The 60,948-nt window shown below is 31.0% G+C and overlaps 2 protein-coding genes and 1 pseudogene across 4 annotated transcripts; all 3 read left to right on the forward strand.

Moving 5' to 3' along the window:
- The first annotated feature begins 37,588 nt into the window (after positions 1-37,588).
- LOC107922514 (ethylene-responsive transcription factor 3-like) lies at positions 37,589-38,912 on the forward strand (annotated as a pseudogene).
- Positions 38,913-45,062: 6,150 nt separating this feature from the next.
- On the forward strand, positions 45,063-49,536 carry LOC107921139 (uncharacterized). The gene is made up of 4 exons (XM_016851008.2): positions 45,063-45,539; positions 45,634-46,083; positions 48,975-49,284; positions 49,385-49,536. The coding sequence occupies exons 1-4, from the start codon at positions 45,153-45,155 to the stop codon at positions 49,519-49,521; spliced, it is 1,284 nt and encodes a 427-aa protein (XP_016706497.2). The 5' UTR covers positions 45,063-45,152; the 3' UTR covers positions 49,522-49,536.
- A 6,883-nt stretch (positions 49,537-56,419) lies between these two features.
- LOC107922087 (EH domain-containing protein 1) lies at positions 56,420-60,687 on the forward strand. 3 transcript variants are annotated; one of them, XM_041087022.1, is made up of 17 exons: positions 56,420-56,524; positions 56,620-56,767; positions 56,837-56,916; positions 57,208-57,276; positions 57,369-57,426; positions 57,606-57,661; positions 57,752-57,794; positions 57,881-57,942; positions 58,233-58,346; positions 58,460-58,562; positions 58,659-58,708; positions 58,912-59,040; positions 59,127-59,378; positions 59,479-59,558; positions 59,701-59,827; positions 59,924-60,067; positions 60,197-60,687. In XM_041087022.1, exons 2-17 carry the CDS (start codon positions 56,683-56,685, stop codon positions 60,380-60,382), a joined length of 1,638 nt encoding a protein of 545 aa, XP_040942956.1. In that variant the 5' UTR covers positions 56,420-56,524; positions 56,620-56,682; the 3' UTR covers positions 60,383-60,687. The 3 variants fall into 3 exon arrangements, with proteins under 3 accessions (XP_040942956.1, XP_040942955.1, XP_040942957.1); XM_041087021.1 differs by having other exon boundaries at positions 56,464-56,524; positions 56,616-56,767; XM_041087023.1 differs by having other exon boundaries at positions 56,514-56,767; positions 57,609-57,661.
- The last annotated feature ends 261 nt before the right edge of the window (positions 60,688-60,948 follow it).

Genomic DNA, 60,948 nt, shown 5'->3' on the forward strand with positions numbered 1-60,948 from the left:
ATTTGATTTAGAATCTGCAAAGTGGATTGGAATATGCCAATTCAAAGAATGAGTTTTTCTCTATGAATTTGTTAACGAGTGTTATTTTTATAATGTTTTTTTTAATTTATTAATTTATAATTTATGAACCTTAATCATTTTTCTATAAAGATATAAGAAATTATTTAAAGACTGAAATCGTAATTTGTATGAACTAAAAATTCAAATTCGTAACTAGTGTGAGTGGACAAATAATAATTTATACTTTTATTCACCCGTAGTTCATTTGTTAAATTATGGAAATTTCTCCAATATGTTATATTATTCGAGAGTATTTTAATTAATAAAAATATACATATAATAGAATTTGAATCCAAATCAATTGTAATAGTTAAACATTTCATTTACGATTCAAGTAAAGCTTTGTTTTGATAGCTTTTATATATGTTTATTTAAATATTCACAATTTACTATTTTCATCAATTGTATATCTATACTATTAATAAATCCTCTGATTGAGTTGGTTTCACGGGTTACCTGGATGCTAACTCAGTTAAGACAATATACAAGTATTCTTCCATAATTAAAATAAGTCATATTATTTTAGGATATTTTAGTCTTTCCATTTTAATAAAAAAAATGCACATGTTAGGATTCAAGCACGTGCCAATTGAATTGGTAAAATCTTAAATTTACTACTCAATCAAAACTTTATTTTAATGTTTTTCTAATGTTGTTCACTAAGCAAGACAATTACTCACAATTGATGACAAAACTATAACAAATAAATATATTTCATTTAGTATTATTTATCTGATGTATTTATGTGTTTAAATGTCGTTATACTCATAATTTAATCTAATTTTTTATTTTAATATTGTACAAATTTCATGTATTATTTATACTATCATTTAAGCCCTTGGCAGAATTGGTGCCACAATTCAGCCAGGCACCAACTCGGTTAGAAAAATTACGATAATGACATTCCGTAGTTAAACTAAGATATATTATTTAAGGGTACTTTAGTCTTTTTATTTGAACAAAAAGCAATCAAAATAAAAAATATGCATATGGTGAGATTTAAACCCACACCAGATGGATTGATAAAATATTAAATTATCCTAAATTTACCAAAGCTTCATTTTTATATATTTTATATGCACAAATTATTATCTTCATCAGTTATATATTCATATCTATACTATTAATAAAAACATTGACTAAGTTGGTGCCACAAGTCAACCGAGCACCAACCCAATTAGGAAATATCATTTCGTAATTAAAGTAAGTCATATTATTTGAGGGTATTTTAGTTTTTTCATTTAAAACAAAACAACAAATTTAATTTTTTCATTTAAAAAAAAACAACAAAATTTTGCATAGGAGAATTTGAGCCCGAAACAATTGCATTAGGAAAATTTTAAATTTACCACTTAACCATAACTTCATTTTAATTTATTTTATACACTCTTATTTTAATATGCACATTATATTATCTCCCACCAATTGTATATCTATATATACTTACTATTAAAAAAAATTAACCGAGTTAGTGTCATAAGCCAACCAAACATCAGCTCTATTAGGGAAATTACAAATATATCCTCCTATAATTAAAGTAAGTCATATTATTTGAGGGTATTTTAGTATTTTGATTTTAACAAAAATTAACAAAAATTAATAAAAATTTGCATAAGGCAGGAATTGAACCTGCACTAATTACATTAATAAAAATTTAAATTTATCACTCAACAAAAGTTTTATTTTAATTATACATTTTTATTTTAATATTCACAATTTATTATATCATTCAATTGTATATCTATACTATTACTAAAATCCTTGACTGAGTTGGTGTCACGAGTCAAGTAGACACCAACTCAGTTAAGAAATTACAAAAATATCCTCCGTAATTAAAGTCATATTATTCGAGAGTATTAATCTTTTTATTTTAACAAAAATCAATAAAATATGCATATAGTAAAATTTGAACCCACATCAATTTTATTGATAAAACATTAAATTTACCATTGAATCAAAGTTATTTATTGCATATTATTTTTAGATATATATCTATATTAAAAAATCATAATTCTTACATATATATATATATACGTGTATGATAAAATTTCTACGGGTTGATATCCTAAACAATCTCTCATCTTCTTAGTTATTTCTTAAAATCGGCAAAAATAAAAACTAAAGAAAATAGTTCTAATACCTTTAAAACTGTAAAAGCTTGTCCTCGATAATACAATTGAATTTGAAAATCATTCAAAGCATGCATATGGAAGTCGTAGAAAATTTATTTTGCAATTAATTTTAAAAAAAATTGATGGCCTAAAATAACAAAAAAAAGAGACAACTTTTGAATTTCATCATATTTTTCTTAATTAAAATTTACACTTCATTTCTATTAGATATACCTTATTTTTAAATTTATATTTAAACATATTTTTAACTTTAAATTGTCGTATAAATAATTATTTTACACACAACCTATAATATTTTTTAAAAATATTTCCAAATTTTTATATATTTAACCTTTAAATTATTTTAACTATATTTATGGGGACAAGTTACACCTTATTTATAAAATCTAAACAATCTACCAATTGGTACATTTTTCTTTTAAGCACCAATTGTATGGAATAATTTTCTTTTTATCGTATTTTGTTGGAAAGAAGAATTTACATGAAGATTAAGAGTTAAATATTAAAGTTATACTGAAAATTTTATTTCTTAATGTTTAATTTTTTATTAAAGTGGTTTATTTTAATTAAGTTTAATTCTTAACTTTTTGAAAAGAGTGAAACTTAATTATTAATTTTTTTAAAAAAGTTAAATCATTATCATTTTAATGAAAAATTAATTAAAATGTTAAGTTTTTAAACATAGTAATTTACATGATAATTAATATTATTAACTTTTTTAATTTTAATAAATTATTTGAATAACTTTTTTATTTTAAGAATATAATTTTTAAATTATTTACTAATATGAAATATATAATAAATGATGTCGTGTCAGCATAAAATACGTGTAGATTAACGGATTATCACCCTAATATTATTAATAATTTAATATTTTAATTAACATTTTCGGTTAAAAAATAATTTTGCTTTTTCAAAAAATTTAGAATTAAGTTGAACTAAAAAACGAAGCTAAATTATTAAAAATTGCGATAATATTAAATAAGAAAGGTTTAATTAAAGAAAATAAAATATTTTTGAATAATAAATCATTAGTAAAAAAGACTGAAATGATGATGACATGGCACGGGATTACTGGTCAACTGGTAAGCTTAACCTGACTCTTGCGTCTTACCCACATAAATTTGGGACCCACTCCCCCCCGCCCGGCCTTTGCTTCCACAATTCCAAGAAAAGTTATTTTATATATAATAATTGAATTATTTCATTTATTTAAAATAAAAAACAAAATAGAACAGAACAGCACAGCACAGCACAGCACAGCGAGGGCAAAACGGGGTTTTAATGTTCTCATTGAAAAGGCCAAAGAGGGAAGCAGGAAAACTGTCCAATCAAAATATTAAAAAATAATTGTATACACGTGTTAGCTTGCCATGGTTTGACGCCGCCTAAAAGGGAAACACAGCTGTCGGTTAGCGTGCTCTCGAGTCACGAGACGGGTCAGAAGGACAGCCCTATATCCTGTATTCTTGTCTGTCCTATCAACCGGCTACTACTCACCGGGTAACCGCTTGCTGTCGGTTTACCTTATGAGAAAATTTTGAAAAAATAATTACGGCACACGCCTGAAAACTATAGTTCAAATTGTAAATTAACCCTTAAATTCTAAAAAATCTTAGTTAAATCTTTAAAGTATCAATAGCATAATCATCATGTCCTTCAATCAATCTAACAGCTAACTTAGGCGTTAAATGTTAGTTAACCACACTTAATTGTTTTCAATTAAAACTACCATATACCACAAGTGTGACATGTGATAAAAAATGATAAAAATAAAAAATAAATAAAAGTTATAAAAATTATTAATATTAAGTAAAAAACATAAAAATTATTTTTTATTAAAAATTAGAAAAAATAAATTATAAAAATCGTAAAAAAATTATAAAAAATTTTAAGATTTTATAAAATGAATAGACATATATTTAAAAAATTATAAACTTTTATACAATGGTAAGAAAATTATAAAAAATATAAAATTTGTAAAAAAATTATAAAAATTATCGTACTAAAAGAAGCATTTTATAATTTTCTATAAATTTTATTGATTTTTATTTTTATCTTTTTCACCACATGTCATGCTGTGTTGCAACTGGAAAAAGACTGGGGTCGTTAACTTTAACAGTCAACGATTAAAATTAATGGTTAAAGGGTTTTTTTATACATTTTATATTTTTTTATGATTTTTATAAAATTTTACAATTTTTATAATTTTTCTAATTTTAAAAAAATTTTAATATACTTTATATTTTTTATTTTTTATTTTTTGCCACATGTCACATCGTGGTTCTGACACGGGGTGACTTTAACTGGAAAAAATTAATGGCAGTTAACTTTAACGGTCAACTGTTAAAGTTAACAGTCAAAAGACCTTTTTGATGCATTTTGACAAATCAAATACCTAATTAAGTGCAAAAAAATGAGCTTAATTGCTTTTTTTTGAATTTTAAGGGCTTTTTTTTATACATTTTGAAAGTTTAAGTACCCAATTGAGTGAAAAAAAAGGGGCTTAATTTTTTTTTAATTTGAGAGCATTTTTGATACATTTTGAAAATTCAATTACCCAATTGAGTGCAAAAATAAAAGCAATGGCTTAATTACTTTTTTAGAAAAAAAATTAAGAGCTTCTTACATCCTTAAACCTATTTTATTTTTCCTTCCTTTTTCCTTTGGAGATGCGACTTTTAATAGGTGAACATGACAATCAGCTGACGTGGTTGAGTAAGTAGGCTTCACAATCACTCATCATCATATCATCATCATTATCATTATTATTATTATTATCTCGCAAATAAGTTGAGATTTGGCTCACACAAGTAATTGCAATCGGATTAGATGGGATTGGGCCATTATGGACTCAAATTTTATATTGGATTCAATTTTGAGTTCGGATTTATTTTATAAATGATATATTTATATATCTATATAAAAAATAAATATTTATATTTCAATATAAATTATTAATTTATCATATTTTAAGTATTGTAAATTAATATTTTTAATTATACTTTTTTACTGAAAACTATATTTGTTAGTTATTCACATAAAAATGATATAAAATTAAATTTCTATTCAAAATCATTTGAGTTAAATAATTTTATAATAAATATATGATATTGTAAGTTAATTATATTGATTTTGAAAATAATTGTTTAGGTAACCCTGATTCTCAAATAATATTTTGCAATGTATATTATTATTCACTATCAAATAAGGAACTTTACCAAATGAAATTGGTTTATATGTGTATCTATATAATGGAAAAAGTTTTGTTGGAATATAATAAGAACGAGCACGTGAGTAATGAGCACATTTGATTGAACTGTTGCTCAAATTATTGGTATGTTAAAGTTGATAAGTTGTTATAGGGGTTGATAGTAGTTGCATAATTGCTCATCTATCAATGTATATATTCTAATGTAAATCATGACCTTATTTTATGGGAATTGAGTTTTCTCTCAATATTTTCTCTTCACTCTTATACATCTCTCTGTTATTATTTATCTATTCTAGTTCTTTAGTTTTTTTAGTTTTCTTACATGGTATTAGAGCCACTGATCCATGGTCATTCGTTGAAATTTCTTGTAACAGCCAATTTTGGTGAGTAACCCGAAAGTAGTTTGAGTGGAGAAGTCCTATCCACCCAATTGATGCTTTTGGTGTATAGGTCGGGCACATGGTTGACGTTAGAGTATTATGCAAAGACTGTTCTTTGAATGTGTTGAGTTGTAAAGAAGAAGAGACTGGTTAGAAGGATTTTTGGGTGAATTGGGTTATCGCCAAAGGTATTGTACGCCCAATTTATTAGGTTATCATGTAACATCCCGCCCGACGAAGTTCAAATGTACGAATACTATTTATGAAAGTAAGGCATATAAACGTTTCAGTCCTGGCGGACACAAGACTTGGCGTGCAGTCTTATAGGAGTATAATTGGCAGAGTGGCATTTGCCTAAATACATTTTGGCGCATGGTGTGGGTAAACCCCAAAATGAGTACAAGAGAATAAAAGTTTCCATGTTAGGCTACTAAGGTTAAAGGAATGGGAATTGTGGCTAAGTAAGATGAATTCTTTTTAATATGTGTCACACTAATGGTATAGTGACCCCGTAACTGTGGTCCCCTACCAGTTAAGTTATAAGGAAGTTTGGTTAGGAATTAACTGAACATGAACTAGGATAGTCGAAAGATAAGGGGAAATACTCAATTAGGTTTTTTGGAAGTAGTAGACTTTGATAAGACAGTTCAATAGTGCTGTGACATTTTTCAAGTTCCAATGAAAACTTAGATTATATTAATAAGTCTTCAAGTTTGAATAAAGAGAGTTCTCTTTTTCTCTCTTAAAAAAACTATTTAGATCAAAAGTTAAAAGGAACGACAATATTTCTTTAAGTTGGATCTAAGACCCTAGATTTTATCGGTGATTTCTCTGTGCCAAGGTAAGTCCTATTGCTCTATAAAAGTAGACCTGTATGAGTGCAAGAAGAAATAAGGCTCTGTTAGAGAATTATTTGGGTAAGATGATTGTAAAGGTTATTTGGATGAGTGTTAATGGAAAATCTTATGTTTTTACAAGGCTGTGGTCGCTACAGTTCTAAAAAGACCTTAGGCCTGGAGCCCAAGGTGCTAAACATCTTTACCAAGTGAGTCATTAGGCTGACTCTTGCATGCAGTATGTATGTTCTAGAAAAATCTATGTTAAGTGACCAAATAGTGAAAATGAAAGGTTCATGATCATGCATGTATGAAATGTATGAAGTTTGATGGTCTAAGTATGAGGCATGAGTCTGAATGGTTATGGTGTGCATATGAGTCTGAAAGCATGAATATGTGACATCTCGAAAATCGGGTTAGATAAAATTGGCTTAGTGATACCAAGAGTGGTCACGCCTTGATCTTGAGTTATTATTGTGAAATTTTTCAAAAGTGAAGTGATCTGGTTCAGTAGTTAAGTGTAATGTGTGTGGGTGAGAGGTCTTGTGTTCAAATCACTTTTTTTTTAATTTTTAGTAATTTTTTGTAACCCTTATCCTTGACCATCTGGCATAAATAATATTTTCACTTAATTGATGACAAGAATGAGTTTGCGGGTTTAGTGGTAAGGAGTAAGCTTACTCTTTAATCCTGTGTTTGAATTCTCATGTGTGCAAAGTGGAAATTATGTTTTGTTTTAAATTTTGAAGGAAAATATGTTTGGATAAGGATTAGATAGTGGAGTTTTGGGTTGTTTAAATTTGTTTAAATTTTTCATTTTATTTTATTCTTTTAAAAAATAATATTAATATAATAAAAAATTAATTATTTTCCCTAAATTTTCCCCGCTCACGTTCCCACTTTCTTTGTCTTTATTCTCTTTTTTTCATTTCTTTTTCTTTATTCTTTTTTTATTTTTTTTCTTTCTTTTTTCTGTTTAGATTTGTTTTGGTTTTCAAAATGTCTTTTGCAAATTTGTTTATCTTCTCAAAGATAGCTATCATGCAAAGCCTTTCTTTGTATTTCCTTCTCTTTTTGATCGAAATGTAGTGCTTTTAAGGTGTAGGATAAGGTTCTAGTTTCTTTTAAATAATGTTTATTTCGTGTTTATTGAGTTATTTGCGTAGAAGGTGATGATAATGTAGGTCTATGTGATTTGGTGCAATTAGGAGAAGATGATGAGACAATCGATCCTCCAGCGAATTAAATTCCCTTTTTAAGTTGTTATTTTGTACAAGGGTAAGTAGTTTAGCTGTGGTAGAAGTTGCTTTGTTCTGTAAATAAGGTTTGTTTGATGATGGATGTATTGATTTGGTCAATCGGGTTAGCGAGAACCATGTTAATTAATTTGTGGGAGATGTCGGTTTAGGTTACGGGGTTGTTCGTTCGTGAATCTTCATCAAAACCAACTCTGTGTGTGTTTCTAATCCAAAAACATTGATTCAAACTAAAAAAATTTGAAAAAAATTGTTTTCGAACTGTAATCTACATCACACGGACGTGTGGTTAGTCGTGTGTCAGGCCGTGTGCGCCACACGGACGTGTGGTCAACCGTGTGCCAGGTCGTGTGGAGCACACGGACATGTACGATTACACGGGCAACTTGGGTAGGCCGTGTGGGGCACATGGGCTGGTTAGGTAGGCTGTGTGGGCCCATTTTTTAGAAAATTTTTATTTAGGTCTATTAGACATAAAATACGTAATTAGATCTTTCGTGGGGTCCATTTAACTTATATATGACCCGAGATGTGACAGTTGTCAACATGTGTCAGTACGTGATGTGGTTAAGGTACGTGAAAAATGTAAATACAATCTGTGTACTGGTAACTCTGAAAACGTAATTGTGTTTGATTACGCATGACATCTTTATGTAGAATAATTGTTAGTATAATAAATAAGATATGATATGATCTGTATAAGTTATGTTTGTATTATGCTCTGTAAAATATGTGTTTGGATATTCATGGCATACCACCTATGTGTTATGTATGTAAGTTAATATGATTTTGCATATGCATTGGGGTGGATTTTGATATGATGGAGGAAGTGTTTTCTTGCAGTATTATTGCAATTTTGGAGGTTAACTCGCAATATTTGTCTAGCAACTCAGCTGCATCAACTGATAATATTTGGACGGAGTTGGTGGGTAGCGGATGGGGGTAGGATTTGTTCTGTTCTAATATGACATTATGATCCAATATATATATTACTAAAAATTATGACTGTCCGACACGATATATGTTTCTGGATCTGTTGTGACATTTTAATATGTTATTTGCATATGTGTACGTTATGAGAAATAATATATTTCGATAATGGTGTCTGCATTTGTATTTGATTATAAATATATATCTGATTCTGCATGTGAGTATATGTTAAATCTGTAACTAATAACGTGTCTGTTATTTATGTATGTTTGTTTGTGGGCTGAGTCACACATTGGGCTTCTAGCTTACTCATTTGTTTGATTCATTTTAGGTATACTTCTGACTTACGACTTGGTGGCGACTCCGGAGCTCAGTTCACACAATTTGGTATAAGTTGATTTGGTTTTTAATTTCAGACTTTACGATTTTCCAGATTTTAATTTTTTTTGGAATGTTAAATTCTTGGTTTTGGTATTTCTTTTCGCGGATGTTTTATTTAAAACTCGCAAACTCACCCAAGACGACATAACTATTGGACCTTATGATTTTAAGAGATAATAATTTTAAAAGTATTTTTTCGCTGTAAGGTTTTGAAATTAATTATGACTTTTTACAAATCAATCAGTTAAACATTCGGAATTATTTTTATAAAATTAATAAAACAAGGTTTTTGTCTAAGTACTTACACGCGTTCTTATGAAAACTTATGCTTTCGATAAATTAATAACTTTATTGCTCTAGAATTAAAACTAAGTTTTTGCATAAATTAATCGACAATGTTTTTATAAGCGTTGTAACCTCCATAATTCGACCTTAGCTTCTAGGCTGGATTTGAGGTTCTATAAAATATGTTTGTCAAGAGCAAGTCATTTTCTGATAAGTCAATGCATGATGAGTCTGTGTCTGCCTTTGAAGTCGTTAAAGGGGTCTATCGGGACTAAAAACACGAATATCTAAAAGGACAAGTCCATGGCCATGGCACTGAAGACTATATTCTGTAAGACCGTAACTGGTTGGTTATGGAATCATATGGAAAGAAGACAATATCGTGTAAGACCATAACTGGTGGGTCATGAAATCATATGGAAAGAATACCATATCATGTAAGACCATAATTGATGGGTTATGACATCATATGGAAAATTTAAGAAAGGTTATTATCTAACGTAGTTCTCTGTTTGTCCCAGAATGATGAGGGGAAAACCTCACTAAGTGTAAGTTTAGGCAATTCCCTATCCTTTAAAACACCAATAAAAGAGCAGCCTTTATGGCAAAACTCTGAAAGGATACGTCTTTGTGGCGAACCTCTTAAAGGATGCCTTTGTTGCGAGACTCTAGAAGGAAAGCCTTTGTAGCGAGTACTTAATGAAAATGACGCTTTTGTGGCAATCTCTGGATAAGGAAGCTTTTTTGGCTATCTCTAAAAAGGAATGCCTTCATGGCGCCATCTAAAGAATAACCCTTGTGACAACCATTTGAAAGAAATGCCTTTGTGGCTGACTTTGAATGAAAAGAAAAGAACCCATGACGAACTCTGATAAAACGCATAAGAAGTCTTCTAAATGAACGATAAGTATGGCGAGCTCTGAAAGGATAGTTCTGTAAGAAGTGTTAAGGTGAATCCCGTATAGTATGAAGGTAAGAACAAGGAAGCTTGAGTGCACCAATGTGAGCGGCGAACCAAAGGTATTATGTCTATAAGATCCTATACAACGGAAATGGTTAAGGAATGATGAAAAAATAAGATGAGAAACGTGAGATTAGTACAAAAGATATGAAAGGCGAGATATTACCTCAGTGCAAAGCATGACACCCATGGTATAATAAATATACAATTAAGCTCTAGTAATTGCAATTATATCCAAAAGCATTGTTATGATAATTCGCAATTTACTTAATCATGGAGTCATTTCACAAGAAATACCATGATTGAAAACTCCTTATTGTATACTATTTACTAAAACAATTCATCCAACTACGTTTTCTAATGACTTCGTCATGTGTGTGTTACCCTCATAAGATATCCTTGATTCCTTTGAGTTATGTTCACTTAATACAATCCTCTTTTATCTTATTGTCATAATTTTGTCTTATTAATGATTAATATGATCACTGTCAATAAATGACTGTGATAAATTGCTCGTTCGAGAACAAGCAACCAATGACCACGTTCCATATTTATCAATCCACACAATGCCAATAAGAGGATACATTCAACTCTTTAATCGAGTTATGAATTCCATTGTTGCTAGTAAAGTCATGTCATACACAAGTCATATACCCAACATACCAACTATGGGCTCGATCATCTTTAGATCATAAGCCTTCACTTATATCAAAACACATGAGTTACATACACATAGTCAGTGACTAACTCAGGACTTAGGTAAATCACACCATGAAAGTCACAAGTGAATTAATTTACAAACAGATTCAAAATTAATTCATCTTGGGTCCAGTGCAATACATCATTCTTCCAATGAATACATCTATATCCTTACCTGTTGAGTCAACTACTCCCATTGCCAAGACTAGACATCTCCCCAATTGAAATTGTAGACGACATAATAATCTTTCTAAATATTTAAATCAAATGTTCACTTTGATTATTTAACAGGATTACAGACTCGTTTAGATTTTCTACTGAAGTAAGTTGTCTTTCTCGCAATGTAAACGTTCTTACAGTGCCACTCATCATCAATTTGAACTTAGACAATCAATGGGTTAATATTTTCTGGTCACAAATTTGCTATGCATGCAAAACATTAAAGAAAGAAACACAAATGTGAACTTAACTTTATTTATTTATTCATCATTCAAATATATAGAAAACAATTATATGTTTACTACAATATGGGCACATCTCCCAACAACTTTTAGTTTAATTTTTCAGAAAAACTAAGATTTTGTATTAATTAAGAAATTCATATATAATAAATTATTGTTTACATAATAAATATATAAATTTATTTTCTTATAGATTTAAAAAAATCTATATAATAATTAAACATATTTTTATCATAAAATTAATAATAATTAATAAAAATAAAAACCACATGAATAATATTAAAATTCATTAGTAAAATAACTATTTAATATATAAGTTTAGTAAAATTTCATTATTTATTAATTGTACAAATATCAAATAAATTAAAATTTTTATTATATGCATAGATTTTAATTTATATAATTATCATTTTATCTAATAAATAATTTTAATTGATTTTATAATTAATTATGTAACACCCTCTAACCCCAAACTGTCGCCGGAACAGGGTTACGAGGCATTACCGGACATATTAAACAATTTACTAATAATTCTTAAATAAATGACAAACATATTAAAATATAACCATAAATTCATATGTTTTTACTAATTGACTTCATTCATTTCTTTCTTTTTTAAAAAAAAAATCAATATAACCCCTTTATAATTATCTAACACTCCCTGCAAATTCAACCGCAACCAATTTACAGTCAATACAGAAACCAACACATTTTCACATTCAAACATGTTTAAATCATGCCTAAACATTTACTTATCAAATTGATCAACAATATTCATAATACTTTATAAAAGTTAACTAATAAGCTTCGTTCATCTCATTTCAACTTTAGTACCGAACATACCATTTTATAACTTATTGTTTCGTTTATCATTCAAAGATTAGAAATCAATTCTTTACAACCAAAACTTAGAAGACTCTTTAATATGACCTAAGTACATGCCACATTTATCAAAAGGAAAAATACATCACCGAAGTTATGCTGAAGTCGGGATTGATCTAGATGCTGAACCGGAACCTTTGACTTCTATCGACCTGCGCACGAAAACAACCGCACACTGAGTATTTCATACTCAATGGTATTACTATAATTTAAATTATTTAAGTAAAATAACAAATAAACATATCAAATTATATAACAATTAATTCATAAATAAACTAATTTATTCTTAACTTTCATTTCTCAACAATAACAACTCAATTTGGCTATTCATCAATTTAATATCATATAATATTTCATTTGAACATAAATCTCTTCATGAATCTTTGATTCATTTTTTTCCTTCTCATTTCTCAATTTCAATTCACTTTCCATTTCATGAATAAAGTCGATCATTTTCATTCGATTTTTGCTATTCCATTTATTTGCCCCTATTAATAAGACTCGGACTTTGGCGGATACACGGATCCAACCAAACACACCAGAATGGCACCCAGTGCCTCATCGGATAGTTCGAAGCAAAGTTGACACCCAGTGTCTCATCGACCAAGCCAAAGTAAGTTGGTACCCAGTACCTCATCGAATCTATCCGAAGAAATATAGTGACACCCAGTGTATCATCGACTCAAGGTCGAAGTATCCCTGAACTCTTCCAAGTCTATGGCATGCCAACTATATCCGAATCAGCCCGACTAGTTAATAGGGTATTCAAATCATTTTTCTATTTCAAATTCACTTTCGGTTCAATCACAATTCAATTCAATTTCATTTTTCACTTTTTAATCAATACACAGTTCAGATAATTTCACTTCGATTCACTTTTCCAATTAATATGCAATTCATATATTCACACATATTCATAATTTCATTCACTTTTATTCAATGCAATATTTTAATACTCACCTCCATTTCACTTACCAAGTACTTTAATTGAAATTTAACAATTGAAAATAAATAATTTCAAATTATAGTAATACAAACCGTAAATCTTCCGTTTTAGTCCTCAATAGCTTTCTCATTTTCTTTTGATGCCAATGTCTCAGGTTCTTTGTTAGCTACGAAAATAATAATAATTTTAGCCATTAATTACAACATTAAATTAAAATAAATAATTGAATTTCTAATCAATTCTTACCTTATTCCCAATTTAATCTTAACTAAGTTTACTTACTTTTCTAATTTAATTCACAGTTCATTTTTATTCAAATTTCATCCAAACTCAAATTTAACTATTAAATTTTCAGCATATTTCACTAATTTCGAATTTTTCTCAATTTAGTCCCTACAACATAAAACCTATAGCTTACTTTACAATTTAATCCCTTTATCTATTCTAACTTGAATTTCATTCATTTAAATCCCTAATTCATCTTTTTGTTCAATAAAATTTAATGTCTAGAAATCTAATATCTTCCAAAATTTCAACACATACTTAATAGTATTTTGTTCTAGTTTCATAAAAACTCAAAAATTACAAGAAAAGGACTTAATTTGACTTACCAATTTGAAATTGAACCTTGAAAACCCTAAATTTCTTCTTTTCTTCTTTTCTTTTTTCTTTCTTTCTTTCTCCTTTGTTTATTCTCTGTTTCTTTTGCTATTCTGTTATGTTTCTTTCTTTTTTTTCATTTTATGTTTTTGTTTATTATTTAATAAATGTAATATTTTAATAATATAATATAATAATATTTTCTTATATAATAAGTAATTACATAATTTTAATACAAGTGTATTTATACAATCATTATCATGACACATGTGTAAATTATTACCATACATTTGTCATCATCTTATTTATTTCACAATATAATAATAATAATAATAATATTATTATTATTAATTTAATAATATATTTTTACACATAAAAATCTTAGATTTTATACTTATGCCAACTCAAATTTGGCAATTGGCATAATTGCCTATTTAGTCCCTATTATTTTCCTTTAATCTATAATTAAACTTTCACTTCTATTGTAATTTAATCTTTTTTGCTAATTACTCTTAATTAAGCTAAATTCACCTATCTAAAACCTAATTAAACACACAACTAGTCTCGTAAATATTTCTAATAATTATTTTCGAACTCAATTTACTAAGACAGAGGCCCGATATTATACTTTTCCGATGCCCGTGAATTTTGGGTCATTGCAAATTAAAATATTTATAATAAAATACATGAAGATACATTTTAATATTTTTATTAAATGAATTTATCAATTCACACATTTTTAATAATTTCGTAAAAGTAAAATAATTTAAAAAACTTCTATTATATATAATTTCTAATTTAATGTCCTTAATAGTCATTTTCTATTCTCACCTCACCGCTACAACTGTGTTTGAATCCAAACACACACCTACAGCTGTTTCTGATCTCACAACTACAATATTCAATCTCATCGCTACAATAACTAATCTCACCACGATCGTTGTTTTTAACTTTACTGGAGGTAAACGCACAACCCATCCAAATTAAGCCTAAACGTGGTAGGTATGTGATTTAAGGACAAGTTTTAGTATACTTATATGGTCCAAAGATATGAATTGTTATGTTTAGTAGTTGAATGTTATATGTTGAATGTGAGTTAAACTCACCTTATTGTGATTGTGTTTTGATATGTTAGGTAAACATGAGTTACACACATTAGTTTATTATAAGTACTTGTTCTATAAGGTAAGTTGACTGGTTATAATCATATGAGCTTACTAAGCATTTCATAATACTTATCCTGTCGTTTTTCCTTTTTCTATAGATTTTGACTTCAGAACGTGTTAATCGGATCCTCGAGGAGCTCACACTATCCATCTTCTGATTTGGTAGAATATAATTGTTTGAACCTGGTTATAGATGGCATGTGCCTAGGAGTGTCTTGTTATTTGTAATGTTAAGTATGTTTTGAAACATATTTATTATTAACACCTATGTCAAATAGTTTATGTTTACAAATTGAATGCTTTTTGGTTCACATGCATGGTTTAGAAATCAATAAAGGGAAGTAAGCATGATCTAATTGTTAAATGAATGGTATGGAAGTTGTGTATAGTATATGTGCACAAGATATATATAGCATGATAGAATATGTATGTTCAGTACCTATAAATGCAAGAACGAACATGATTGAATTGAGGAATTGAATGGTTGATTCCATGTAATGATATACATAGCTTTGTTGTAAGTTGGCGTTAAATGTGACATATTGGTCTTGTGGATTGAATATGTGATTATATGATAAGTTTTAGTATGGAATTGGCATGTTTTGAACATGTATAAATGATGTTAAAAGCATTTCTTTAGCTTAATTGAACGATTGATTTGAAACAAGTATAAAATGGCCTTAATGTACCAAAAACAGGATTCACGTCGCAACATCGTATGGTGATCGTCCCGACAAAAAAAGCCATGTAATGTCACATTGAGACGAGGAACCCCATTGCCTCAACGAGGCCAAAATAGTGAGTTACGTTGCGATGTCGAGCATACTGATGTCGTGACATGAAAAACTATTTTGGCGATGTCACGACGATGAACCCCTTCACGCTATGACGTCATTTTGAACTTTTAAAATCTTTGCACGTTCATCCTTGTTTGATCCTAGGATAATTCTAGAACTCATGTAAGCTCGAGAAAGGTTAAATTTGTTTTGAATGACTTATATGATGGTAGTTAATGATTTTTTATTCGAATTATATGTTAAATGTCTATAAATGTTCTATTTTGTAATGTAGCATTCTATAGCTTAGTCCCGATGATCGGGACGAGTTAGAGGTGTCACATTTTATCCACATAGATTAATCTTTCTACTAATGTGAAAGTATAAAAAAATGTGTATAATACTTTAGGAAATCAACCAGTTAAAGATTCAAATGGAATTCCAACTTATCGACCTCATCATACATGTATCAAGGCCAATAGTCTTATTTTCAGCAAGCGTAAACATGTGATCATTCACTAAGTGATTTCAGGCCTTGAGGACGAGGTAGATTTGGAGGTACCACAATGTAAAATTTGTGGTAAAAAAGGCATGTTGTTGCAAAATGTTTTTACAAATTTGATGCTTCTTTTTCTAGCTTGCTTACTAACCTTACAGGAGGAAATACTGCTTCATAATCCTATCATTAAGTATTTGTACACCAATAATACCATGTCCTTGGATACCTCATACAATCATCACTCAATAAATATACTTGGTTCATCTTTTCATTCTATACTACCTTAAAATATTTTTTCTTATAATATATAACCTTCTTCACCTATTTATTGCCCCACTAATAATTTTTCTCATATGCCTAATTACCCCAATGCAACTCCTACCTTAACAGCTTTTATCATTGCTACCCCAACTATGGTTAATGACCCAACCTAGTACCCTAATTTAGGTGCCACAAGTCACCTTACTCATGACCTATACAAACTGTCAAACTCCACTTCCTCCTCATGTATGATGCAAGTTGGTAATGGTGTTCATAATATCATAAATTGTTTTCATCAAGTAATCGTATTAACCAAGAATAAGTATTTTATCTCCAACATTTATTTTATGTGCCACAAATTAATAAATAATTGTTTTTTGCATATCAATTCATAAAAAACAATAGAGTATATTTTGAATTTTTCCTTATACACTGTTATATTAAGGACTTACATACTTATAAGATATTAGCTAAAGACAATAAGGTGAATAACTTGTACATGCTACTACTGTTGACATTGTGGAATGCAATAGATGTACCAAGTTATCAATTCAATAATTATGGCATCATAGATTAGGCTACACTTTTTCAAATGTAATGTCTCAAGTTCTTTCTCAATGTAATATACCATTAAAGATAAATAAAGGCATACCTTTGTGCATATCATGTCTATTAGGGGAAAGTCATAAAACCCAATTCTCAAAGTCAAATATTATGTATGCAACTCCTTTTCAATTAATTGAATGTGATATTTAGGGTCCAACTCCATGTCCTTCATATGGATAAACCTATTACATATCGTTTATAGCTACCTATTCTCATCATATTTGGCTATTTTGTTTGAAAGAGAAGAGTGAAGCCTTGTCAACTTTCTTTGTATTAAAAAAAAAGGTTGAATTGACCCATGGACACAAGATCAAAGCTATACAGACTGATAGTAAAGGTGAATTTTGATATTTTTCTCCTTCTCTTCAAGTTTATGAAATCTACCATACGATTACATACCTCTATACATTAGCACGAAATAGGTTAATTGATTATAGACATAGATAGACTGTTGAGATAGGGTTGCCATTTTTTATCTAAGCCTCCAAGACACCATCACACTAGTACGATGTCTTTGTTTCAACTATGCATGTGATCAATGTGTTGCCTACCAAATCCCTAGGTAATGTCAGTCCTATTGAAAAATTATATAAAAATAAACTTAATTATGATTATTTTAAGGTGTTTGATTGTAGATGTTATCCTCTGTTAACTCTTTATAGTAGGCACAAGATGCAGTTCAAGTTTGTTTTATGCACATTTTAGGCTACCATAAGTCTTAGAAAGGATACAAATGTATGGCATAAAATGAGAGAATCTATATTTCCAGGCATGTTCACTTTGAAGAATCTTAAATTTTTTTTTAAATAGTCTACACGTTCAAATTTATCCATTTGAACACCATTCATAACTACACAACTTTCAGTGGAATCTACTCAGTCTAGAGATTTTATTTCTCGTTCTTCATTAGTGGTATCATAGAGTTCTTCTTCTCTTGTTAAGTCCATACCTTCTCACAGTGTAACCTTTGATGCTCATGTTGATACTTTTGCATAGTCATGTACCTCGACTAATACTCTTGAGACTTTACATAATAGTCAAGTTTCTTATGCACAAATTGATTCAGTTGTTGTGTCATGTTCTTTTATCTCTTAACAAGCCACCACCAATTTGCATCCCATAGTCATAAGAGGGAAAGATGGTATTGTTAAGCCCAATTCTTTTCTTATTCTATTATTTATCTATCTATTGATGTACCTTTTGAGCCTGCAAATATTCATTTGGCCATGAAGTATCCTCAACGGAAACAAATAATTTAAGATGAGTTAAATGCATGGGCGAAGAATCAAACTTATACATTAGTGTCATTACCTGAAAGTTGAAAATTTATGGGGTGTATATGGCTTTTCAAGGTGAAGAAAAATTCTAATGGGTCAATAGAAAGATATACGATTCATTTAGTAGCTTAAGGGTATACACAAGAGTTGATTATGATTTCCAAGATACTTTTGACCCAGTGGCTAAAGCCTGCACAATGTGAAGTATCATTGCTTTAGTTGTTACTCATAAATGGAAAATAATGACAATTTATGTTAACAATTCTTTTCTCAGTAGGGAACTTCATTAAAAAGTCTACATGATGCAACTATTAGGATTCGAGCAGGTTGATGCAAGTGGCAAACCATTAGTCTGCAAGTTGAATAAGGCTCTTTGTGACCTTAAACATGCTCTTCGAGATTAGTTTCATATATTGATAGAGTTTTTAATTGTTGATTTAACATCTATGCCCTCTACTGTTGATCCATCATTATTCTCATGTGTTTTCTTCCTAGTATACATGGATGGTATTATCTTACACGAAAAAACCTAATTGAGATAAGCTAAATTATACAACAGTTGAATAATAAATTCTCCAAAAGATTTAGGTGAGCTCAATTGTTTCCTTGGTATGGAGATCCAAAGACATGATGATTTGCATTTGTCTCAGAGAAAATGCATTGGAGATTTGTTGTACAAAGCTTCAATGACAACTCTAAACGTTGTGCCTACACATATGATTACATCTTTGTGTCTACATCTATTGTCACTTGGTCATGTTGTCAAGTACAGGGGCATTGTAGGAGGGTTGCAATATACTTGCTTGATAAGGCCTAAAATTACCTTTATTGTTAACAATTAAATATATGCAAACCCTAACTACTAAGCATTGAAAGGTTGTAAAATAAATCCTAGGATATCTTCATGGTATAGCCAACCATAGATTATTGTTCCTACCAGCTTATCAACTTACTCTCATTGCATTTACATACTCATATTGAGGTAGTTCTATTGAAGATCGTAGGTTCACCTCAAGGTTTTACGTCTACTTGGGAGGTAGCATTATTACCCTTGCTTTTAAAAAACAAAGTGTGGCGTCCAAGTTTACTTTCGAAGTAGAATATTGCAGCCTAGCACATAGTTCTTAATTTTTCATGGTTTGCTCACCTGTTAACTAAGATTATAGAGTAGTAGATAGTTACAGCGCAAATTACAATGAATCCAATTATACATACTCAAATGAAACATGTATAACTCATTGTGCACTTTTTACGTGAGAGGGCAACTACAAATTAATCATGTCCCAACTTAGGAGTAAGTTGCTGATTTATTTACCAAACCTTTGTCTAAAGTCTCATTTACTAGATTACGCTCTAAGTTAATTGTTTGCCTCTTCATAGAACAAAAGGAAAATGAATGTTGGAATATAATAAGAATGAACATGTGATTAGTGAGCACATTTGATTGAGTTATTAAGCAATTGATTTAACTTTTGATTAAATTGTTAATATGTTGAGGTTGTTAGGTCATTACATGAGTTATTAGTAGTTGTATTATCCTTGTATATATACCAGTGTAAATCAAGACCTTTGATGATAGGTATAGAGTTTTATCTTGCATATTTTCTCTTCTTCATGTTTATACGTTTCTCAGTTATTCATTTTTTTATCCTAGTTTCTTTTTCTTTTTTTTTACCTTTCTTGCAAATTTATGCTTAAAAAAAAGTGATAACTTTGTCATTCAACTTTTATTGTTAAAAACATTATAATTTGAATTAAAATGAAACTTTGAATAAATATAATATTCATATAAAGATATGTTACTTTAAATTCTAAAATACGTGATATTTTCATATAATAATATTTGATTGCATAAATTATATATTTTAAGTATAAAACCTTAAATCAAACCTTTATTACCTAAAAAATTGTCCAAATTGATAAAATTTTAAACCTTTTTTTTCTTTTGATAACACAACAGTTTGAACGCTAATGTGGTTTTCAACTTGTATGTTTTCTCTAATTAATTCATGAATAAGATATGTTGCTAGATAATATATAAATATTTCCTAGATTTAAATCATCAAAATTAAGAATTAAATGATCTAGTATAAATTTATATTCCAAGAATCAAAAACAAAAATAATGAAATAAAATGAAATAACAAATAATTAAAGTACACAAAAATTAGGCATTAATATCATAGAGATTTTGTGTTTGTGTGATGGAGGTAATTTAATCTTTTATATTTCAAGAATCATAAACTAAAATAATGAAATGAAATAACAAATAATTAAATTACTATTTCATTACATATGAATAAAAAATTAATTTATTAAGAAAATATTAGAATAAAACTAATAATTAAAACTTTTATAAAATATTGGAATTCAGGATCGAGTCAATCTTGAGTTTGAATTTTAAAGTTTGTGTTTTTCGAATTCAAGTGCTTTTCTAAAATATTGAATATACAAATTATTTTAGTTGAATTGTAGCATATTTGGGTTGATTATGCTTATTTTGTGACTTGAAATATGGAAATTACCATTGAGCATAATTGCTCAATGTCTGGTTTGTTTACTCTATGTGCAGGTATAGTAGATTCCAGATAGTTCGAGCAGTTGATCTAGCGCCCAGCAAGCGATCTTTGACTCAGCAAAGTTTGTAAAGTTCTTTTTTGATTAGTATATGGCATGTACTTAGGGTTTAAGTTGGTTTTGTATAAAAAATGGTTAAATTTAAAACTTGGTTGCTCGATGATGTTTTGAAGCATCATTTTGGCATATTTTAGCTTGAATGCAATTGGCATATTGTTGTTATTGTTGCAATTGAAATGTAAAGTATTATTACAGGTCTCCCAAACTTGTACCATGTTGATTTTTATGGAAATAGTATGTCACTCGCGACGAAGAGTAGCTTAGGATTTACGTTACGACGACGTGATTTGAGGTCATGATGAGACCTACTCAGTATGTTATGTCGTGACGAGAAACCCCCAACGTCGTGATGAGAACCCCCAACATCCTGACATCAACCCAATATTTTGAAAATTTTACAATTTGGTCATAATTCAACCTCGGGTTAGCTATAAAGCTTTTGTAAGCTCATATAAAACCCGAAAATGACTTTATATCGTATTGTATGATTGTATTGGTTGAAATTAATCATTAATAGTATTAATCGAACATAATTTGATCGTAATTGCTTCGGCAACGAATGTTGCACCTTATAACTTGGACCTAACGATTTGGTTGGTAATGGGGTGTTGCATTAATTGAAAACATCAACCATATACTTAGGGGTTATTTAATTTCCATCTCAATTTGATCAAGGCTCATTAAACAGGATAAGCTTAATGATTTTTTTAGTTTGAATTTGAATGAGTGGCTTTATCTAAACTTGTCACGATTGAAGTATTTTGCTATTAAGCTCATTGATTAGGATATACTTTTTGGTGTCATTTGTTAGGGTCTTTAGAAAGGATGCACTAAGATGATTTTCAATGTCAACTTTATAGAGGTTGAAAGCTTACTAGAAACGAAACTTTAGGATGTGAACAAAGGTTGTCTATGCCTAATATTTGCCTCTGAATACTTGCAAGAATGTTGTGACAAGGGTATGACATTCAATCTATTCGTTGCCTCATTGAAGTTAAAAAGTGGAAAATTAACACTAATGGTGCCATCATGTTCAGGATGGAAGCAACAAATATTAGATGGGTAATCAAAGACTCAACTGGTATATGGATATGGGGCTTCACAAGAAATATTGGTTAGTGCAGCGCCTTTAAGGTTAAGCTTTAAAGGATGTTTGACATGATGGAAAGTGATCACTCTCCTGAGAATTTAATTGGTGAGAGAGTGATTTCTGCGCTTGATTTGCTAAAAACTATTAATTTTCCTTAGAATACAACTTTCCTCTCAGAGTTACTTTTCTCTTTAGTCATGGGAATGTGATTCCTTTAAATATTGGTGGGAAAGTAACTTTACCATGTAGTTAAAAAGTTAAAATTTATCTTTGAGACAAAAATCATAATTTTATTAATATTAAAAACTACACAAAATTTTATTTAATTCTTATACTACATTTACTTAGTAAATAAAAAATTTCATTACCGTAAGTATTACAACTATTTTTCTTTTAACAAAAATTCCCTTCTTACATGATATTTATTAAAGGTCACCATTACCATACAAATGACAACTACTTCATTTCTAATAGTAACCATACGTATTGCAACTATTTTAGTATTGGTACCTTTATGAACACAAAGTGTATAAAAGCTTATTAGTTTTGTTATAAAAAATGTGTAATACCCGTAAATATTACACATTTTATTTTTTTGGTACATGATATCGCACATTTGATTAAACAATCATTTTTATGCTAATATTACAATAAATGATACAATGTCATTTTAATTAAAGTAAAGATGCATTTTCAAGATATTACACATGTTAGTTAATTATTAGTTTTATTTTCTAAAATCAAATTCAATATTTTGAAACAATTATTTAGAGTAGATATTGAATATATGAAACATTGATATATAATTTATTTATTAATATTCTAATTTTTTTATCGTTTTGATGAATATCAATAATTAGTTGAAGTTTATTTCAAACATTCAATTTATTTTGTTTTTAATTTATATTTATCATAATACAAATTGTATTAGTTTTAAAAATAAATATTTATATTATTTATTTTACTTTCTCAACTCATAGTATTATTAAAACGTTACAAATTTTTAACTAAAAATGTAAGATTTAAAATTGATACATAAACCTGTGCGCGAATAAAAAATTAATTTTACTTTTAAATATAATATTTTCTTATTTATACAAATAACACTCAAAATTTATGAGGCATGTCACGTATGCAAAATACATGCTTCATCAAATTTGTTTTCCACGACATCAAATGCCTCATTAGATTCTTTTCAAAAAATTATCTTGCACTTTTTAAAAGGAATTTTTTGAAGTTTTATTTTTTTTTTTGATTATTTCCTGTTAACTAAAATATTTTTAGTCAAACAAACATAAAAAATGTGAAAATATTTGTAAGTCATCCAACATGAAAGAAATACATCATAAATTATATATTTATATCATATAAAAGAAAGAATAGAAGCATATATGAAAACATTAAGTTCTAAATTAATAACATAAGCTAGAAAAGCTTCGCAACCCTGATGAAGAAGTTTATTAGCCTAAATCACTGACATAATATAGGTTGACCCACTGGATCGAATACCATTCACCTCAATCTTATCTCTATTTTCACTTTGAACAATAAACTTGTTTTACAGCACTCTAGAATCACCCCGTGCTCCGTAAGCCAATCCATACCCAAAATTATATCAAAATTGCCAAATGGCATTATCAATAAATCAACAAGGAATATCATGTTTTGTATCGTTAACGGACACCTCCTACACACCTTATCCACTAACACAAATTGCCCCAATAGACTGGACACCACTATTAATACTCTAGACATCTCAGAATTCAAACTTCCCGACTCAACCAATTTAGTATTAACATAAAAATGTGAAGATCCCAGATCTATTAAAGCGTAAACAAGTATTGAATGCAATAAAAATATACCTGTCACAGCATCATTTACATCACCCTCCTCACAGGTCCGTACAACATAAGCTCGAGCTAGTCTTCTTGTATCTGATTGTTGAGTAACAACATCATTTCCTTTTCTAGCACAACCCCTGGAAAATGAACCACTTCGACTTGATCCACGACCTCTAGAAGCAGGCACAGATCGCTTAGAAATAACAGATGTAACATTCTCATTTTTCGGACAATCTTTAGCAAAATGCTCTATAGATCCACAATGAAAGCAACCTCAAGCCAATCTCCAACATTCACCTAGATACTTTTTCCCACAATGTTCACAATTCGAAATTTCAGTATCTCGAGATGGATCTCGTACACTACCTGTAAAAACTGTCAACTGTCTTTCACGGTTTCTATCAATTCTGTCTGATTTGAAACTTGCTCTCCAACTACCACGGGATTCTTTTGATCTTTTGGGTTATGAATTTGAACTAGTAGCTCTAGAACGTTTTCCAACCGGACAGGGATTCTTAACCTTTTTATCAAATCTCAATACTTGTTCAACCATTTTTGCCATTTCAACTAAATCTGTAAATTTAGTGATTCTATGTGATACCAGCTGCACTCGAGCTCATTGCGTAAAACACACAAAAATCGCTTACAACTGTCAGCTTCGGTTGACACAAATTAACAGCATATCTACTGAGTCGTGAAAATTCCCGTTCATAATCAACCACAAACATTTCTCCTTGTTTTAACATAAAAAATTCTTGTTTCTTATCTTCAATATACAACTCACCCACATACTTCTTTTGAAATTCTCTTTGAAAGAATTCCCAATTTACCTGTTCTGCGGGTACATGACGTGTTACTGACTCCCACCAAACATATGCTTCTCCTTGCAGTAGAGAAAAAGCACATAATAAACTTTCTCATGGAGTACACTTAAGTTGTTGTAAGATTCTTTTTGTTTATTCAATCCAAGTTTCAACTGTAGAAGGATCGACCATAAATTCAGTTGCACCATACTTACATAACTCTTCACTAATATTATTGAATAGCATTACCTCTAATATACAGTTCCTGATTGTTGAATAGCATCAGCAATAGCTCTAAGCAATTGTGAATCATCTCTTTCACTAACATTACCTCGTTCGACATTAGAAGGTTGATTACCCACTAAGTTAACAATCAGTGTTATCGATTCAGTTCCATCTAATTCACGAGACTCTTCATATCTAATATACATTTCTTGATCAATATCATCAATATATTCATCCAACATTTTCAACTATAAAATAAAAACAAATACATATATCAGCATCCAAATCCTGACTCAATTCAACTTAATTATGGCATGTACCTCTAGATTCAATTACGAGCTCGATTTAATCTGAGAATCGGCTAAACCTGCAAAGCTCTAATTCCACTAAATGTAACACATCCTAACCCTTATTTGTCACCGGAACAAGGTTACGGAGTATTACCGAACTTTTCAGATCAAATATGATCATTATATAATCATCTAGCATACACATCATAATTTAATCATATTGTCCCTTTTATGAGCCCTCGAGGCTCAAAATATGTGTTAGAAACAAATCGGGTACTTTAGGAATTTTTTTTCGAAAATATCAAAAATTTTCAAAGAAACAGGAGACACACGCCCATGTGTTATCCATGTGTCTCACACGGTCCAGTCACACGCCCGTGAGTTTGGCCGTGTGAACTCAAAATGAACCTTAAACATCAAGTTTACCTTTCCCTGTAACCTTGAGCACCAAGCAACTCAAAAACCAATCGTTCAATCACTTTAGAACACAATTTAATACCTTTAAAACATGTCAAAATAGTCATCCTAGTTTCCTAACCAATGTACCCTCATAGGTACTTCATATATATTATCAAAATAATCAAATAAAACACCATTTAAGCTAATTCTAAATTTATACCAATCTCAACACAAATTTGCCTATATCACTCTCACTTATGCATCAACTTAAACATTTCATATTAAACCTCAACTTAACATGTATAATCATGTGTATAAGTAACCAATATCATCTTATAACATCATTTACATTCACTTCCCAAAATGATAAGCATAAGACATCTTAGGTACATGCTGACACAAAAAGCACTATACATCACCACGTTTTGAGTTCGAGATCGTTTGATGGATACTGAATCGACAATCTGACTTTAACCTAACCTGCGCATGGAAAACAAATCGTACGCTGAGTATAAACTCAGTAGTATTTCTATAATCTGAATGCTTAAAAGTAAAATAATATAACATACAATAACTATAGTCATACAATTATTCAATTCATAAATAAGGTATCTATAACACATTCAAGTTTTATCATTTGCTATCCCAAATAGCTTTTCACAATATGAACACAAATCATTTGAACAACAATATTGTTCATTCATATTCAATTCATAAATACACAAATCATGTGTCTCTAACCATATTTCAAATTACCACTAAATATCAATCATAACACTATTTTATTCAATAACCTCTATTAACATGACACGGGCTCAGACGGATATATGGATCCAACCAAAACATACCAGTTTGGCACCCGGTGTCTCATCGGCCATGCCAAAGTAAATTGGTACCCAGTACCTCATCGGATTTATCCGAAGTAATAATTTGACACCTAGTGTCTCATTCACTCAAAGTCGAAGTATCCCTGAACTCTTTCAATCCTATGGCATGCCATCTATATCCGACTCCGCCCGATACAGTTAATAGGGTTTCAATTCACTTTTCTAATGCCACAATTAACCAATACTCAATTATCACATAAATCTCAATTTCACGTACATTCAATTCAATGTAAAAAATGCTAACACTTACATTATTTACTTACCATAAACATTTAAATCAAAATACAACAATTAATAATTAAATTCGAATTATAAAAATACAAACTAGAATTTCTGAGCTACTCCTCGTCGACTTTATCTTTCACTTTCTTAGTCGAAAATTCTGGTACGGCGTTAGCTACGACAATTAAAACAATTAAAATTCATCAATACAATACAATTTCACATTGAATATTTCAATTTTTATTAAACTTTTATCTGAATTCCAATTTAGTCCATAAACCCAGACTAACTTTATTTATTCAAAACTAATTCCATATTTTCATTCAATTTCCACTTTAGACTAAATCCAACTTTCTAATTTCACTCAAATCCCTAAATTTTGAATTTTTTACAATTTAGTCCCTAATACTCAAAATTTATAATTTATTTTACAATTCAATCCCTTTTTCATTTCTAACTTAAAATTCTATCAATTTAATCCCAAATACTTAAATTATTCAACATGAAAAACATCTAAAAATTCAATATTTTCTAAAATTTCAACATAGGCTAAGTAGTATTTAATACTAGGATTCTAAAAACATAAAAATTTAAGAAAATTGACTAAATTAATTTACCAGTTAAGCTTTGAACCCTTGAAAACCCTAATTTTTTTTCTCATTTTGCTTTTTTTTTCTTTCTCTCTTTTTCTTCTCTATTTCGTTCTACTTTGTTCTTCTTTTTCTATTCTTTTTCTTTCATTTATTTTATGTTTTAATTATTATAACAATATAATATAATAATATAATAATATTTACTTAAAAATAATAAGTAAGTAATAATTATTATAAATGTATGTATTTAAATGTTACACATGTCATTACCAATACCACACACTTGTTAATTTGAGGTTTAATTACTGATTTAGTCCCTTCACTTTTCTCTAATCTATAACTTAACTTTCTCCCTATATGCAATCTAGTCCTTGCAGCTAATTACTCTTAAATTAAGCAAATTCATCTAATAAAAATCTAATTAACCACACAACTAGCTTCGTAAATTTTTTTATTAGATATTTACGAATCTGTTTTATGAAAACGGAGACCCAAAAATACACTTTCCAATACCCGTGACTATCGGGTCGTTACAATTGAACCCAAAAGAGACATTTTGGCAACTTTCATGGAAAATTTAGTGCCCCAGAGGTTTTATATTTCTTCTGACTTGCCTTACTACAAAGGCTTCTTACGAATGTGGAAAGAGTGCGAAGGCAAATTGGTACTGATAGATTTTGCGGTTCTGTCATCAGGAGTTTGAAGATGTCTTACATGTTTTAAGAGATTGTCTCGCAGCTAGAGATATATGGGACCTTATAATCCCTACTGGTAAGATATCTTTATTTTATTTAGGGATCTTTACGAGTGGCTAAAGAAAATTTTGCAAAACCATCATCAGATACAGTTAGGAGATGTTGAATGGAAATGTCTCTTTGGTCTCATTGCGTGATGTATTTGGAAAAATCATAACCTTTTCACATTTCAGGGTATTCCATTGAGTACAAAAGAAAATTTTAAAGTTTCTTTCAGTCAGGCCAAACAATATGTCTCCTGTAACTTTACGGCAACTAGATATGATAGGCAAAATACTCTCCCACCCTTGTCCTTGGACGATAACTGGATCTGCTTAAGGTCAAATAGTGTAGTCAAAGTGGATATTGGATTTGTTGCAGTTAGAAGAGTATTGAGGGATTGAAATGAAAGGTGGATCCTAGGTTATAACAAATATTTGGGATTTTGTTATGTTACTAAGGCTAAGTTGTGGGGCATCATGGATGGATTAAAGCTTCTTTTGGACGAAGATATGATAGTGTGTTAATTCAAACAAATAGCATGGACGCAATCCAAGTTATTCAAGGTCTGGCATTCAACGATTTAGATTTGACCTTGGTTAGAAGAATAAACCAACTTTTATCAAGTATAGAACATTGGATCATTCGACATATTCCTAGGGAGGATAATAGAGAAGCAGATGAAATTACAAAATTAGTACAAGAAAAGAGAGAAAGTCTTCAGGCCCTACAGGGCATTAATTTTATTCTATTGTAATCTTTTTAGTTTTTTTTTAACTTATCACAAAAAAAAAACAAATTGGGTCTCACTTTTAAAATTAAGTTTTAAATATTATTTTCTTGCCATTAATTATGTGTTATTACATTAATTATAAAATTCAAATTATTAAATATTATAAATAACTCCTCAATATACTTTTTTCTTATATCCATTATTTATCATTGATACTCTATTTTGGATTATAATTTTCTACTAATACAATTTATAAATAAATCGATTGATTACCATAGTAATAGATAGTGAATATATTTATTCATTTCATATTAAATCTTATTTGCTACCTCTGTCTTTAAAGTAGTCAAACATTAATTTTTAAGTAAATTAATTTCATATATAACAATAAATACAAATATATATATACTTCAATGTAAAAGGAAATACAAAAGTCCTTAATATTGATTACAAAAATACAAGCCAATAAGTTGGATGGCATTAAAGCACATTTCAACCTAACCTTTGAAGGTCCAGTAGAGTTTGAAGTTCAGTTGACCGAAATTATTCTAGATCATGGGAAGCACTCTACTGTTATTTAAAAAAAATTCCCAATTCCCCTGATCATTCTAAAGGTCGTCCTGTTTAGTAATTGGTTGTAGGTAGTACAGGAAATAAGGACCAAAAAATTAATGGTAAATTTGGCATTGCTAGGGGAGGATGAAAAAATAGTAATGCTTTAAGGGGACGAGGGAGTCGCTTCAAAGCTTCTGGAAATTCACGAGTTCCTTTAGCTGATTCTATGAAAGAGGTGGTGAAGCTTAACTTTAGCTGATTCTATGGAAGAGGTGGTGAAGCTTAACTCTTCTAAACTGAAGAATGAAGTAGAAATGGGAGTGCAAGTTGAATCTATCCCTAGTGGTTCGACTACTCATCGACAGTAATTGTATGTTTTTCTTTATAATTTTATGCAATATGAATCTCTCGATTTTTTCTTGGAACTGTCAGGGTTATACCAATACCATATTTTCTCTCATATTTCGTGAATACAGTATGGAGCATAGACCAGATATCATTAGTTTGTTGGAAACTAGAGTTAGTGGGTCCAAAGCTGATAAAATTATTGCAAAGTTGGGTTTTTAATATTCGCACAGTGTGGAGGCTATTGGTTACACTAGGGACATTTAGCTTGGTTGGAAAAATTCTGTTTAAGTTGAAGTTATTCAGAATCATCCCTAGTTTATCTTAACTCGGGTTTGGCATAACTCTTCTTCAAAATCGATTTTGATTGCCTTCATTTTTGGGAGCCCAATCGTCAAAAGCAGAACGACCTTTGGTAGGATCTTAGAGCTTCTTTTCCTGTAGGGTAAATTCCTTGGATGACGATCAGAGACTTTAATGTTATTTTATCCTCTAATGAGAAAATAGATGATCTCTCGTCTGGTAAGAGATGTCCTCACTTTGGTGAATTTGTTGATTTTCTTGATCTTCACGACTTGGGGTTCAGGGGACCTCCCTTTACTTGGCACAAGTTTAATCTTTTCCAGAGATTGGATCGTGCTTTGGGGAATAAGGCTTGGATTAGTTATTTTCCAAATAGTTTAATCACTCATATTTCGAAGATTAAGTTTGATCACAGACCCTTTCTTCTCAACCTCAATTCAGATTTTGCCTTGCCTAGGGGGAGACCGTTTCCGTTCTTGGTGGGTTGGGTTAAGCACCCTGAATTTGGTGACCTCGTGAAAGATCGGTGGGACTTTCAAGGGAACATGTCAGCTTCTTTAGCTAAATTTACAGCAAATTTCAAGGATTGGAATAAGACTACCTACGGTCATATTACCTCTCATAAGATAAACCTGATATATAAGTTATTGGCCATTCAGAAGCAAACGGATCTCTCAGGTTCTAATCGTTTGGCCTTCATAGAAATGGACATCAGACAGGATTTAGAAAATGTTCTCCACCACGAGGAACTTCTCTGGAAGCAAAAGGTAATATGCGATTGGTTACATTTGGGGGATAAAAATACTAAGTATTTTCACTCTCGCACTTTACAACGGTGAAAAAAATAACCGTATTTCTACCATTCGTAATTCTTCTGGTGATTGGTTGTTTGATCCGGAGGCTATTGAATCAGAGGCGTCCAATTTTTTTTCAAATTTGTATGGTAAAATCTTGGGCCCATGATATCTTTGCCTCCTAATGGGTTTCCTTAGCTTGATTCTTCTAATATCAACTTTTTGGAAAGAGTGGCCACTGATGAATAAATTAAAAAGGCTTTGTTTGACATGGCTCCTCCAAAAGCTCCGGGTAGTAATGACTTTTATGCCCTCTTTTTCCAGGAGCAGTGGGGTACAATGGGCCCAGCTGTTTGTTATTAGGTGAAAATGGTATTTAATGGAGGCATTATTGATACTAAGCTTAATAACACATTGATTATTCTTATTCCCAAGTTTTAGAGTCATGAAGGGTTTTCTGTGGTTACTGATGAATAAATTAAAAAGGTTTTGTTTGACATGGCTCCTCTAAAAGCTCTGGGCAGTAGTAACTTTCATGCCCTCTTCTTCTAGAAACAGTAGGGTACAGTGGGCCCAGCTATTTGTGATTGGGTGAAAATGGTATTTAATGGAGGCGTTATTGATAATGAGCTTAATAACACATTGATTGTTCTTATTCCCAAGTTTTAGAGTCCTAAGGGGTTTTCTTAGTTTTTTCCCATAAATCTTTGTTATGTTTTCTACAAGTCGGTGATGAAGGTAATAGCTAACCATTTTAAGCTTACCTTTCCAAAAATTATTGCGCAGGAATAGACAAGAATTATTGTAGGACGTAATATCACCGATAATATTGTCATTGCACAAGAGGTCATCCATTCTATGAAGAGTTGCAAAAGTAGGAAGTGGATGGCGATAAAAATTTATTTGGAAAAAGCCTAAGATCGTGTGCGATGAGATTTTATTGATGCTTCTCTTCAAACGGAAGATATCCTTAGTTATATCAGAAATGTTATTGTTTATGCTATTTCTAACTCTACCATGCAGGTTTTGTGGAAGGGAGCTCCAACGTCTAAATTTAGGCCTATCAGGGGAATTTGGCAAGGTTGTCATCTCTCTCCCTACTTTTTTGTACTACGTATGGAATGGTTAGGGCATTCTATTAGCTCAGCTTTGTCTAAAGGGGATTGGAGCCTTATATGTTTATCTCGTTCGGGACCGGCTCATTCGCATATTTTCTTCACCGATGATTTTGTTATTTTTTGCAAAGCGGATGAGAAGCATGGAAGATTATTAAAGGAAATTCTGAATGATTTTTGTGAGCTTTCAGGACACAAGGTTAATCCTAGGAAAACTAATGTATTATTTTCCAAAGGAGTTGATGAGTCTATGGCTAGTATACTCAGTAATTTGCTTGGTTTCCAAATGGTGCACGATCTTGGTCATTATCTTAGAGTTACCCTTTTCCATAAGAGAGTCATTAATAGTACCTTACATTTTGTGATTGAGAAAGATCGAACGAAGCTACAAAGTTGGGATGCTCGTCAGTTGCATTTTATTGGTAGGGCTACTTTAGCGCAGTCAGTTCTTCTAGCCATACCCAGTTAATTCATGCAGTCCATGATGATTCTTAGGAAAATCTGCGACAAGATTGAATGTTTAGTGAGGCGTTTCATTTGGGGGACCTCTGATGGTAAGAAAAAGATGTCGTTAGTAGGTTGGGATTCTATATGCCAACCCAAGTAGTGTAGAGGACTTGGCATGAAACAATTACGGGAATAGAACATCTATTTTTTACTGACACTTTGTTATAAAGTGGTTTTTGATAATGAAGCTATTAAGGTTCGTGTTCCCAGATCTAAGTATGGGTTGAATGGTTCTTTACCAATTAGTATAGCGAATGCGATAAGCTCTTTTCTATGGAAGTCGCTTTCAAAAGTGTGGACCCTTTTACGTGAAAATCTGATATGGTCTGTTGGTGATGGGAATAAAATTCGTTGTTGGACAGGTCAGTGGATTCCTAATGTTGGACCTTTGATTAACTATTTGCCTGCCAGTGCTAATGTTAATACTGATTGTTTGCTTTAGTGATTTGGTCATAGGAGAAGGCAACTGGAACCTCAATTTTTCGCAGGTTTAGCTACCAGAGGAGATTATTACTCACATTATGAGAATTCTTCCTCCTCATCTAGCTTAAAGACATGATACACTGTCTTAGTGTCATACTTCAACTCGCGCTTCCTCTATTAAAAGCGTGTACAAGCTGTTGAAGGAGGACTCTTAGAGCTCTAGAGACGATTTATGGAAGAGAACATGGAAAATTTTGGGTCCGCAAAGAGTCCGTTTCTTTTTTTGGACAGTTCTTAAGCAAAGACTTCTCACCAATATGGAAAGAGTTAGGCGTGGCTTAGCTATAGATTCTTCTTGTTCGATCTGTGGACATTAGAGGTGATCATGGGCCGAGCCGGGTTCGAGTCGGGCCTAGACAAAATTTTAGGCCTATTTTCTAAGCCCAAGCCCGGCTCAGCCCGAAATATAGGCCTAAAAATTTATCTAAGCCAGACCCGAAAGAAAGTTGCTAAGCCCGAGCTCAGCCTGGCCCGGCACATATTAAATTTTAAGACACTAAAAAGTATATATTTAATATATATTTTATTAAAAAGTATATTTTATTAAAAATAAAAAATATATATAATTAATATATAATTCGGGCCGGGCCAAGCTCGAGCCAAAAAAGTTTTACCCGAGGCTTGGCCCGTTTTCTAAATGGGATTCATTTTTTGCCCAAACCCATATTTCGAGCCTATATTTTTACCCGAACCCTCCTATTTTTCGGGTGGGCCGGGTAGGCCAACCTATGATCACCTCTAGTGGACATGATTCTAAGGACATTTTGCACATTATTCGAGATTGCATAGTGGCTATGGAAGTCTGAAAACAGGTAGTCCCAGGAAACCAACAACCTTATTTTTTCTTTAACTCTCTGCACGAATGGATCTCTTTTAATTTGCATGATACTTTGATGCTTCATGATGGGGAAATCAGTTGGGCTTGCCTTTTCGGATTATTAGCTTGGCGTTTATGGAAGAATCGAAATCTTTTCATCTTTCAAAAGAAATCTTGGAGCTCTAGCAAGATCATTAAAGTTTCCATGTGTTGGGCCAAACAATCTTCTTTGGCTCCTAGAGATGTTTTGATTGATAACACAATTCTACCTCATGAGGAGCTTTTACCCAGGGATTAGACCTTTCTTAATACCGATGGTGCTGTTCAAGTAACATCAGGAAGAGCAGCTGCTGGAGGAGTGGTATGAGATGGTACTGGTGATTGGGTGATTGGTTATAACAGATTCCTAAGGAATTGTTTGATATTTGATGCAGAACTTTGGGGCATTCTGGATGGCTTAAAACTCATCCAACGTAAAGGTCATAGCAATGTGGTTATTCACTCAGATAGCTTGGAGGTAGTCAAAGCTTTTCATGGCAATGTTTCGAAGATTTCAAACTCTGCTCTGATTAGAAGAATACACCGTATTTTGTCCCAAGAAAGTCATTGGACTTTAAGATATATCCCTAGGGAGGAGAATCAATGTGTTGACTATCTTGCCAAATTGGCCTTTGAAAGGAAGGAGGATTTACAACTGGTTGAGCCGTGTTAGATTTCCTTAAATCAGATTAAGAGAGAAATTTTTGTATATCTCGAATATTTCATGTAATTTAATTTTGTTATGTTTCTTTTCAAAAAAAAAAATTGATTACAAAAATTAAGGTAAAGAATTATGGGAAATAAATCACAACAATTAAGGGATAATTTATATAAAATAGAGTCAGTATTCAAAGCCCACCCTTCTTCCGTTCATTTTATGCATCCATGAAGGTCTATAAATAGGATTCATGTAAAGATGATGAAACAGAATAAAGAATTATAAATCAAAGATGTAAAAGATAGTGTATAATGATCATATTAAAATTAATGAAAAAATGTTGAAAAGCTTAAAATGAACAACAAAAGATTTATCAAAAAAATTCAATTGATTGGTGTAATTCATAGGTTGAATAATATACAATATTTTAGTTTATATTATTTGAGAAAATGTACAAAATTTTTTAAAAATAAAATTAATACGCATAATTAATCCACGCATCCCACAGGATAAAACACCTTACAAAGCTCCATAAAATAAAAGACTAGAACAAAATCTGTCACATAGACAAATATTTTTTCTTCGATAAGGAGAAAAAAAATTCTGCACACCTAAAATTTTAAGGTTGATCCATGAGGGGCAAAAAAAAAAAAGAAAGTGTTTTGCTATTATATTTTAATTAGAAAGGCAATAAAAAATATTTTAAAAAAATAAAGTAAAAATTAATTTTTAAATTTAATAATTTTTCTCAATTTAATATTTATATTTTTTTATATTAACTTGTAATCTTTAATTCTGTAAAATAATATAATTTTTAAACATCGTTGCATGAGATTCTCTTAAAATGTCATGTAATCACATAATTTTTAAATATAAAATATTTAAAAATTGAAAATGTTTATAAAATATATTTATAGAAAATTATAAAGATTCTAGAAAGTAGTTTAAAAAATAGTTAAAAGATTTACATTATTCTCAAAAAAATGGGCATTCAAGTTGTTTCATACCTAAACATTTTTTGTCCAAGTTCATTAAGAACATGATTTAAAAAAAAATATTTTTATAATTTCAAAATAAGTTCTCAAAATTTTTAATTTTTATTTTATTTTTATGGGATAAATCTGGAGGTACAAATGTTCTAAACATGTATATTAAAATTTTAAAGTTTTTATTTTCTAATTTCTTTAATAAGTATTTAGAATTTCCTTATAAAATTCGTATATATAATGATAAAGTGAAATTGAATTTGAAGGAAAAGAAAGATGAATAGGTAAAGAAGGTATTAGAGTTGATGAGCAACTCTCCTTAATTAAAACCTATAGTAATTAAGACTTGGGTTGGTTGCTCTTTTACACAAAATCCACATAAAGATTAAAATCCCGTTTTTACCCCCACCTTAACTATAAATCTAGTCATAGGATCCCTTGTGCTTAAGGACATAAACAACATCCTAAATTATATTCCCTTATACTTAAATTTCAACTTTGACCAACACTGTTGATACGATGTTTGCGTATTTTCTAAATTTTTATTTATATTTTAAAAAGCATATTTTCTCACGTAATGCAATACATAGCAACTTTAATTAGGAAACAAAAGGAAAGTCTTCTCAAATGAAGCTTGGACTATAATAAACCAAAAATAAAATCATTTAAAATTTAGCTAAGATGTTGAAATGGGGCAGGTGAGCCATGATGGACGGTAGTTATACCGATAACTATAGGGTTTCACAAATAAATATCAAGGATTTTAGCCAAGACATGAATAAAGATTTTAAGTCTTGATTCGATTTTATATTGTAATTGTTCAGATATATTTTTATAATTACATTTATATTTATAGATTCTAAAATAGGTTAATAAATCAATTATTATCTCAAAACATTAGAAAAATACATCTAGTTACATAAAATTTATTATTTATTATTGTTCTTGTAAGAGATTGGGCATTGTAGGGGTTTACCAAGCATTAACTGTTTTTATATCGAAAATTAAGAAAAATAATATATGGTTTTTGAATTGGGTTGAGAAAGGGATCAAAATCAAAGTTTAAAATAAGTTGCGCTTTGATGAATCTTTCGACGTGTTTTGGAATTTTTTGTCATTGGAGGTCTTAGGTAAAAAAATAAAATATATGAATAAGTTTTTTTAAAAAAGATTAATATTTAACATTTTTTTTAATTTGTAGTTAAAAATTACTATGTGGATAGTTACAAACATTAAATTAAATAAACAACTCATATTATTACACATACGAAATTACAAGATGAAAAATTAAAATTAAAATTCAATGAAGATTATTAATTTAATATTGAGGATTAGAAGTTGTGCACAATGTTGAAGAATAATTATGGCAGGTCATTCAGAAAAGCAACATATTGGACTCAATATTTCCAATTCCATCATCACATTCATAATTTTATATAATGCCTTTTTGGTCCCCTTGAATCCACATTTCAACGTTACCTTGCTTTTATCCTTCTCCCTTTTCTTGATATTTTAGGGTGAGTTTAAATGGGCAGTATCTTTAATCACAATTGGTGTTAAAAAAACAATGAACCAAAGAAATTATAAAATAAAGAATGGAGTAGGATAAAAGGAAATGCAGAGAAATTGGCGGGAAAAAGCTGCAAAATGGGTGGAAGGAGGAGATGAAATCAAAACCTTCTCTTAACCCAAGATTTTTAGTTCCTCTTTTTTAAAGAATAAGTGGCCCTCATTTGAAAACTCCTATGCCACGCAATGGTACCAAAGTTGGTCAAAAGACTCAAAACTCGATAAAACCCTTGGGGTGCCATGGAAAAAAAGAAAGATGGATTACTGACAAAATTAATTAAAAAAGACCAAGGGCTTCTATGTCATTTCATTTATCACATTAAAAGAAAAAAGAAGCGAGTCGGTATGTGGGGGCAAGACAATCGAGAAAAAGGAGGAAAACCCATTTTAGCCATAAAATATTCACTCTATTCCCAAAAAAAAGAAAATTAATAATATCATAATTTTGTTTGGTTGTGTGTAGAAGAGAAGGGCCTCTCTTCTGGTGCCATCCAGTTCTTAGCCCACCAATCTTCTTCTTCCTCCTCCTCCCTTGTTTCCCTTTCCTGCCCATTTCCATCTTCCTTCTTTCCTTCCTCTTTCCTTTGTCTTCTTGCTTTATCTTCCCTTTATCTTCAATCTTTTCTGTTCTGTTTTTTTCTTAGATTCATAGGTAAGTTCGTTTTGGTTGGCTTGATTATTTCCTCACTTCCCTTCTTTTTTGGTTCATCGTGATCTTTTCATCAACCCCTTTTGATTGTTATATAGATTGTTACTATTCTTTTAATCTTTTAAATATTTTTTTTCCATGAGGAGAGGGAGAGGTGCCGCAGCTGCAAACGCCGTAGCTAGGAGACCGGCACTGCAACCCAGCGGATCTATTAAAGAGCCGAGATACAGAGGTGTTAGAAAAAGGCCATGGGGCAGATTCGCGGCCGAGATTCGAGACCCTTGGAAGAAGACCAGGGTCTGGTTAGGGACGTTCGACTCGGCCGAAGAAGCCGCTCGAGCCTACGATACGGCGGCGAGGACGCTCCGTGGACCCAAAGCTAAAACAAATTTCCCCATAAATTCTTCAAATATCCCGGCTTTTCCTTTCGAAACCAATCATCACCACAACGAAGGGTTCATCGACCAACGCCGGTTATATCCGATGGGCGAATTTCATGACCCCGAAGTGAATCCACAGAGACCCACGAGGAGTAGCATGAGTAGCACGGTGGAGTCGTTTAGTGGACCCAGACCGGCCCAACCACCGCAAAAGTCGGCGGACTTCGCGGTGGTTTCGACTAGGAAGTACTATCCGAGGCCGCCGCCAGTAGAGCCAGAGGATTGTCATAGTGACTGTGATTCATCATCGTCGGTGGTTGATGATGGGGATATCGCGTTGTCTTCTTGTCGGAAAACTTTGCCTTTCGATCTCAATTTTCCACCCTTGGATGAAGATGGAAGATCTCCAGTGTACTGCTTTATGTCTTTGATCGCGATGCCGGTGATGAATGATGATGATCGATTATTGGATCTCTTTTTCTTTTTTAAAAAATGTTAGCTTTTTTTAAGCGGAAAAAAAATATGAGACATGGTTAAGATGAAATGGTCTTAATCTCCCTATGCGTATGAAATTGAATCCCTTTGATTTTTATCAAATGATGATATCTTTGTTGCTAGAAATATGATGATGATTTAGGGTTTGTGGTGTTACGGATCTTTCTTTGTATAATATCCCTCACAAATGGATTAAAACCATCCATTTACTGCTTTTTTTTTTTTGCTTTCTTTTGTTTGTTATTTTAGAAAGAAAAAAGTAAAAATATGAAACAAGGATCAAAATGAACAAATGGGTCTTCATTGTATCATTCAATGATAATGATGATGCTATTATCAGATCTAGATTTAGGGTTCTTGACATCTTGCTTTTGTTCTTCAAATTTGTCTCATTTTCTTGGGTTGAATCTTCATTCAAAACATATATGTGCTTTGTTTTTGTTAGCTCTGATTTTGTATTTTGTGTTTTTCTTTTTCAACATTACAATGTATTAATTTTTAATTAAAAGAACTGGGTAGATTTTGGAAGTCTTGCATCTTTGATGTATGGGTAAAATAATAAATGTGGTAGATGCATAGAATTTAAGCAATAAATTCGGTGACAATAGAGGATTTTTCATGCCGTAGCTGTGAATCAATTTAATGTACCAATTTAAAAAACTTTCTTCATATCATTTTTGCTTCCAATAAAAGTAAAAGAAGAAGAATGATGATTGCATTGCATTGTTGATTGTTTTGAATCAACATTGGTTTAAATCGGAAGGCACCTTGAAATTTGATCTAACTTGATGGAAATTTCCAATTGCACTGTTGGTGGTTTGTTTGTTTATGGACTTGTTTTCCTTTATTTTCTTCTGGGTTTTGACTGAAAATGACCTAAAATTCAGGATTGAGATGTTTCAAGGATACTTCAGCTCATATGGCATATGCCTTGCATTTTTTGCTTTTCTAATTTCACCTTTCTTTGGTGCTTCATTCATGCATTCATTCATTTGTCCTTTTCTTTCCTTTTCTGATGTGGTGTTCCTTGTTTATGGTTTTGAGCATAAAATGTTCTGATTAATCTAATAACATTATGTAAAATCATATAAAAAAAATTAAACAAAGAGCTAAAGAGCTGAAAAAGTTGATGTTGGAGATAGGGAACCAATCATATGCATCTTTGCAGCTGTTGCCAATGCCATCCAGTGAGCTGATGAGATGGTTTTCTGCTATATTTATATATATATATTTTTTAATTCACAAACTTATCAGATTTTTGTGATTGAGGTCTAAATGGGGTGTACCAAATTTTGGGTCATAATTATTATGATATGCAAACAAAATGGTTCCAAATTCCAATTGAAGAAAGCCTGGTGAAGTTGGTATATATATTATTTTCCAGTAAGATAAAGAGAGAACAAATTCAGTTAAGAAGATGAGGAGAAATAGGGCACATTAATGGTCCCAAATGATAAAAAAGGAGGAAAGTTCCTTTGTGTAGCATTGGAAACCAGGAAGTATAGAGGTAACTGTTTAAATGGTTCCTTCTCTATTTACTCAACTCAATACTATAATTTCATAGTTTTAGGCCCCATTTTCTTACCCTCACAGGAAAATGGGATGTATCGGAAATTCACAGATATAGCAAGTTTTTAACAGTTCAATCCCAACTTATATTTTTTATTCGTGGTTAGGTTTCTATACTGGGCCACCTAAAACTGTGGCTTGGCTCAAGGGTAATACACTCAGCTTTACCCAAACCAATAACATCTAAAGCCTTTAGTTTCAGTGTCATATTATCTTGGATAATACTCCAATTCAAATGGTGATTTTATTTGTTCAAAGTAACTCGGAGAAGCTGTCATATTTTACCTATCCATGTGTCGAATCCATCTTTTGGGAGTGTTTTTGCTTCATTTGCTTCTGTTACTTTGCACTCTTTATACAGGTCTTTTTTGGAGAGTTGAAACTTGTTGTAGGTGAGGTAATTGGGGTGAATGATTGTAGCAGGTTAAAGATATCCACTAGGATGCAATTGTTTGTTGTGTAAGTGTGAATTGGGTTTTAGTCAATAGATTTTTGGATCAATTGTTGAATAAATTATTCACCAAGCTAAGCTTTATAAAGTGGGATTGTTTTTCAAACTGTGTTAACAAAGCTTGTGTGTCTATTTCTCTCTTTGCCTTATTCCTTTATTACCTACTTTAAACTCTTTCAATATTAGTTGAAAGATTGAATTAGGACGAAATGCAAACTTATTCATTTTAAGAGAAAATGACAATGTCAAAACTTATTTCATTTAAATGTCTAACGAAAACTTTAATTATTGTTCTAAGCAAGTCTTATATAAACATCGTCCCTAAGTCCTTCCAACCACTTTTTATGTATAGGATAAATTTAATCATAGTTTTATGTGATTTTTACCTATGAACCTAATTTATTGTGCTGTCAAAATATGTAAATGCAAAAAAAGGAATATTAAAAAGTTATTGATCGCCTTTGGTTGGCTTTAGAGTGATTTTTTTTATTCATATTCTCCATTGATCCATACTAGCCACCAAGTTTCAGGCTTTTTCTTTAAAAAGAAAAAAATAAGTGGCTGTAAAAGAAGAAGTTTGGCAGAATGATTTTCGAGCCCCAAAACAAATGAATCAATGCATTATGCATAACAACTTTCCTTGTCAAAGAAAACATCCGTAGATTATGTTTAAAGGGAGAAAAACCTTCTTCAATTCATAGGTGCATCTCTCGAAATCAGAAATTTTTTTATATGGGTTTGAAATTAAATTATAATTTTTAAAGAATTAAATAAAATTTTTTTATTTTTAGGGAGCCAAAGTGTAATTTTACCTTTATTATATGGAAAAATTTTCATTTTAAGGGGTCCCTAGTTTCACCATTGCTCTCTATCTGTATGTTTATAGATTATAAGTTAAAGGGTTAATACGTAGTTTGTCCTTTAAATTTGTTCAAACGCATTTTAATTGGTACCTAAATTTGTATTCCATCAACCAGGTTGGTACCTCCACACTAACACTATTAATTTGGGTTGACGTGGCACATGGCATCCTATAGTGATACATGGCAGCTTTTCAATATAACACATGGCGAATACAAAATAAAAAATTAAACTTTTTTAAAAAATATATAAGATAATTTTAAAAAAGTATAATTTGTTGGACAAGTTTAGACATCAATTAAGTACTTTTTTTATAAGTTCAAGTACCAACTAAATACTTTCGAACAAGTTCAGGGGCAAGCTATATATTAACCCTTTAAAAAATAAGTTAACAAATTGAGACAATGTGTGTGACAAAATACAAATTTAGGTGCCAACTAAGTAAAATAAAATTCAAAAACCAATTAAATACTTTTGGATGAATTAATAAATTATATATTAATCCTAAATTAAAAAATGTCCAAAGGTTTATTTACGAGGAAGGCGTCGCTATTATTATTATTTTTTTGTAAGGGAGGCATCACCGTTTTTATTTTGACATTATACGGTAATAATAAATTTTCAATTTTCGTGTCTATATAGTCAAATTTATTATTTAATCTTTATCTTCTATGTAAAAGGAATGCCTTTGGGGTAGAGGTATTTATAAGCCGGGTCGGGTTTAACAAAAATTTTAAGCCCATTTGTTAGGCCTAGGCCTAAAAAATTGGCCTAAAATTTTGTCCAATCCCAGTTTAGATAAACATGCTAAAACTCGAGCCCAGTCCAGTTTGCCCATATTAATTTTTTATATAATTTTTAAATATATATAATATATCAAAAATATTAAAAATATTAAAATAAATATTTCTTAGCAAATTGAAAATAAATTTTAAAAAATATGTATACTTAAATTAACACTAAAATAGATACAACTTAACAAGCAAATGCCTTTAAAATAATAACAAAATTAATAATAAAATAAGTGTTATACAATATCCAAACGATAATAATAAAATAGTAGTAATACAATAGTGAAATGATAGCAAAATAGGGATAAAACAATAAGAAAATAACAGAATTTGTTTATTCTTGTATGAATTTGGGCCAGGTTGAGTTGGGCCCGGGCAAAAAATGCATTACTCGAGGCCTGACCTATTTTTAAACGGACATTATCTTTTTGCCTAAGCTCATTTTTTGGGCCTATATTTTTACCTAAACCCTCACATTTTTCAAGTAGCCCAAGCTATGAACAAATCTTCTTTGGAGTAAGGAGGCATTCCAAGTCATAATTTTTTTAGATAATATAATAATATTTTAATTCTTATATTATACATTTAATTTCTTCTAATTTTTAATATATTTATACTCTTTTTTTCCTTATATATATATCTCTTAAAAGCATAATGATTTATTTATTTATTTATCTTTTTTTAGCTTTTAAACTTGTGTTGTTTGTTAAATCACCCCAAATGAATAAATAAGTTAACATCTATTAACTTTGGTGATGTGACATACACGTGGATGCCACATCATCAATTAATTAATTTTTTTAATTTTAAAAATTCAAAAAAAAATTAATAAAAATAATATATTTTTTAAAAATTAAAAAGTATAAAAATTTTAATATTTTAATATTTTAATTTTTAAAAATTAATTAATTATTAACGTGACATAAATGTGAACTGCCATATTAATGCCACATCAACAAAGTTAATGGACGTTAATTTTTATATCTATTTTGGGATGATTTGACAAATAATACAAGTTTAAGAGCTAAAAGATATGAAAATTAAATGGGGGGCTAAAGTGAATTTTTTTATAAAGTTAGAGGGTTAATTAAATCATTATGTCTATATTAAATGTTATTGTCATTCCTTATGTTATTTTATTTTTTTAAAATTAGATAGTAATGATGGAATTTTAGTTTTCATCTTTATAGTATGTTCAAAATTGTGATCTAATCATGCCGATTGAATTTTAGTTCAATTAACATTGATATTGTTGTCAGTGTAAGAGGATGTGAGTTCGAGTGCACTAAAGTGCATTATCCTCCTATTTAAGGATTGAGGAGGGATTATAAATAATTTTAAATATTATTTAAAAAGAGCATATATAATAAAAATTTATCATGACATTAATGTCAAAAAAAATTATGATGTAATCACTTTTTTATGTGACACATGTCACTATTCAAAACCTTTCTATATTTTCTTTTAGATTATATAATAATGGCGAATTTTCAATTTTTGTATTTATACTATGCTCAAATTTATTATTCAATATTGATACTTTAATTTTGATAGCTTGATATCTCAACTTTATAATGTCATTTATTAGTCTAAATATTTTATTTTAATTAAAATATTGATTCAATTTTCTAAAAACTGGCAATACTGTTAAATTTTTTTTGTTAAATTAAGGTCCATTACAAAGACATTTTTTTTCTTACATGACGATCAAGACTGTTTTTTTTAATTTAAAAAATATAACATTAGTAAATTTAATAGAAAAATTTAATGGTGTTAACAATTGAACCTAAAATTTTAAAATTTCAAAAATAAAAGGACTAAATTATAAAAAAAATATAGACTTAAAACATATTTTAACATTTTCATTATTAAAACCTGAGAAGAGTTTTGAGAAATCCTTTTCAGTGTTAAAATTTGTAATTAGATGTTTTATTTTCCTTTTAAAATTCTTTGTGTGTCCTTTAAAAATCTGAAGAGTTTAATTAAGTTTTTAAAATTAGATCCTAATATTTTTTTAAAATTAAATCCTTAATACCACGCCGAAGTAGTCATAGAGTTGTCGTAATTAATTAATTAATTAATTAATTAATATAAATTGGATCTAAGTTGTGACGTAATAACAATTTTGTTTGAAAGCATGAGAGGATAAGTGGAAAGGGAGTTCCAATCTTGGGATTATAGTTTTGGTATGTGTATTAATTATTAATTTAAAAATTTTAAAGTTTGAACAAAGTGTTTTGGACTTATGTCGTGTAAGAAGATGAGTGCAATATTTACCAAGATTTGGTTGGAATACAATGCTTTAGGGATAATTTATCATCCTAGCAATCAATCAATCAATAGCCCCTACCCAATGACCATATCACAGAGTAGCAAAGGTACCCACGTCCAACCAGCTTTATTCCCCCATTCTAAACTATTATAATATTAATCAACTGTTAAATACCTAAATCTGGAATGAACTATCAACACCTATAACTCAAGTCTTAGTATTTAAATATAGTAATAAACAATTAATTGTCTGACTTCCCATGTGGCAGTATCATGTGCTGAGATAGATCTTTGCCATCTACAGTGATGGTGATTAGGCTGATTACCCCCTCCATTAATTTTTTAAGTCCCTTCTCCAAGCTGTCTCATTGATGATCTGTAAACAACAAAGAACCACTTGATCTTATATGTAATTCAGTGTTTCAAACAAGCCCTTCATTCAAGGGGGACAACATGGAACCGTTGGTGGAACGAACTAGGCTTGCAAGAACCATTTCTCACGCACAAGACGAGTTACAAAGCTTCAGAACATACCTGAGATGGATGTGCGTTGATCAATCCAACATTTGGATGGGTTGTTTGTCTTGGTTTATGTTCATCGTGTTCGGTCTCCTTGTTCCTTTGGTTTCCCACTTTATGTTAGCTTGTTCCACTTGTGATGCTACACATACTAGGCCTTATGATTGGGTGGTTCAGCTGTCGTTAAGCAGTGTCTCGGCCTTGTCTTTCGTTTGTTTGACGAGGTTCGTGAAAAAACATGGTCTGAGGAGGTTCTTGTTCCTTGATAAGCTTTGTGATGAAAGTGAGACTGTTAGGAAACAATACACTGTTCAGCTCAATGTATGTTTTTTTTTTCTTCCTAAAAAATTTCTGCTGTCATGCCTGTTGTTTTTAATTGAAAGTTTATGGATGTTCTTTAATTCAATATATGCAGAGGTCACTGAAGATTGTGTCATTTTTTGTCCTGCCGTGTTTCATAGCTGAGACTGCATACAAAGTATGGTGGTATGCCTCTGGTGCTTCCCAAATTCCTTTCTTAGGCATTGTGTGGTTGAGTGACACAGTGGCCTGCGTCATGGAGTTATGTTCCTGGCTCTACCGAACCACGGTCTTCTTCCTCGTGTGTGTCCTGTTTCGCCTCATCTGCAATCTCCAGGTTCTCCGGCTCCACGATTTCGCCAAGGTTTTCAATGTCGATTCCGATGTGGGTTCGGTGTTGCGCGAACACCTCAGGATCAGGCGGCAATTGCGGATCATTAGCCATAGGTATCGAGCATTCATAGTATGGTGCCTCATCTTGGTCACTTTCAGCCAATTCACTTCATTGCTTATCACTACGAAGAGTAATTCTCGATTGAATATTTACAAAGCTGGAGAACTTGCTGTAAGTTTGCGATCGAAAAAATCAAAACATACCCGAGTTCGATTAACATATATGATTCATCTGTTTTGTTGACACCATTTTTTGGATGAAAACGGGGTCAACTTGGGTTTTGAAAAATGAAACGGGAGTCGCCACCAATCCTTTTTTTTGATGAGGTGTGATCGGGTCACCTCGAAAAGTGGTTGTTTTTAATAAACAATTTAATTTTTATTAAAACAACGATTTTGGTCTGCGAAATTCAGAAAAACGGGTTCGGGAGTCGGTTACGCACGAGGAAGGGTTAGCACCCTCGATACGCCCAAAATTGGTACCTGGTTGATTACTTAATGTCTTGGTGTCGAAAATTAAAAACTCGAAAAGAATTTAAAAATACGATCCTTGTATTGAAACGTTGAAAATTTTCAGGAAAAAGGGGACATTTCACATTATTCGAGAAAGAGAATCATATCCAGTAAGTTAGGACACAATGTCTCAAATTCCCGATACGCGGATGAAAAATGCTTATTTAAAAGATATTTTATTATCTTGGTTTTAGAAATAAATCAGGCCCAGTAAGTTAGGGCACGATCTTTTCTTAATTCCCGAGATCGTTTAAAAACTTGAGTTTGAAAAGATTCGTGTTTTTAGATTTATTATGAAAATCGAAACCCATTAAGTTAGAGTACGATCCTTTTGAATCTAAACACGGAATATTTTTTAAAACAAATTTTGTCATACCGAGTAAAATAAAACACGAAAGTCGTAGTAAAAAAAATGTGAAAACAAATTACATTGTTGTTATACGTGGTAAAATCATAATACATATAAAAAATAAAAATAATACGAGCAATAGCAACGATATAAAATAAATAAAAGTCATACCTACAATCATATAAAATAACAATATATATAATCAAATAAATTAAAACATTCATTCAAAATAATAACGAAAATGAAATAAATAAGTAACAAATACAATTAAATATAAAAGGATATATATAGACATAAACTAAAATATGTATATATATAAATTAGCAAAATGTATAAAGTATATTTTAATATATAAAAGAAGCGATGAATATGTATATATAAAAATATGTACATATATATGGGTGTATAAAACTATGGAATATGAAAATAATAAAATACATATAAAAGTAAGTACATATATGTGTTGAAAAATAAAAGAAAGTATGTATGTACAAATTAAAGTTTAAAAATAATGAAAATATACGTATGTATACGAATAAATACGTTAATTTTGATACATGTTTAAAAAATATATTGAAAATGTATATATGTATTTATGTAAATTAAGATATACAAAAATATGTATGTACGTACATATAAAAATATATATATACTTATAAAATAAAAGGATATGTATGTATATAAATTAATAGTAACATGGGTGTATATACGGATTTATAAAAAAAGGTATATTTTAAACTATAAAGATTATGTATAAATATGTATATATTTAGGAAAATGAAAATATAAAAATGTATAGATATATACATAAGTTGAAAAATATATAAACTATATAAGTATATATGTTATAAAAACAATGTATGTATATCACAAAAATATATGCATGTATATGTATATGTGCCGAAAATCTAAATAAAATAAACATAAACAAATAAGTAATAATAATAATAATAATAATAAAATAAACAAAATAATAAAGTGGCTAAAAAAAGGCTAAATCGAAATAAAAAAAGAAAATACTGGGCGAATTTGGAATGACAAAGGACGAAAAGGACCAAAATGTGACTCGCGCGAAAGGATGGAGGGTCAAAACGGAAAATATTCCCACGTGGTCCAAACGACGTCGTTCTAACAAAGCCCGAGCAGACGGTCGATGGACCGAATCGTAAGAAAGATGGAAATTTAGGGCAAAATTAAAACAAATAATAAAAGGGAATAGGACCCAATTGTACGGCCTCAAAAAGCGGAAGGACTGAGGGTGCAAATAACCCCTCTGGTCCAAAAACACGCGGATCCCAGGCGGTACGGGTCGGGTCTCGGGTCAGGAGCCCAAAACGACGCCGTTTTGGGGCTGTCCTGACCCTATCAAAACGGTGCCGTTTTGCATTTACTATAAATATTAAAAAAACTTAAAACCCATCAGTTTTAACCATTTTAAAACAGAGAGAGAGCCTTCTCCTCTCACTTTCTCGGTCCCTTTTCGACCGGTCATCGGGCCACCGTCCAACGGCCGCCGCGCACGGTGGTCGGAGGCCCAAAATCGGACCTTTTCGGTCCCTTTTTGAAGCCAATCGCCTCTAGACCATAGATCCATGGCGGCATGTCGAGAAAGATGAGCCTAGAATCGGAAAACGAGGAGAGACCGCTCGTCTCCTCCTCCACCGGCGACGACGAAGACGGGCTCCGACGCCGGCCTTCGACACGAAATGGTCCTTTTCTTTTCCTTTATTTCTTTTGTTTATAAGAGTAGTCAAACAAAAATGAATAAATAAAAAAATGTAGAATGCCCGAATAGGAAAGAAGAAAAATGCTATCAACCTTCACTTTTCTTCTCTTTATTGAGTTGTTTTTTTTTTACCCAAAATCGGAGAGCCCCCCTCTGCCCCTTGTTACATTTTTCTTTTTTATTTATATAGCCGATTACAATGCCTATTTCTATTATTTTGCCCTGTTTGTGTCTCTGCCTTGCGTGTTTGTTCCTTTCCTTGCAGGTGGAGCAGATGGAGCGACGTCAGAAGGGCAGGTGATCGGCGGAGTTGGTGGCGGTGGCAGAGGGCAAGTGGACTAGGTGCGGCGGCTAGGGTTAGGGGTTAGGTCTAATTAGTGTTTTGGGCTATTTGGGCTGTGGGTTAGTTTGGGCTGTTAATTAGGGTAATGGGCTGGTTCAAATTGGGCCTGTACATGTTTCATTTTTGTTGCAGTTGTGCTCTATAACTCTTCTCACAGGACTCTGTATATTGCTTCGAAGTGCAACAAAGATAACACACAAAGCACAATCAGTTACGTCCCTTGCTTCAAAGTGGCATGTTTGTGCAACACTAGATTCCTTTGATGAAGGCGAGACCCCGAGGACTCCGGCCATCCATGACCAACAAGTGTTACCACACGTGGGTGCAAATGGTGAATCTGAAGGTGACGATCCCGGTGAAGAAGACGACGAGTTGGATAACTGCAAGCTGATCCCAGCACATGCTTATAGTACCATTTCATACCACAAGAGACAAGCTCTAGGTAATATATTTTATGTCACTTTTTTAATAAAAAAGAAGAAGCTGAATGTGTTGGTTTTAGTATAGGTGTTGATTTGCATTGATGGTTGCTTTGATGACAGTGACGTATTTTGAGAAGAATCAAGGTGGGATTACAGTATATGGGATAGCGTTGGATAGGAGCACACTGCACACCATTTTTGGGATTGAGTTATCATTTGTTCTATGGATACTTGGAAAGACCATTGGTATTTCTTGATTTTCAACTAGATCGATTATTGAATCAAATGCTTTCTTGCACAAACTTTTTTTTTTAAAGATTTTGAGCTCATGGGACAGTTTTTGTGTCTGGGTTTTATTTCTAATCCTCGTATCTTGTAATTTGGTAGAAGGAAAATTATTTGATATGTTTATAAAGGAGTTTTTAGTTCCATATATGAAACTTTGCTCCCATTAAATTAACACATGAGCTGCAAAACCTGGCTGCCACTATTTGGCTCTTTTGATATATTCAATCTAAACCATATTCACCATTAAACAAAACCAATCACACTTTTCACTTGAGTTTAATAGATCTGTCAAAAAACCTCGATAAATTACCTTCTTTACTATACTTTTCAACTTATTTTCCACTTTTCCCCCTTAACATGGGCATTCATGTCTTCTTCAGTTGCTTCGGATTCTTAACTTCTAGGTTTGATTCATCCTTTAGGTTCACCCCAATTTAATTGTCTTGTGTCAACCGTGTATTAATTCATTGGTTAAGGGTTAAGGTTTAGGGTTGGGTTTAAGCTAGTTTTTGTCTTGATTCGTTGCATTTTGATCCGTAGGAGAATCATCAATTTCACCATTATTGGCTAACGGCCGCCCCCATCAATTTCTTTTTGTTTGTTGTTAACATTAGGTGAAAATAAATTAGTAATTTGAAGGGCTTAGTATGACATGGAAAAAATATGACGTGGATTAATTTAATAAGATGGACTTGGTGGTAGGAAATGTTGGTATAATAATTTCTCTTTTTAAGTAAGGTTCAAATGATGATACGTATCATATTTAAGTTGGTGTAAAAAATAAAAGATTAACTATTAAAAATATTATTATTCGATGCGCTCGTGATAATATTTTTTATTCCACAAGCGAGATTATAAAATTGTCTTGTTCTAATGTATTTATGACCGTTTGAAAAATCATTTAATTATGAATTGAGGACATAATTGCTTGTAGTTACATATTTGTGTCTTGTTTGGATAACTACTATAATTAGTGGGTCTCACTTAATTAAATGTAATTGTAGTAATCCAATTACACTCTACATGATTTAAATTTAAAAATTATTTTTATACGATTAGTTTTTATTTTTAAATGTTTTGGTATAACAAAATAATTCTTAAATTCCCTCTATCAAATTTGCAAAAATTAATTTAACAACACATTAATTATTTTCAACTGTTGAAAAACTAAAAAAAAAGTTTCTAAATATTTTAAAAAATTATAAATGTCTTTGAGTACTCCTAAATTCAGGCCTTTAAAAAACAATCTCTAAGCTAAGTCTCAAGATCTCTCAAAGAGAATCTAATAAATCTTTTAAGAAAAGTATGGTATTGATACATTCAAAGTCAGTAGCCACAAGGCGTTTGAGAACAGTATGGTCACGATACATGTTCTTCTTAGTATTGAGACCTATTCAAAAAAGTATTGAGACTTATACATTGTCTTGACCCTTCAAACTGTATTAAATGTGCAAAACTAATGTCTCCAATGGCTAAAAGCTCCCTCCAATGACTTCAAACTTCTTCAAATCAATGAGAGGGTATAAATCTAGGTCAATAACACTTGAAGAGAGATACGAAACATGTGCAAGCATCAAAGTCAAGAGAAAAACTTCAAATTCTTCACTTCTCATTTTTCTCTTGTGCATAGTTTTTTTACTTATTGTAAAATCTTTTCTTACTCTTATATAATTGTATTTATAGCTTCACTCCAAACATATACCTATTAGAGGTTGATTGTTAGTTTGCTAATCTTCTTTTAATTGTAAAGATTATACTCAAGGTTTTTGATGTATAAAACTTTAAGAGGATTAGAGATGTTTCTAGTGTTTGATCTAATACCTTAAGCGTAGTATATTCGTTTTGTATACTTGTATTTTTTGAACAAATTGGTTTAATAAAATTTCAATTGATAACATTAATAGTTTTTGTATATTGTCCTTAATGTTTTTGCATGCAAAGAAAAATGGAAGCAAATATTGACTCATTGGTTATCTAACGTTTAACTAATACTAAATAGTATTATATGGTCGGTTCATAATACAAAAAGACAACTTGTTTACCTCCCGAACTCTAACTGATTAATTAATTGATTGATACTCACTTATCTCCCGACCTCATTTTCTCAACCAAAAATAAATTATGATTTACTCGACCAACTTATCTCCCGACCTCGTTTAACTTTTGATTACTTACTAGGGTTGTCAAGCCCAGGGTTTAAGAACGCGTAATTTATACCAACTAATTCTGTAGGAAACCATTAATCCTCTGTTAATCACTCCTCCATCCACTCGTTAATCTCCCCCTAATGGAATTACCTACTCATGGTATTCATAATCCCAAACTCAATTAATATAAACATGTAAATAATACTAATAAACCAAAAGAGAAAAGAGATATAGAATAATCTTGATTTGTATCGATTAAGAGCAGAATATCAAATCTCTCAATTGGGAAAACGAATCTCACCATTTACAAAGGAAAATAAATTGAATAACTTCAATTGAATAAAAGAAATCTTGGATCGAAATCGATTCCAAAAGAAAAGAACAAATCGTTTAAGAAAAAAAAACTAAATCTAATCCTGCTACTAAACTACGAAGGTTTTTAGATGCATTTAAGACGACTTAGTTATATCAAACCCTTAAGGTCTTTATTTATAGAAGTGTTAGCCACTCAAATTAGGTATTCGGTACATCCTAAGTCTTTATATAAAGTTTGATTGTGCAGACGAAAATAACCCTGAAAAGCTAAAAACAAATCATTTACTTTGTACTGTCATAACTTAAGTCAAATAATTATAAAAATACTAAAAACAAATATTTTTTCTTTTATCTCGCTTAGAATATATTTTTATTGTTGATTTTAACGTAATTGTTAAGAAAATCGAAGAGGATATTTGTAATACCCCCTACCCGTATTCGTCGCCGGAATAGGGTATGAGGCATTACCAGATTTTACCGAATTAATTTTCCATTATTACGAGTTAAATACTATTCATTTATCGAAACATGTCATGACGTCCCTTGGTTGGGCCTCTGAAGCCCAAAACATAATCGGGACCAAATCGGGAATAAATCGAAACCATAAGAATTTTTTTTGCAAAATCCCAAAGTCTTTTTTTTTATGAACTCAAGATAACCCCTTTATAAATATCTAATCTTTCCTGCAATTTTTAAACCGAGACCAATCCAACACAACCAATCCATTTCAACATATTTTCAAGATAGATTTAACATATTCATAAGATAACCTCATCACATACCAAAATCAAAATTTGTTAGCCATACCAATGGCTAACCATACATTCATTTCACATTAACATTTACTTTACTAGCTTATACATGCCATTGATTTCCAAAATAAAGTTTCTTTATATACCGAGATCTTGAGGTTGATAGTGTGATGCGTCTCCGACCAAATCCAACCTCTGAGCTCTTAACACTACAACACAGGGGAAAAGGAAACAGGTAAGCACTTTGTGCTTAGTAAGCTCATGTAACAAGAATTATACTTACCTGATATTTTCAATACAATGCAATAAACATTCATACATCCATTCAATGCATTATTCCCTTAACATGCACAAACTCAACATTCAAGTTAGTTCAATAATTTTCATGTATCAATAATATATATACCATGATTGATGAGCTCATCAATACCATGATTTATATTTCCTTGTTATTTTTCCATATTTATCCTGTTGAATTTCTCAGAATTTCGATGGATTTTCAGAGGTACACTTTAGTGTACAATTCCGGGTCCGTCAATTCATATTCATGTGCGCACATTTCCATTTCAGAGAGCACACTCTCGCGAACTTCATCCTTACAGCGGGATTACCAGTCCAGGCTAAATCCCTTGCAACTACAATTACTCTAATGAGCTTGGATCTGAATTACCAGTCCAGACTAAATTCAGACCTTAATTCGGATTACCCGTCCGGGCTAAATCCATTTTCCACATATTCTTCGGGAGGGCTATATCAGAATAGGATCACCCGTCTGGGTTAGATCCTTTTTACCGTCAATTCCTTTTCAGAGATCCATCGAATTTTCCTTCCATTCAACCGGGATTTCTTCCCCCTTTTATCAAATATATTAATGTTTCATCAATTTTCATATAATGAACATTCAAATCATATTCACATCAATAACAAACATTTCAGGCATTTAAGAATATAATTCAAGTTACACGAACTTACCTCGATACTTGTTCGTAAACAAAAATCTACTAATCCCGAACTTTTTCTTTTCCTCGATCTAGCTTCGTATTTTAATTTTTTGGATCTAAATAAATAAATTTAATCATTAATCTAATACATTTCATGTTCATATGTAACATTCTCTATAATTTCATTATTATTTATAGTGCATTCAAAGCTGTCTCATTGAGTCATAGTCACTAAATCATTTATATCTTGAGCTACGGAACTCCAAATTAAAATTCGATAATTTTTCCTGAAACTAGACTCACATATCTTCTTACCATAAAATTTTCAGAATTTTTGGTTTAGCCTATAATTACATTTTATTCTTTAAAGTTTCCCCTGTTTCACTATTCGATAGTTCCGACCCCTCTTCACTAAAAATTAATTATCTTATTGTACAGAATTCGGATGATGTTCTCACTTGTTTCTTTTGAAAATAGACTCATTAAGAATTTTAAACATATAAATTTAAGCCCCTGATTATTTTTCTCAAATTTTTTATGATTTTCCAAAGTCAGAATAGGGGAACCCAAATTCATTCTGACCTTGTCTCACAAAATCTATTATATCTCATGATTTACAATTCCATTTCTTACATCGTTTCTTTTATAAGAAACTAGACTAAATAAGATTTAATTTCATATTTTATTCATCCTCTAATTCGATCTCTACAATTTTGGTGATTTTTCAAAGTTAAACTACTTCTGCTGTCCAAAACTGTTTTAGTACATGATGTTAATTACCATTTTTCCCTAAGCTCTCAATAAATGATAATTTCATCTCTGCTCAATTAACCTCTCAATTGAGCTGATTTTTCTCAATTAACACTTTATCCCATCACTTTAAACTATTTTATAATCTTTGGAAATCAGAATTTTAGCACTAGACTTTAATTCCAAACTTTTTCACAATTAAGTCTTACAAATCAATTTCTATTGAAATTGCCAAATAAAATCATCTCATAAACAAATTAAAGCTTCAATTTCATGCTATTTCATCATAAACTTCCAGAACATATTCATAACAACTTTCAATTTCATTCATAAAATCAAAAACTAATGAATTTAGTAATAGGACCAAGTTGTAAAAGTCTTAGAAACACAAAATTTACAAGAAAAAGGAAATGATTAACTCACTTGATGCAAAAATTATGAAAAACCAGCTTGAATAAACCCGTAGGACGTTTTTGGCTGATGAGAATGCAGAAAAATAAAGAGAATTTTAGATATTCCAATTTGGTCCCATTTTTATGTTAGTAAAATTTGTTATTTTCCCATTTTACCCTTATTTCACCAATTCTCCTTATTTTTCTCAGCTTATGCCGCCCAAAATATCTCCTTTTGGGGTTATTTTCAATTTATGTCCCTAGCTCATTTAACAATTGAGCTATTTAATCCTTCTAGTAACTTTTACACATTTTTCAATTTAGTTCTTTTTACTTAATTGACTACCCAAACATTAAAATTTTCTAACGAAATTTTAATACCATATTACTAACAATTCATAAATATTTATAAAAATATTTTTGATTCGGTTTTATGAGATCGAGGTCTCGATACCTTGTTTTTACCCAATTTCTTCAATAATTTTTTTCTAATTAACCACTAAATCGGTAAAATTTTTCTATCGATATTTTCATACGATTTTCCTATCATATCAATATTCATGCAAAAATATTAAAATAAATTTCTCTTTAAATCGAATTTATGGTTAGAAACCACTGTTCCGATAACTTTGAATTTAGGCCATTACAATATTTACTTCTAGTATCTTTTTATCTTTACTTAGAATCATTTAATTTAGATATTTCTTTATCAACATTTAATCATTTCATAAATAAGAGCACCATATCCTTATTAATTTCAATCAAATATACATTTTCCTTTCTTTTATAACAAAATCGAATCAATTTCCATCAATATTTTCCCACGCATAGCACACCCACCTTTCACAAAGCTCTTTGGGTTTTTTTCCTTCTCATTAAGGATAAAAATGCCATTTCATAAAGTAATACTTGCATTTTTATTTTTTTGAATTCAACAATGAACTATTTTTAGTGATGTTTTCTTTTGAGGGATTTTAGTGATGTTATTACATTATTTTAATATTGGTATACTAAATAAGCTTTTTATTATGATTTTATACTAAGCAGCCAAATGAAGTGGAGCATTTTATTTATTTATTCCACACAGTATTAAAAATATATTAATTAATCTATTCAGGGGAAAAGTCAGAAAATCTTTTTAAGGATCGAAATTAAATTGTAAATTGTAATTTTTAAAACATTAAATCAAATTTTTATCATTTTTAAAGGGGTTAAAGTATAATTTTAATTTTATTAATTTAAAATTTTAAAAATTTTAAAGGATTTAGATAAATAATTTCTTATTTATCTTAAATCAAATTCCTATTTCAAAAAAGATATTAATGTAAATTGTTTAAGGTTTTTTATAAGTACATAATGAACTTAATTTAATGTAATTATGTTTTTTCATTCAAGCAAGAAAAATGTAATGTAGTTTCATTTTCTTAAAAAAAATGCATTTACTTCAAGTTACCGCAAATCGGCTCTATTTTCATTTTTAACTTTTTTCAATAATAACCACTCTTGGCGCGAGTGTCAAGAGAAAGCAACTATTAAAAAACCTATTAAAACGCTGTCGTTCTACAAACCTTCAAAAAGCCGTTAAAACTCGAAGCATTTATACGACGACGTATGAACTTCCCCTTTTCGTGGTGTTAAAGCACTCTCTCCCTCGCAGGAAAAAACGCGGACGGTGGTACGGCTACGGCAGTGTATTTTTTTTTCCTTTTTCAGTTTTGTTCGATTTTTTTTACTTATATTTTCTTTCTCTCTCCACTGTTTCGAAGCCAGCTTCTCTTTTATCGAACGCTTGAAGTAACTCAAAGAAAAACATCTACAGTTTTCTCTTCAGCAATGGAGATTGGGACCGGTCGGATCGGTTCCTGCTCTAAAGAACACCAGAAAATTTATCAAGAGTGGTTCAACTTCGCTGATTCAGGTACGATTTTAGCTTTACTTTTTGTTCAAATTTTCGTTTTACTAATTTTTAATATCGTCTTTTCGGTAGATAATGATGGACGCATTACTGGAAATGATGCAATCAAGTTTTTTGGTATGTCAAATTTATCGCGACCAGATCTCAAGCAGGTCAATATTCTTCTATTTTCATCGTTTTTGGTGATTTTTATTTTTATTTATATATTTAAGTTCAGCTTAAACTTGAAGTATCTATTAAAAAAAAAACACACAAGGGAAGTTTTAATTGCTTCTGTTACTTGATCGTAATCTCCAAAAGTAAATCTTTAATTGAATAATTGAAGTTTGATTTTCGGTAAATTTAGCAAAATCCAAGGGAACTTAGAGTTTGATTACTGTTCCTGTTTCCTTTATGCTATTTTCTAAATGATTCAGCTACATTCTTGTTTTGATTCCTTAAAGGTGTGGGCAACTGCTGATTCTAAGAGACAGGGATTTCTTGGTTTCAAAGAATTTGTTTTTGCTATGCAGGTTAGGAGTTGCAAGTTTCTTTGGATTATGATATAATATATATTGCTTATTGATTTCTTCTAATCTGACTACTTGTTAATTTTAATGCTTAGCTGGTTTCGCTGGCGCAAGAAGGTCATCAAATATCACATGATCTCCTGAACGGTGATGGTATGATGATTTAGCATGTCCCTCTTTCTGAATTGCATGGTTTGAATGTTTATTTCATGCTGAAAACTTTTGAGGTGCATTTATTTATTTAGAAACTGTTTTTTTGGTTGTTTTGCCAGTACATTTATAGTCGTATATAATAGTCAGAGCTAATGTTAAGGTATGCTGATATATTGCAGTAGACTTTGAGAATATTAAACCTCCTGTAATGGAAGGCTTAGATGCATTAATCATGGTATGTGGCTTCTTTCTTTTACCTTCTTAAACTCTATGTTCCATATGCTTAGCGTCTGGAATTTCTTATCATTTTGCTTGATTTATTCAGAGAAAGAAACAATCTTCAAAGTCAAGTAGCCTTGAAAGCAATGGTATGACTTTCTTGTTGTAACCTTTGATGATTAGTTTACTCCGATTTCACTATCATATGTTATTTTTACTAGTTGGGGGCTTGCAGGTAGTTCTTCAAATCAAACATCACCTGCATCTCAATGGTTTTCTTCAAAATCATCAAAGAAGGTTTGTTTTGTCTTTTTATAGTTGATCTTCCTTTGCTGCTGATGCTCTTGTTACTACCATTTTAGTCTAGGTATGTCTAGGTATAGGGTTATAAATAATTCCTTTATTTATATCAAATTCATATTTGTCTCTTTATTTTACTTCCATAACACTTACGTTTTTTAGCTTTGGTATTTGTGTTGTTAATGATGTTAATATCTGTCTAATTCCTTTACTTGATTCTTTTTTAGTGTGTTTTTATTTATCTGCATCCTTAGCATGTGTAACTAATCCTTTCTTGTGTAGAACAGATATCTTTGTCCTCTGTGACTTCAATCATAGACGGCTTAAAGAGATTGTACCTTCAGAAGTTGAAGCCTTTAGAAGTTACATATCATTTTAATGATTTTGTATCCCCATTGTTGGTGAGTTAGTTGTAGATCCAACTCAGTTTTAACTATCCTTGACTATGTGCTAAAAGTTCTATTTAACAGCTCTGTAAAGCTAATCAGCTGGTTCTGATTTTCGTTTATTGCAGACAAATAGTGATTTTGATGCCAAACCAATGGTTATGCTTTTGGGTCAATATTCCACTGGGAAAACAACCTTCATTAAACATTTGCTTAAGACTAGTTATCCAGGCAAGTGATCCTCTCCCTCTCACTCTCACTCAGACAAATCACTAATTTAGAAGCCCCCCTCCGTTTTCATTCATATATTTTTGTTATCATTTTCAGGAGCTCACATTGGACCTGAACCAACGACTGACAGATTTGTTGTTGTTATGGTAATTCAGAATTGCTGTTCTGCAGATCTAGCTTGGAGAGTTTCCATTACTTGTTGGTTTTAAAATCAATTATGGAAATTGAATCTTAATTTTCTGTATACTGTCTATACTGCTTTGTTTGTTATCATTTGATGTTTGTTGTAATTGTGGAATTTTGTTTTGATCTCGCGTGTTATGCACATACTCTCTTTCCCTTTATGCAGTCGGGAACTGATGAAAGAAGTGTTCCAGGGAACACTATCGCTGTCCAGGCAGACATGCCATTCAGTGGCCTCACTACTTTCGGAACTGCATTTTTGTCGAAGTTTGAGTGTTCTCAAATGCCACATCCAGTGAGTTAATTGTTCAATTCTAGTTTGCTGTGATAGTTAATTTTTCTGCTTATATAGAATTTAATACCTTCTTTTCATGTCTGAAGCTGTTGGAGCACGTAACTTTTGTAGATACTCCTGGAGTGTTATCAGGAGAAAAACAACGAACACAACGAGCCTATGATTTTACTGGTGTAACGTCATGGTTTGCTGCAAAATGCGATCTTATTCTTCTTCTGTTTGATCCTCACAAGTTAGATGTAAGTGATGAATTCAAGCGCGTGATATATTCTCTGCGTGGTCACGATGATAAGATTCGTGTGGTTTTGAACAAGGCAGATCAAGTTGATACGCAACAAGTAAGCATTTTGGCAGCCATGTTTCTGAACCACTAGTCTTTCTTAGATGCAACTACTGATGGTTGGATTTTCATGTACCCATCTTTGCCATTTATTGTAGTTGATGAGGGTTTATGGAGCCTTAATGTGGTCACTTGGGAAAGTCCTTAACACCCCAGAGGTTGTGCGTGTGTATATTGGGTAAGCTCTTTCTGCTTGTCAATCTTTATGACTGAAACAAATGTGTCCAAATGTTCATTGTTGCATATTACTTGAAACTTCTTTTAAACTATGATGCATCTTGGTCTTAAACTTTTTGATGTTAATATCTCATCTTTGGCAGTTCATTCAATGACAAGCCTGTAAATGAAGCTGCAACAGGACCAATTGGGAAAGAATTGTTCGAAAAAGAACAAGAGGACCTTCTTTCTGACCTGAAAGACATTCCAAAGAAGGCTTGTGATCGTCGAGTAAGTTCATTATACTAATTTTCCTCTGAAAAGAAATGAAGTTTTCTAAAAAATGGATGTGTTAAGGAGAAGTTTCGGTACTTTGTTTACCTGCAGATAAATGAGTTTGTGAAGCGGGCTAGAGCTGCCAAGATACATGCTTATATCATCGCTCACCTTAAGAAGGAAATGCCTGCTATGATTGGGAAAGCAAAAACTCAACAGAGACTGATCGATAATTTGGAAGGCGAATTTGGAAAAGTATTCTCTCTTCTCTATTGTGTGTGCGCGCGTGTGCGTGCATGTATCAGTGCTTGCAAGTTTACATTGAATATTAAGTTTGTTTATCATGCATCAATTTCTTATGCAAAAAATCTGTTTGTTATATAGGTTCAAAGAGATCATCACCTACCACCAGGGGATTTTCCAAATGTGGAACATTTTAAGGAGATTTTGTCTGGTTACAACTTTGACAAATTCGAGAAGCTAAAACCTAAAATGATTCAAGCTGTTGATGACATGTTGGGTTATGATATCCCTGAACTTTTGAAGACATTCAGGAATCCCTATGACTAACGACTGCTACAAATTTCTTATACCGAACATCATGATCAATATTTGATTCGATTAACGACAATATCTCAATTCTACATTAGCAATCTTGAGCCAGATTTGTTGTAGATTATATCTTGTATTAGCTCCTAGAGCTGCTGTTCTTGGCGAGTTTTATGTTTCGACTTTTCTTAAACATGTAAAAAACGATATTCCTTAAATTAAGCTGATAGCTTTACGACATAATTATGGGGTCAAAGATTTTGTGGGTTTGATACTCACACCTTAAACTATCACTAGAAGTGCAATAAAAGTTTAATTTTCTTAAATGTTTTGTAATTGATATAGTTTTTGAGGATTTTTATTCTTCTATTGGAAGTCTTACGGTCCTTCGAATTGTCCTCGTATCAGATTGCGACCATGATTTTGAAAGAAAAAGTGTAAAAATATGTGCTAGAAGAAGCCAATCTTTTTCTTTTGGAAAATTTGCATTCTTATTGAGAGGAATACCCTTAACATGTCTCCCGTTATGGTATTGTTTTCCGACTATTGAAAATTATGGTGGATTAACAAAGTAAGAGTGTAATTTG

The sequence above is a fragment of the Gossypium hirsutum genome, chromosome D01, assembly GCF_007990345.1.
Source record: "Gossypium hirsutum isolate 1008001.06 chromosome D01, Gossypium_hirsutum_v2.1, whole genome shotgun sequence".
Taxonomy (NCBI): domain Eukaryota; kingdom Viridiplantae; phylum Streptophyta; class Magnoliopsida; order Malvales; family Malvaceae; genus Gossypium; species Gossypium hirsutum.

Coding starts and splice junctions, on each gene's coding strand:
- LOC107921139 (XM_016851008.2), top strand. CDS start 45,153: ATGGAACCGTTGGTGGAACGAACTAGGCTTGCAAGAACCATTTCTCAC. Junction 46,084..48,974: donor ACAAAGCTGGAGAACTTGCT/GTAAGTTTGCGA, acceptor TTTTTGTTGCAG/TTGTGCTCTATAACTCTTCT. Junction 49,285..49,384: donor CCACAAGAGACAAGCTCTAG/GTAATATATTTT, acceptor CTTTGATGACAG/TGACGTATTTTGAGAAGAAT.
- LOC107922087 (XM_041087022.1), top strand. CDS start 56,683: ATGGAGATTGGGACCGGTCGGATCGGTTCCTGCTCTAAAGAACACCAG. Junction 56,917..57,207: donor CGCGACCAGATCTCAAGCAG/GTCAATATTCTT, acceptor GATTCCTTAAAG/GTGTGGGCAACTGCTGATTC. Junction 57,943..58,232: donor CTTCAAAATCATCAAAGAAG/GTTTGTTTTGTC, acceptor TGTGTAGAACAG/ATATCTTTGTCCTCTGTGAC.